This window comes from Prunus avium, chromosome 8 (assembly GCF_965620075.1).
Source record: "Prunus avium chromosome 8, drPruAviu1.hap1.1, whole genome shotgun sequence".
Classification (NCBI taxonomy): domain Eukaryota; kingdom Viridiplantae; phylum Streptophyta; class Magnoliopsida; order Rosales; family Rosaceae; genus Prunus; species Prunus avium.
Genome location: NC_142291.1, coordinates 8,915,530 through 8,987,450, shown reverse-complemented (window position 1 = coordinate 8,987,450; position 71,921 = coordinate 8,915,530). Strand labels below are relative to the sequence as shown.

The 71,921-nt window shown below is 41.5% G+C and overlaps 3 protein-coding genes across 5 annotated transcripts; 2 read left to right on the top strand and 1 right to left on the bottom strand.

Annotated features, from left to right (window-relative positions):
* Nucleotides 1–4,805: 4,805 nt before the first annotated feature.
* Nucleotides 4,806–9,312, bottom strand: LOC110756242 (Mitochondrial transcription termination factor family protein). Of its 3 annotated transcripts, none has more exons than XM_088245026.1 (3): nt 9,065–9,312; nt 7,901–7,976; nt 4,806–5,464 (listed from the first exon to the last, which is right to left on the bottom strand). In XM_088245026.1, the coding sequence occupies exons 2-3, from the start codon at nt 7,967–7,969 to the stop codon at nt 4,901–4,903; spliced, it is 633 nt and encodes a 210-aa protein (XP_088101152.1). In that variant the 5' UTR covers nt 7,970–7,976; nt 9,065–9,312; the 3' UTR covers nt 4,806–4,900. The 3 variants fall into 3 exon arrangements, with proteins under 3 accessions (XP_088101152.1, XP_021813335.1, XP_088101153.1); XM_021957643.2 differs by having other exon boundaries at nt 9,093–9,312; XM_088245027.1 differs by lacking the exon at nt 9,065–9,312 and adding an exon at nt 8,800–8,947.
* A 13,711-nt stretch (nt 9,313–23,023) lies between these two features.
* Nucleotides 23,024–24,559, top strand: LOC110756245 (uncharacterized). Its single transcript, XM_021957647.2, has 3 exons — nt 23,024–23,503; nt 23,704–23,943; nt 24,431–24,559. The coding sequence occupies exons 1-3, from the start codon at nt 23,024–23,026 to the stop codon at nt 24,557–24,559; spliced, it is 849 nt and encodes a 282-aa protein (XP_021813339.2).
* A 36,192-nt stretch (nt 24,560–60,751) lies between these two features.
* EMB2756 (transmembrane protein (DUF616)) lies at nt 60,752–67,037 on the top strand. The gene is made up of 7 exons (XM_021957661.2): nt 60,752–61,157; nt 61,629–62,390; nt 63,186–63,541; nt 64,777–64,988; nt 65,643–65,899; nt 65,999–66,177; nt 66,516–67,037. Exons 1-7 carry the CDS (start codon nt 60,890–60,892, stop codon nt 66,597–66,599), a joined length of 2,118 nt encoding a protein of 705 aa, XP_021813353.1. The 5' UTR covers nt 60,752–60,889; the 3' UTR covers nt 66,600–67,037.
* The last annotated feature ends 4,884 nt before the right edge of the window (nt 67,038–71,921 follow it).

Below are 71,921 nucleotides of genomic sequence, written 5' to 3'. Positions count from 1 at the left end.
AACCTTTGAAATAAAGCGCGTTAAGGCTGTGACACGCCCTGTGAGGCTTGGGATGTCTTTTTGTGTCTTCGACCTTTCCATATCTATAAGAGCTTTGATTTTTTTCAGGGTTTGCTTCAATTCCTCGTTGGCTTATCATGAAGTGAGGGAATTTTCTGGAAGATACACCGAAGGCGCACTTCGTTGGGTTTAGTCTCATTCGATACTTTTTCAAGATGTCAAACATGAGGGATAAGTTGTGGAGGTTTTGGCCAGCAGTCTAACTCTTTACCAACATGTTTTTCACATAGACTTCCATGGTGTTGTCGATATGCTCAGCGAGGATTCGGTTGACTAGTCGTTGATATGTTGCTCCAGCATTTTTTTTAGGCCAAACGGCATGACGTTGTAGCAATACAAACCAATCTAAGACATTGTTGTTGTGTTCCTGCATTTTCGCCATGTCTTGTCGTAATGTTGCGATTTGAACCAGAAGCTCAGCTTCAGCAGTGGTTTGAAGAATCGGATCCTCGATCGACGTGCGCAGCGGGCATTGCTGGGCTCACCCCACTCTTCTTTTCCGAACAATGACTGTTAAGCTCATAATTTCATATATATATATATATATATATATATATATATATATATATATATACATGCCCTATTTATTTAGTCCTTTTGCTTAGTTTTTTGGAATTCTAAGTCATTTACCTCTCTTTGTGTGTTTTCTAGGTCAATAGAGCAAGAGAGCATAATTCATGCAATTGAAGCTTGGTAAGGGCTAATTTGGATGAATGGTTGGAAAGATGACATGTGGTTGGAAAGATGACATTCGGAACTTCAACATAGAGGGCTCAAAGTCGTCATGTGCTTAAGGGAAGCCCAATTCTTGAGCCCATGAAGTTGAGGGTCATGCTGACCTAAGAATGAGCTAAGTGTGCTTGATCATTCTGACCTAAGTATGAGGTGTTATTGATGGTGGGGAAGTTAGGTGAGCTGATTCAAGTGGAGATTTCCAGCAACTACAAGAAGTAAAGAAGATGAGGTGGGTGTTGTTGGTGAACTAATTTTCAATTGCATTTGTGTGTTAGATGAAGTAGGTGTGCTTGGTGGACTCAATTGTGTAATCTGATTTAACCTAACTCTTGTGCCTATAAATAGAGAGTCAGTTGAAGGGGGGAGCATATTCATTCATATTCCATCACATTGTACATAAGAAAGTCACAAATGGAGAAAAGAGAGAAGGCACTAGTTGGGAAGCTTTGGCCTCCTGGCAGCCATGGAGATGAAGCTTTTCCATTTCTAGCATGTTGTCCCTATCTTTTTCTCCTCCCCTTGCCTTTTATTTTCTTCTTGTATTTCCTTAAATTTACTTTGTCTTTCTATTTAATAAACATATTGTAATTTTGTGTTATTGTTATGAACATGATGATTTTAAGTTTTCAAGTTTGATTAGTTTCCAAGTTTCAATTACGGTTCTTGTTCTTATTATTATGCTTATAAGTTAATATGCTTGTTTGAATGTTTGATCACCATTTAAACTTGTATGTTAGCTATCTTGGTTGGAATTAAGAGTAGACACCATATGCCTTAATTCGAATTGAACTATGAATAGGAAGAGTATGTATGGACATTCAACAACAAGGATTAGTTACATGCTTGGTTGTTTAAATCGTTCTCCTATGCTTAATGGATTTCTAATGCTTAATTTAGGTTCAACAACAACGATCTAATTTGGGAATTACGAATACAAATTTTAGACCAAACACCATGGCTAGATTATACATTAGAGAGTGTAGGGGCTTTTTCCTTCCGGCAGCAAGTGGGCTGGACTGAAGAAGTTGTCCCCTCTGTTTTGAGTTCGAAATTAAGCCCCAAAATGCTTCGAAAGGGCAGCAAGGCCTTAGGAAGTATTTTGGTTATCTTTTCCAACAAAAGCAACAGAAAGTTACAGATAATTTCTTCACATTCACAGATAAATTTTTTGGGCTTGGCATGAGAGGCATGTGGCATGAGAGCAAAGTTATCATGGGTTTAGCACTTTTGGAAAGAGAAAGTTTGTGGATTCCTATGGAGGTCAGAGGTTCTAATGGAAGAGAGGAGAGGTTCTAAGGAGGAGAGTTTTGGGTAATTTTCGTAGCTTCCGGCAGCTGGACAGTGACTCCGTCCAAACTGTAGCGATCTGCCAAAGCAGGGGAGATGGGGGAAATGGGTTAGCAAAGCACGAAAATTTGCTGGGTTTGCAAGAGAGAAAGCTTGCTCTCTGAAGGCTGTGGGTTGTATTGTGTTTTGGCTGGGTAGAAAAGGCCCTATTTATAGTTGCTGGGGTTTGTTCTTCTCCAAGAAACCCTAATGGTTTCTTCCCAACTTAGCTAAGTTTTCCTCTTCCTTTCTTCTTCTCCTTCTTGACTTATCTCATGGTGGCAAAGCCAGCTCTGCCCTATCCCACAAAATCAGAGATTTTGGGTGCTCCAAGTTTCTTCCAGCGGCTGCCTCAGAGAGGAGCTCCCCTTTTTCACTCATCTTCTTTCTCAACTTTCTTCCCCTTTCCATGGCCAAACCTGAGGAAGGAAAGAACGTGGATGTGTCTGCTGGTTTAAGAGATGGTGTCCTCCCTTGCGTGCCAAAATCCCTTGGTTTCTTGAATTCTTGCATTTGGAACTTGTTCCCAGCAGCCACTCACATGGAGCTTTCCAACGTTCTTTGGTGGTTTTGCCTCCAAACTGAGTGCCAGGGCTTGAGCTGGTTTTTATCCTAATTATGTTGGCTTTTGGGACAACCATAAGATCTATCCAATGGATGGGATAGCTTTGTCAAGTGTTGGGCTTATTTTGGCTAGTTTGTTCTAATTGGGTCAATGGGCTTACTTTGGCTAGTTTATTGGATTAATGGGCTATTTTGGTTGAGGCAATGGTCCCTCTCCTTTCTTGTGCTTACCCATGTTTGGCCCGAAGAAAATGGGCTTGAGTCTCAAGGCCCCCAAGCGACCCGAGACTTCCATTTCTTGGCCCATCGATGGGCCCCATGATAACTTGTTACCATCCATACCACAACCCACTCAAGCAAGCCCCGGGCATTTGAGTGGCTTGGGCCCACTTAAGCTTGCAGTGCAATTGGGTGTGAAATAACGATTTCCCACTTGGCATGGCACGTTGCTTGGCATGCTTTCAATTATGACGCTTGATAAGATAATTTAGCATGGATTTAAATGCTTTTTATAATTTTAGTCTCAGTTTCTAGCATGATGGATTTTTATTTGGCATGGCATGCGAAGTATAACTCGTGCATGGCAGATTTTCGTGTGCTCCGAATTGAGTCTTTTCTCGATAATATATCATTTTTGGGCCATGAATTCATTCGGGCCCAACCATGAATTTTTTGGGCCTCAATAGAGAGAATCAATCTTTTTACTTGAATTGAACTTGTTAACTTGATTGCTTGAGACTTAGAATTAGATTGTTCCCTAGTGTCCTAAAACTGTTTTTAAACCCAAAACCAATTTTAGTGTCTTTCTTCTTTGTTTGTTTAACTTTCTTTTTTCATTTCATGTACTCTTCTCAATCACCTTTAAATCTTGTTTCTATTTCTATTTTGTGTAGGGAATCGAATTGAATCAATCTATTATCAATCCTTGTGGGATCAACCTCGCACTTACATATGCTATACTACTGAACGGCTCGTGCACTTGCGAGTATCACAAGTTGAGGATGTAGCTGAATCAATTTTAATCTAACACAACAGTGACCCCTCTGTCGATAGGAACAACAGGACTGAGGAAGTTCCCATCTTGGTCAATAAGACCTTTGGCACCGGTGTGATACTGGGCGAAGGCTTTCTGATTCTTAAATCAAAATAAATACAGAGTAAATAGTGATATGGACAGAGTAATGGCTGAATTGCCGAATGTCGTAGTTACCTTGTTTTGGGGACCTGTGCCCTTATTTATAGACTCTAGGAGATGTGCATCTAGAGTAGAATTTCAATGTGGGACTGTGGGCATTACCTGAGGAGGTGCCATGTGTACCTATGAGGAATTCTTAATGAAGTGCTTCTTTTGCTACGATCTACAGTCTAGGGTACCGAAGGCTCACATTCTGCCGATGGTGCCTTGAGAAGCGCAAATGATTACCGGTTTTAGCTGGTCCTCTTGTGGGTCCCTTATTTTGCATGTCGTCTTCTGATTAACCAAGTTAGATATGGTATAAACATTTGTTTAATGTGCAGTCTCAATTTTACGCACACCATTTATGCATTTCTATAGGTCTCATTATTTACAACAATTTTATTTGAACAGGTTCAGCCTCTGGCTGGCAATGGGTCGTGTCGTATTAAGATTATATACGTGTCAGGAATGCTCAACCCAAACCCGACCCGTTTAATAAACGTGTCATACATAGGTTGACCCGTTAAGTTCTCTTGCGGGTTTTGAGTCGTGTCGAGTTGACCCACTAAATGGTAGCAACGAAAGACATTTAAAAAAAAATTAGAAAAATGAAGAATAAACAAATAAATGGGTTAGTTGGTTGACGTGTTACACGAGTATTTTAGCGGGCTGGTGGGTTACATAGGTATTTTAGCGGGTTAATAAGTATTTTAGCGGGTTGGTGAGTTGACCCACTATGGCCCGTTTTGTTAAACGTGTTATATGGGTATTTTAGCGGGTTGACAGGTTGATTCAAAACCCACCCGTTTATTAAACGGGTCATGATAGGTTGACCCGAAAATGACCCGAATTTTAATTATGCGGGTTTCAAGTTGTGTAACGGGTCGTGCCCGAAATTGCCACCCCTAGTTCAACCTATAAGAAGATTCACTGGGGATTTAGAGACATTTGAAATAATGTAGACCCAATGAATTTATCCTCACAAACGTATTGTGCTCCGGTGAAATAGATTTACAGTGAGTAGTCAAAAAATAAATTCTAAAACCGGACCCAGCATCGTGTGCATTGTGCCATACAATCTCCCTTGCAATCAACATTGAAACCCAATACTCTTGGATTTCGAAGGAGGAGGTTACGCAGAGATTTCCCTTTTATACCCCATTCCTTCTCCAAGACCTGCACATTGGTTTTCAACTCATGTTCAAGATTACATCCAAGAACCTCCGGAAATTTTTTGAGCACCTTACATAGGTCATCGTCAGAGAGGCTTAAGCTCCGAAGGTAGTCCAGTTTTTCTTTTACAATCTCAATAGTTGGTACCTCCTTTTTCCGTATTTCACCCCAGTAAGGTGAATGAACCAGGCCAAATGCTTTTCCAAGTATCTTGTCTCCCTCTTCAATAGTGATACTAAATGCAGATATAGCTTCCTGGCATGCTTCCCATGTCTTCCTCTCTTCATCAGTCAAAGCTGTATTTTCAATTTCTGCAGTTGAATGTAACACCCATTTTTTGGGAGAGAAACTTGGTGAGTATGCCCGTTTGTTCAGATTTTGTGAAACATTTGGCAATCTGATATTTGGTGCAGCATTTATAACATCAGGCTGCAAGAAGAATTATCAGAATATTCTGTCAAATTTCAAAGGCAGAATGGAAACGCTAAAATTAGAAGTGATGCAAATGTTTGGAGACTAAAAGCAAAAAATTTTGAAGTCTGGAATACAACAAACAATAATGGCGAGAGTAGCGTAGAAACAGTTACAATGTGAATTCATATCCATCAGCAAACAGGTATATACACATCTGCAATTTGTTCTGCCATAATTTTGTTCACATGGCACTGATATCTGCAATTTATTATATGAATGCCATGAAATCTTTTGGGCTTATTTCTCAGAGTAGTTTTAGGGGGGTGTATTCAATTGAGATTTTAATAGATAGTAATTACATGATTTTAATGTAATAGATTATTATTTCTTTATAAGCAAAATGCTTTTAGTTACCCAATCAATTTTTTTGTTTCTTGGTGATATTTATTAACAATTTTGTATTTCTTTTTAAATTCTTGGAATTACAAAACACTTCCTTTATAAACGGGTTAAGAAATGAAAGCTGTTTCTTGGGAGAAAAAAAAAAAATGATTTAAACCATGGAATCAGGTAGAAGGGCTTTAAAGAAGTCGAAGCTAGGATTTCAGTTTAGAGAAAGGACTCAGAGAACCAGAGGCTCAAACAATTCTTAGATTCATATAAATAATTCTTTGATACAAAAGGAGAGGCAGTGTAAGCCTTTATATACAGTTGCTAACAACATGAAGTCCACTTCCTTCCCACCTTTGCCCTTATAACCCAGAAAACTACAAACCACACTAAAAAAACTCAAGCCTGCATCCCGGAACAAGTACCACAATTTGAAAGCAATAAAGCAGTGAATGAAAGGACGATCAGCTGCCTCTTTGCATGTGGTATACTAATAAGGGGATAAGCTAAAATTAGGACCTTTAGAATAAGACATATCATAGATTAATCGACTACATAAGACTTGCACGAAAAAACTGCAAAAGCGTTAAATTTGCCAAGTGAACCTAAATTTGGTGCTTGTGTATTGACAAGACTAACAAGTTCTTAACTTAGTTGTACTTCTCTTCGTAATGGTTGAAGATTATATAAGTTTAAGACGTGTTTCTCTTTTTGGCACAAAACATAAACTAAGGGATGAATTAAAATTCATGTACTGAATTGGGACACATTTAAGTCATCATCTCACACTTTTTGGCACATAATGGCCTGTGCTCCCTCCCTCCCTCCCCCAGTCCCTCCCTCTCTTCTATCTTGTTTTTCTTAAAGGGAACTAATTTTCCCACTCCTCTTTTGTCCACTTACACTCCCTTTGTTGGAAATTGTATGTTCCCACTCCTCTTTTGTCCGCTTACACTCACTTTTTTGTTATAGTAAAAAGTATTAAAAAAACAAAATGGAGTTTAAGTGGACAAAAGTGGAGTGGGAAAATCAGCACCCTTTTTAAATTACGCGATAAATTAAAATAATAAAATCTGACACACAAAACCTTTTTAATCTAATAAGCAATGTTGAAACTCAAAGATCGATCACTTCCTTCACACTCTACCCCAACCAAAACACAACTCTAATGATTTCAGCTCTTTTTGGTGCTTTTTCTTTTTCTTTTTAATATTCACAGAAAACCATAAAATAAATATTTTTAAAAAAGGAAAGGAAAAGAAAGGAAGGAAAATCATTACTAGAACTCTGGACGCTAGAGTCTAGAGTGAGAGGAGTGAAATTAAATTAGAATGCAAGAATGGCTCAGCACAGGTAGCCAGGGATGGAGAGGTTGGGACTATGTGGCCACGATCTCCACCATCCCTCCCTTCCCCTTATAACCCAGAAAACTAAAACACACACTAAAATTCCACAAATCTTTGGTCTTTTCCTTCCAACAAAACGATAATGTTTGTCAATAAATAAAGATCCACAGGAAGATGTTATCACTAAACTCAACCTTGCTTCCCAAAACAAATAACACAATTTCAAAGCAATAAAACAGTGAAGGAAACCCTTCGCATGTGGTATACCAATGAGGTGATAAGCTAAAATTAGGACCTTCAGAATAAGACAGATCATAGATTAATTAGCTACATAAGACTTGCATGCGAACTGCTATAGCACTAAATTTGCCAATACCTACATAATCTCAATGGACGTAACATGACATTTTCAATCAAAGAGCATTGAGTAAAAAAACCAACCAACAACACAATCATTCACGTTTGTATGTAAAGTGAGCTTTCAACCCACTGGAAAAGAAGAGGGGACCCAAAAACCGAGCTATGACAACCTAACATCAAGTAAAAGAGCAGAGGGGACCAGAAACCTAGCCATGACAAGTGGAAAAATCACAATTTCAAAATCATTCAAGTTTTTAAGCTGATTTCAACATATAGCATCAATAATCAATGGTGTTATAACAAACAAGAGTCATGGCAATTTAAGATTTCGATATTTCCTTGAAATAGTACTTACAGTGGAAAAGCAAAAGCGTGTTGCACAATCATGAGTTAGCAATGGAGAAGCTAAAGATTTTCCTAGCATCCCTGAACTGTCAATAGAAAATTAGAACAAGAGTCAAATGAAAAGTCAATAAAGTCAAACAAACAAAACAGCTGACAGATGGTCAGTAATAACTATATGAAGACTGAAAATGAAACCAAACACCAAAACAAAAAACAAAACCAAAAAACGGAACAGAGATAACGAGAATTCAATTGATGTCCTTATATGAAACTATGTATTCAGTAGACTAAACCATCATATCCATATAGTAAAGAGAAGCAGATTGAACAGAATGATTTTCACTATATTAGAAAAGAGATGACAAGAGTATAAATACAAGAGAGGTAGGGCTACCTCCACAGCTCTCAATAACAAACTCTCATAACTGAAGCTAACAAACTTAGAAACAGAAGCTGAATTTAACCGTGGATCTTTGTCATTATAACACAGATCATCATCTCTGGTTTTATATAACATAGCACCTAAGAATTTATATCCTGCCAAAAAATGAACCTATAATCTTTCCCAGTAATAGCAAACACATCATGGTATTATTATCAATGTGCATACACCAAAATATTAATCAACCTTTTCCCAAATACATTGACACTCAATTAGTATTTTCCCATAATCTCAAAAGTACTAAATTTTTTCTGAAGAACATGCACAAACCCGAAAGTAAATGGTGGTTGCTCAATCCAACTAAGCATCTGTCCAGGAAATAATATTCAAAAAACGGGTTCAACTATATTAGTATTTTTCTTTCTATATTTCTTCCAAACTAGTTGAAACCTTAACTGAATGATTTTCCTGCTATCTCAAAAAATATTTCCCTTGCTACAATGTCCATATTATTTCTGCCCTCTTACCCCTTTTGGCTCAATTAAGTCAGCAAACACAAAACAGAACAAGATCCACCAGCAGTCCAAAGTTCCAAACCTTCATCTAAAATTTGGGAAACCACTGATTTAATTTCTTTCTTACAAAACAGTACAATCATTGAGCAATAATGAATTAAGAAAATGGATATTCAGAATCACAAAACAGCAGGAAACAACGCAGGCAATTTCATTTTGATTTTTTCGGCTAGCAATAAAAAATGGGAGGGAGAAGATTGGGAAGAACAAAAAATACCCGAGAGTAGTAGGAAGACGGTGTTAACCTGGTCACCAGCTTCAAAGGGCGATTGCGAATGTGCGAAGGAAGAGAGAGAGAGTGAGAGAGAGTGGCAGGAGAGAAGGTGGGTTCCACTCCAAATACGCGCGCCACAGATTTTGGGGGAGCGATCAGGTGGTCAACTCCCTCCGATTTTTCTTCAGTCCTGATGTTTGTCTTAATCTCTACTATTATAAAGCCTTGCCAAAGTGGTTGGGGTCACTGGCTCAAACCAAGAAAATCAGCACCCTGATATAAAAGTTCACATGGGTATTTTAGTAAACAGATAAAACAAAAAGAAATTATCTATAGTGTGCTGAAACTTTTTTTTTTTTTTTTTTTTTTATAGAGATCTAATAGGGTTTTTTTTTTTTTTGGTCAACGATCTAATAGGGTTTAGGTGCATGTGTTAAGTTACTCCAAAAAAATTTTTGCATGCGTTAATGCTTCTTTTTTTTTTTTGGTCGAGATGCATGTGTTAACACCGAAAATTCTATAGTGCGCATGGTGTATCCATGTGCCCCTATTATGAATCATTGGATGAGTGAGTGGGGATGTGGGTTAAATCCACACCGTTGAATGGTGGTAACCGAATAAAATGGTTGTTGTAGGTAAAAGAGAACAAAAGAAAAATTAAACAAAAAAAGAAAAATAGAACAACAAAAGAAATATAGAACGATACAAAGAAGGGCAAAGAAGATCTTGAACTAAGGCAATCCCACCGACTCTCTCTGTCATCTCTCCCTCTCTTCCCCTGCAACTTAGAGGAGATGCGTACTGAGGGGATATTTACTGTTCTTGAGGCTGATCATATTGGCATCTTGAGGTCTGCATTAATTTCTGCTTAGTTGCTTCCTGGGCTTAGCCCCCATTTTTACAACAAAAAAAAACTTGCTGAAGCCAACGACTACTCTGTCATCAAAGTCACTGTGAGTACAAAACATTCCATTTTATTTTTGGGGTTAATGGGTTTTTGTTTTGCTAAAAAGAAAACCATTGTAATTTGAGTTTTTTCACAAACAAGAAACACAATATGATTAATGTCAATATCTTTCTCTTCTTTCATGTTGGGCATATTGTTGATGTTGAAAAGTTCGTGATATCTTACATTGAGTTCATCTTTATTGTAATGATATAATGATATCTTACATTGAGTTCATCTTCAACTCATGCAATTACCAAATCGTAAGGGGGTTTTTGCAATTTGTGTACATACCTGGCATGCAATTGGGAAGCCTTTTTATTTTCAGAATGCAATTACCAATTGATTAGTCTGTTATTACAATTACTTGTAATGCAAATGCCATGATATTTGTAGCCTTGCATTTTGGTAATGGAAATGCAAGAGGTAATTCAATATGTCATTTTGAATCCAATTACGAATTGATTAGTCTGATTTTGCAATTAGTGTATCCATATTGCCATGTTATTGGTAGCCTCTTCAATTTTGAGAACATATGTGATTTGTCAATGCAATTGACAAACAATTACTTCTAATTGCATTATAGTCTTGCAATTGACAAAACAAAGCAGTCTCTTTACATTCTTGTCGTGCAATTGCCATTATATGTGCACAATTATGAAACGTAGAATCTCTCATTAATGACTAATCCTTCATAATTTAATTGTATGTTTATACCTCTACTAAATGCAATTGATGTGTATCCATTTATTTTCATATTAATTATACCATGAAAGACATGTTGCCTATTTTCAGGAAATGGATGTAGAAGCAAGAAAAAAGAATGAAATTCAGGGCCGAAACTCCGTACCTAACAGTGAATGTTATTTTGCGGAGGTTGAGTCACTTGAAGAAACTGAAAATGTCCCATCTTTACAGTTTTTGGACGGCAGAATAGAAGAAATTACTGAGATTAGCGGACACTTTGAGTATGATGGGTTAAACTTCCAAAATATGAGCATTGTTGATTTAGAGGGGAGGGAGTTTGCAAAATTTGAGGAAGCAAAAAGATTTTACTGGAACTATGCTCTTGCAATTGGTTTTAACATAAGAAGAAGTTGTTTGAGACATAGCGAGGGTGGGGTTGTGATGGGAAGACAATGGGTGTGCTCAAAAGAAGGGAGTAGATCAAAGAAATGGACGAATAGAGAGGATATGGTTCGTATACCAAGGAAAGAGACTAGAGAGCATTGTCAAGCTACATTTGTTGTGAAGTATTGCCCTAAACGGGATGCTTATATTGTGAATAAATTTGTAAAGGAGCACAGCCACTAGCTTGCTAACTCGCATGAGGTTTGCTAACTCACTTGAGGTGCCTTTTCTTCGTTTCAATATACAACTATATGGTTGTCCAAGCAGGTGGATACATGAAAGTGGGGTTCACTAGTAAGGATTTATATAACAGGATGGATTTCGAGCGTCGACAAGTGGTATTAGATGGTGATGCACAAGCAGCAATAAACTACATGAATGCCAAGGCAATAGTGGACCCGGAATTTTTTTGCATGTTTAGTGTAGATGAGGAGAATAGATTGGCAAATTGGTTTTGGAGAGACTCTCAATCTCTACACGATTATTGTTGCTTTGGGGATGTGTTGATATTTGATAGCACGTACAAGACCAACGTATATAACAAGTAAAAACAATGGATTTTAGTGCACCTCACCATTCTAATCACACAAAACCTAAGGAAAATATTATTTTACTTTATATTTAAATATTAACATAAAAAAGACTAAATCTCATAATGTAAAACCCAAGTATTGTAATTTACAAATGTAAGGATATCGTTTACAAATTTTTGGAATGCCTATGTCCATAATAGTGTAATGTTGGTCCTTACTGTTGTAAATATTTGTTCTTACAAGGACAAGGACACAATTTACTCCTCCAAGAAGAATGACCCAATTTACTCCTCCAAGGTTCATTCTTACCTTAACATTGTATTGGGGATAATTTCCTTCGTAAATTATGCTATTACAGGTGTAAGGATCCCTTTTATAAATTTATGGAACCCCTATGTCCATAAGAATATAATGGAAGTCCTATATGTTGTAAACCTTCCGTTTTTACAAGGGTAAGGACCAATTTTAGTCCACCAAGGTCCATGCTTACCCTATTCTTATACAAGGGTTCCTTGTTGTTGTAAATTATGGTATTACGAGATTAAGGATGGCTTTTACAATGTAATGAAACAAGTATGTCCATTTTAGTATAATATGAATACTTAATGTTGTAACCATTATCCTTGTTTACAAGGATAATGACTCAATTTAATCCTCCAAGGTTCATTCTTACCTTAACATTGTATTGGGGGTCATTTCCTTTGTAAATTACGCTATTACAGGTGTAAGGATCCCTTTTATAAGTTTATGGAACCCCTATGTCCATAAGAATATAACGGAAGTCCTATATGTTGTAAACCTTCCGTTTTTATAAGGGTAAGGACCTATTTTAGTCCACCAAGGTCCACACTTACCCTATTCTTATACAAGGGTTCCTTGTTGTTGTAAATTATGGTATTACGAGATTAAGGATGACTTTTACAATATAATGGAACGAGTATGTCCATTTTAGTATAATATGAATACTTAATATTGTAACCATTATCCTTGTTTACAAGGATAATGACTCAATTTACTCCTCCACAGTTCATTCTTACCTTAACATTGTATTAGGGGTAATTTCCTTTGTAAATTATGCTATTACAGGTGTAAGGATCCCTTTTATAAATTTATGGAACCCCTATGTCCAAGTCTTATATGTTGTAAACCCTCTGTGTTTACACGGGTTGAAATTGAATGGATCGTTGGGGTGAACCATATGGACCTGGATCAATAAGTTTGTCTTCTTTCTTAGAGCCTCCTATGAGACAACACGTACCTATAACACTCTCTGACTGGTGGAAGCTTTCATCATATTTAAAAAAATATTGTGGAAATCTATTCAGGTATGATATTAAAAGATTGCATTTTTTTAGAGATATGTCTTATATGGAATATACTAACTTATTTGTTTAGACCTCAATATTCATGTGGTCAACGTCTGAAATACAAGTTTTTATTACTTGGAAATAAAGAGGAGATTTGGTTCCTTGACTATATGGTGCTTATATCGGAATAATGACAAGAACGGGAGTAATCCCTCAAGTATTTTGTAAGTTTACTCTATTGCGCTTTTTGAGCTGTCCCCCTCTTACATGAACGGTAAGCTTTATTTATAGGAAGTTTTTACAAGATAATTTCAAGCCGGTCACCTTGGCTTGGAGCCGAGCCGTTTATGTCACATCAGGCCATCCTATCGGATGGTGAATGGTCGAGGTTTGTCCACGTCCTCTTCCCATGATGGCGTCCCTCGTTTTGCTAGGAGGCGAGCGTGAGTATAGTAGCCTGTCACGAGCGGTCAGAGTCCCATCTAGTCAGACGGAGGTTTAGGAGGCTTACGTGTGGCCTCGGAAAGGACAGGAGCGCTATCTCGAGAAGCGGTGAATTCTTCATTGTCAAGGGAGGTCTTGTCATCGATGTGGCTGATCAGTAGCCTTTCATGTTTCCCAAGATGGTATCGAGGCCGAGGTGGTGAGGTTGGAACTGAACCGACGTGCGTGGCTACCAGTTGAGGGGTCTAGATGGTCATTTTTGCCAAGTGGCTAGCGAGGTCCACATGTTCTGTTTTTATTAGACAGACGGGCTCGGTGTATACTAAACGTCAACATTATTGTTAATCAATTGTAGGCAAGATACAAGGTAGACCATGAATCCTTTTAGGTCCTCAAAATCAAATTTGTTTCGCCAGATAATTGAGGCACCAAATGAAGAAGAAAGGCTTAAACTGCGTCTTGGTAACATAAAAAATGATCAAGCATGGAAGACGTTTGTAAGGCAAAAAAAAAAAGTGCAAATATTAGGGTAAACAAAATTTGATCAATTTATTTTTTCACATGCTTTCATCATAATTTTAGTTGATTTGAGCAACTATATTCACTATATTAGTTCATAAGTTGATTAGTAGTGTTGCTGATGCATTATTCTAGGCTAAAAGTGCAAAATACTTAGTAATGAGGCATAAAAAAATCCCACACACATGCAGTCGGAAGGGAATTGTTCGATTGGCTGCTGAGATGGTAAATATAATATTAGACTCTTTGTTTTATTAGTTCATTCAATAGTATATCAATTTGATATATATATATATATATATATATATATATATATATATATAAATTTATCTTTACTGTAGAGAAAGAAAAGCACAAACCCATCTTCAATTTCTAGGGTTAAAGTGTGGATTAAATCTAGCACAAGAAAAGATGGAAAACCTGTGAATACAACTGTTGCTGACACCATTGTAAGAACATTCATCCAAAAACTTTGCCTTACATTTTTATTTTTTCAATGGTATGTGTATGTGTAATTTTTTTATTTTATTTTATAGTAATATGCTTGTTTATTCCTATAGCAAAAGTTGGAAAAGATTGAAAGTGTTTCACGATCGTCTTCAACAACTAGTGTCAAGATAGTAATGGACGACTTAGAGGAATAGGTAAGGGAATGATTCTTACAACATTCTTTGATACAATCAAGGGACAATCATGTGGCCCAACTTCAACAAAAACATAATGAAATGTGTTGATGCGAAAAAGTGGTTTGGCACTTTTGGGCTCAACTTAGAGATGTTGGGCCTTCGGAATTTCCTTGAGCCTCGGTAGAGCGTATAATCTGCAAGACGAGAAACACTCGGTAAGACCTAAGGCACCGGTGTGGTACCGGCCGAAGGCTCTCCAATGCTTAAGTAAGTACGAATTTAGTAAATTAAACTAATAGATCAATAGGCAGTATGCCGTAAGTTCTCGTTACCTTCATTTTGGGACTGTTGTCCTTCTTTATAGGCTTTGGGAGGTGTGCATGCTGTTTAGAACTTTGATGTGGGACTGTATACATTGGTTGTGAGTGTGCCACGTGTCCCGGAGAAGGGAGTCGCCCTAATCGTAGGATCGGTAGGCCAGGTGCCAAGGGCTACCATGACTGTGCCCTATCTTGTCCACATGTCTTCCTCTTATTGGCTGTTGGTTTTGGTATAAACAAGAGTCCAAGTACCCTATCTTGTCCATCAAGAAACTCTCAAGCCTTCCTAGTTGCATTAGGTTTATGATTTCTAATCCACAATGAAATATGATACCTTATAGCTTTTGCATTTACTTTAAACACCAACTTTAATAGAGCACCAATTTTAATTATTTATGAACTTTTGATCGATATTAAGTCCAAGTACCCTATAATGATTATAAGACCATACTTAATAGCTTTAAGACACCTATATGTCTTGCATTCTCCCACTTGGTCTTATAATCATTAAGAACGCAATATCAATCACTACAAGACCTATACAATTCAACACGATTATAATTCTTACACAAGTCACTGTCAATCAAAATGAACAATTATGGAACTATCAAGGCACCTTACGTATAAGACACTCAAGGACTTTCTAATTACACATTAAGGCACCTTAAGTGTAAGATACGTGGTTGTTGTAGATATTATAAAATATAATGAGGATCTTGAACCAACAACTGTTGAAGAATGTCGACATAGAGGTGATTGGCCAAAATAGAAAGATGTGATCGAACAAGAACTAAATTCATTGAAAAATCGTAAAGTATTTGGACCAGTATTTCGAACACCTAAAGGTGTGAAACTGATTGGATACAAATGGGCATTTGTACGGAAACGTAACTAGAAAAATCAAATTGTAAGATATACAAAGCATGGTTTGTAGCACAAGCACAAGATTTCTCAAAGAGACTTGGAATCCATTATGAGGACACATATTCCCGTGTGGTAAATGCAATCACATTACGTTTCTTGATCAATTTGGTTGTCACAAAAAGACTTTAGATGTGTCTTATGGATGTAGTTACTGCATATCTATACAGATCACTTGACAATGATATTTATATGAAAATCCTTTAAGGATTTAAAATACCTGAAGCAAATGAATCAAAATATCAAGGTTTGTATTCAATCAAGTTACAACGACCCTTGTATGGATTAAAGCAATCTGGAAGAATATGGTATAATAGCCTTAGTGAATATCTTTTAGAAGAAGGATATGTAAATAATCCATTTTGTCCATGTGTTTTTATTAAAATATCTGGATTTGCTATTATTGCAATATACATGGTTGATTTAAACCTTATTGGAACTCCTAAAAAGTTTACAAATACTGCTTATTTAATGAAGGAATGTGAGATGAAAAATCTTGGGTGGACTAACTTTTGTCTCGGCCTATAGATCGAGCATCTACCAACTGGAATCTTTATCCATCAATTAACATATACAAAAAAAAGTTTTAAAATGATTAATTTATATGGATAAAGCCCATCCATTAAGTAGCCCTATGGTTGTTCAATCACTTAATGTGAAGAAATATCATTTTCGTCCACAAGAAGATAACGAAGAGTTACTTGGATGAAAGAAAAGGAGAACACTGTGAAGGTCTATTGATGAAACGCTCCCTATGATGTTGGCAAAATATCTTTGAGTTGACGCATTCCAATATTGTTCACCATCTTTTTGAATGTTGTCGTTTGGAGTGCTTTAGTGAATAAATTGGCTTTTTATCACAAAACGTCCCTGACGTTTGCGAAACTATCAGATTGCATCCTTAAAATTTTTTTGTATCACTCATGGTCCCTAACGTTAATATAGATGCCCTTAAATAGTCCTTCTATCAAAAAAATTGTTAAATCCAAGGATATAATCGTCAAATCAATCCAAAATTATAATATATATATATATATATTTATTTAAAATAAATTTCCTTCCCTTCTCTCTTTATTTCTTCTTCTTCTTTCTCTCTTTCTTTTCTTCTTCTTCTTTCTGCACAAGCAAACATAAGTAGAAGAGGCAACCTCTGGCTACCTGCACTGTTGGACAAGAACAACTTGAAGAAGCTTTGACAAGCCAAACAGGACCGATTGTCGAGCTCAATAAACTTGATGAGCTACCTCAACTAATTCAGGGACCAACAATCCATTATCAGGAGGTTCTTCAAGCATCCTACAAGGTTGGGCCTTTCGGGCTTCTTTCTCCTCCTTCGCTCTTTGAATCAAGACCTTCATGGGTGTAGGGTAAGGCTTCCTCTTTGACATTTTTCTTGGAGGTCTTGGTACATCTGCATACAAAGGACCATCTGCATCACCAACTAAGGTAGGGGTTCTCTCCTATTCAAAACACGCCTTTTGATCAAGTCAACAATGAAATCTTGTAAAATTGCAAGTTTTCCATATTATTCTTCTTTGCATATTGTGTGGAGATTTTGCGCAATTACAGAATTTGAAATAGAAATCAGAACTAAAGTATATTTATTAACAGTGCTTTAGGCTATCAGGATCAATTAATACCATCTTTCTAACACCTCAAGCATCAACTTCCAAAGAAGACGAACTGAAAAGGAAGAAGAAGAGCCGAAGAATGGGGAGGGCTGGGTAACTGGATACACAAGAAGAACTGGAGAAAATGAAAATGAAGAGCACAAGAACCAATCAAATGAAGAAAACGAAACTGAACAAGAGCCGGAGGAAGAAGAAGAAGAGAGGGGAAGGATGGACTAGAAACGGGAAGCGACTGTGAATTGTGGTGAAATTATTTTATTTTAGTTTTACACGTAAAAAGGAGAGAAACAGAGAGAGAAGAGATAAGGAATTTGGCGGAGAGAAAGAAGAAGAAGAAAGAAAGAGAGAAGGGAAGGAAATAATATATATATATATATATATATATTATAATTTTGGATCGATTAGATAATTATATCCTTGTATTTAATAGTTTTTTTATTTACAGAAGGACTATTTAAGAGCACCTATATTAACGTTAGGGATCCTGGCAATGTTTTGATAAGGCAGTGTCACATGTTCTATATTATACATGGATAAGTACTCTTTTCCCCTTCGACTAGATTATGTCCCACCGAGTTTTACTGGCAATGTTTTTAACGAGGCACACTCCATGCATAGTGGACATCTATGGGGGAGTGTTGTAAACTCAAAGGTAATGGATACCCACCATAATAGCCATCATAAGTCAATTATAATTCCACTTGTTTGTGTAAATATTCACACGAGGGATTACTTGTGGGTTGATTCCTTCGCCCTTCAAACTTCCTTCTTCTTCTTCTACCTCGCTCCTTGTAAAACAAGTTGGAGTCAACGGACCACACCCAGGGGGTGTTGGCCAAAGGCCCTCTGATGTCTAAGTCAGTTAATTGGATCTTAGGGAGATACGACAAAGTAATGGAAAGGATGGAGGTCTTCTCTCATGGGGAGAGCCAGGCGGCACGGAGCCTTGTGTGTGGGTGATCGGAGCTTTATGGGAGAGAGGGGAGAGAGAGAGAGAGAGAGAGAGAGAGAGAGAGAGAGAGAGAGAGAGAGAGTTGCTAGGGTTTTCGTAATTACCTCAAGTGTGTTGTGTAGCCATCTGTTTATAAACTCCTTGCTTGGCTAGGGTTTGAAGAATAATCACTATTTAATTAGGATTATTTTTACCCAAAAAAGATTATAGGAATTAATCAAAGACATTTGTTGGAAATCGGATCCTTGATTTAGAGAAATATTAATTCCCTAATTACACAGAATTTAATTATGGTAATAGTTGACCTAAGGAATATTCCTTTCTCCACGTGTCATCTTCTTATTGGTTGCTGAAATATATGTTCACACACCACTCATAAAACCTATCATTATAGGGTTGTAACTCATGCACTAAAGACTATATTTACAATATTTATCATTTGTAATTTTGTCTTGTAATCACCACTTATGGGTGGTAAATGTTGATGTATTTCCTATGCTTTTAAATAGTAGGCACTAAAGATGAATAAGACCCTTGTTAGCCTTGAGCTATTGAGAACTACTCTTAACTTTTCCGTACTTTCCTTGCTTCAATCACATATACGTATACATATATATATATATATATATATATATATATATATATATATATATATATATATATATATATATATATATAGAGAGAGAGAGAGAGAGAGAGAGAGAGAGAGCTTCAGTTGAGGGATCCCTCAAATAAGCTTATTTGAGGGACTTGTAGGGCCCACTATGTATTTTATTTTACTAATCCAAACTGTCTATTTTTTAGATATTCATTTAAAGATCATCTCTACAAAAAAAAAATCACTTGTGTTTGTGAGGTAAAATACCTCGAGGCCGAGCTGAGCCAGAGCACTGTGTTAGTGGTTGAGCTGGGCTAGACCACGATGTTAGTGGTCGGGCTGGGCCAAAGCACAGTGTTAATGATCGAGTTGGGCTAGACCACAGTGTTAGTGGTCGAGCTGGGCTAGACCACGGTGTTAGTGGTCAGGTTGGGCTCGAGCCTGGTCGCCATATATTTTTTCACCCTGACTCGTGTGGGCTTGTGGGCCCATTGGTCCATGAGCTTGGGCCCAGTGCACATGAGGTTGACATCAACCTGATTTACGTGGTGTTCACTCAAAGGACTTCTAGTCCTGGAGAAGTTGGGATGTTTCGAGATCACCAAAACGTTTATCTAAATGGAGTTCTAGTCTGAGGAGGATTAGGTTGTTCTAGAGTCCTAGTTCAAGGAGAGCTGGTTTGCTCCCAAGTTCCGCTTCGAGAAGGATTAAGTCTTCTGGGATGATATAAAAGGCTAAGGCCATCCTCCATCAAAGGTACGCAATTCTGAGCACTAGAACCTATTGTGCACTTTTGCTCTCAAACACTCAACTGACTTAAGCATCGGAGGGCCCTTGGCAGGCACCGCATTGGTGTTACCCACCGTTAGCTTATCTTGTTTTGCAGGTTCTAGAAGACGACTTGGTTGGTCATGCTAACCTAGTCCTGAAGAATTGCCCGACCTCAATCTCAAAGAGGTCATCTTCTGTTGAACTAATTTTAGGCATTAACAGTTTCGCACCGTCTATGGGAATTGATTTCTTGTTGATTTTCATCTAAGTTTTTAGACAACAACCACTTACTTGACAACATGAGTCAAGAGTCCAGCCCCGACGAACTCGTCACCCCCGCTACGTCGAGGAAAGGAAGGAGAAAATCCAATCGCCTAACTAACATTGAGACCTACCTGATGGAGATGAGGAAAGACATTAATGAACTCTGTGATCAAAACAAGGAGGTCATGGAGGAAGCCGAGAAGATCCATACAGGAAGACAACGATGGCTAGAAGAGTGGTCTTAGGAACATAGAGATCATCAAAGTAGCGGACCCCAACGCCGAGGCAAACTTCAGCGTGAGGGACATGACGATGAAAAGGGTGAGAGCCATCCCCGATCTCCTAATGGAATGATCTGTGGGAAGCTGCAAACTTTTGAGCCTAGCCTTCACAACCATTCTCTGGTTTCTTTAGTATGCTAGCCGAAAGACAAAAGGAGTATCTTGACCTAAGATATTTACTTGAGGAAAAGAAAGCTCAGTAAGTACGACCTCGTAATCGCGATCGTGAAATCAGTCATGATCATGATCGTGAGGTCGATCGTGATCGGGAAGTCAATCAGTCTGAAGTCCGCCCTAATGGAAGAGAGCATGCTGGAGAAAGTAGAATTTTGAAAGCTATGAAGCAGATGCAAGATGAGATGGATCAGAAGCTGGAAGTCCGCCTAACAACCCTCGAGCGTGAGTGTTGCATTCCTAAAAGGACACAATTTAATGTGCAAACAACCAATTAAAAATACCCGCAAGTGCACGAATCTATCGAAGTATAGATTATGTAAGTACGGGGTCGATCCCACGAAGAACTTGTCGGCTTCCTATAAGTTCTAATTTGAGTACGTAAAGAACACTTAATTAACACACCACAAATGCACAAATGAAAGAGGGAAACTAGAAATGAGTAAAGAAGTGTAAAAGAAATGAAACAACACAAGAAAACTAAAGAAAAACACAAACAGCACTTTTTATCACCCTTTTATCACCTATGAACAGTGCTAAAGCGACCGGTCGTGAGGTAGAAGCGACCGGTCGTTTTTGGGCAGAGTCGAAACTCAAATTTTGACGTGAAAAGCGACCGGTCATCAGGTAAAAGCGACCGGTCGTTTTTGGGCAGATTCGTTTTCTCTGTTTTTCAGTTTCGACCTCTGTCCAGTGTTTTGCCTATAACTTTCCAACCGTACGTCCAAAATTCACGTTCTTTATACGGTTGGATTCAGCACAGAAAATGCAAGAACACAACGCGGACCAAAAGTCCAAAACACTTACAAAAATAAACAGAATTCAGTAAACAAGACACACAATGTAACAAACACACAACTCACACACACATTTTGGGGGGGGGGGGGGGGGGGTTTGGTTTGGTTCAAGTGACCTAATTCTATTGCATGAAAGTAAATGGACTTTGAATTTAAATGAGAATGGCAGAGATGAATTATCAAAATGTGAAAGTACCAAGTAACAAACACTAGGGTTTCGGAATCCACCCTAAACAATTCTACCTATGTTCATGGATACTCAAGTGATGAACTCTAAACTTGTTGATGAAGATGTTCGCAATCAAGACCATGGGTCGTGGCTCAAGACGCATTGATTCTCTCTAATATACGTAAAGTGCATGGTTCGTGCTACAATACTTGTGCCCTCCCCATAACCGAACCTAGGTATGGTTCGTACTTCGATTCAATTACAAGGAGAACCCATTAAGTTCAAAGAGAATATGAACATCACAAGAATCCTAATAGCATGGTGTTTACATTAGGTATTCAAGAAACCAAATCACATGGATGATTCTTACTTCATCCATTTATTGCTTAGGATAACATGAAGATACACATAATCCCAACAATCTCAAGAAGCATGCTTTCAAAGATGGCCAACCAAGGAAAAACACACATCAAGGATAGATTAATTTGGTGAATTGGAATTCATCAACAATATCTAGAAATTCATACACTCAAGCATCAAAACAATAAGGTAATCATGTTTAGGGCTTCAACCTAAGCCCTAGCTATGGAGTTTAGTTGCTCATACTTATTCCAAATACAAACTCAAAATGAAATTAGAAAGAGTTTACAGATTTTCAGAAAATGATGAGAGCTTCAAGATCATCAATGGTGGAAGTCTTCTTCTCCACTTTTCTTGGCTGCACCTTGGCTTTCTCCTAGCTCCAAGCTCTCCAAAATCTGCTCTCAATTGTGTAGAATGCTAGAATCCTTCCTTTTCCACGTTCAAAAGGCTCCCCAACTTCAGATTGCAATTTCCTTTGGCTTCCCTCTCTCCTCCTTTCCAGCTTTTACCTTTTAATATTAAACTACCACCTTTGATAAAGCCTTAGCCCATTGTCCCCTTGTCATGATGAGGCTTTGTCCTCAATAAGATGCCAATTGCTTCAGAAATATCTCAAAGCTAAGGTAACTCCTTGTTACCAAGAGTTATGGTAACAAGAAAATCAAGATAACACAAAGGAGGTAAAAGCTGGCCAAATCCGGATTTCCAGAGCTGTGGTAACATGCTGGATTGGTTGGATAGGCAATACTTGTCCAATGGAGCTCAAATTTGGATATGTTGTAGTTAACATCCATTGGAACAAGTCTCATGAAGATCATGACCTCATCCGAGCACCAGAGCATGTTGATCCCAGGCCAAGAAGTTGACCTACGAAAATGAACAAAAACAGAATTTATAACTAATAATGCACTTTTAGCTCATTTTCATCCCAACCAAGGTAAAATCTAAGAAAACACAAAAAGGAAGTAAAAAGCTATAAAATGTCAAGAACTAACTCAAAATAGTGGGTGAATAACATGAAAAATCATGTGTAAAAATGAACCGAACAGTGAGCGAGGTCCAGGACCTCTTGACCTAGCCATGACAATTGACACCCTACCATTCACTAGAGACATCCTTGAATTCAAGCTCCCAAAGGATTTCAAACAGTCCAGGATGCGACTTTATGATGGGACCACCAACCCGATGGACTTCTTGAACGACTTCGGTTACTAGATGAATGTGAAAGATGGAGATGCCATGAAATGTCTAGCTTTTCCTCTGCTCTTAGAAGGATCAACTAAGGATTGGTTCAAGTCCTTGAAGCCTGACTTCATCAGCTCATTTAACCTGCCCAAACAGAGCTTCATGAACCAATTTCTATCTACCTCAAAGAAGAGGTACCTACCCAACTACCTTCTCAGCATCAGGCAGGGCCCTAAGGAGAAGTTACGACACTACATCAACCGTTTCAATCTAGAAGTAATTAGCATCCCTAGTTGCTCCAAACATACAACCTATATTGCCCTTCTAGCTGGGTTCCAAAGAGGACCTTTTCTGTTTCATGTCAACAAGTTTCCACCTAAGAGTTATGAGGACCTGGTGTCCGAGGCGTATCGTCATGTCATCGCTGAGGAGATGACATATGACACACCAGAAGGGAAAGATCCGTCGCAGCCTAGTGTAGGAGATAAACGGAAAAAAGGTCGAAATGATGTACATGATAAGCCAAACGACAAGAAAGGAATATTTGAGAATTCTAGGCAAGGTGGGAGAGACTAAGATCAACCATAAAATCCATTTCGACCGCAGTTCGACAACTACACCCCGTGAATACTAATCGAGAGGAGGTCTTCTTCCATGTCCAAACTGAGTTGCCAAAACCCCGACCTTCGAGGTTTTCCAAAGGCTGAAAGGATCCAAATCAATATTACAGATATCGCCGCAATAACAGTCATACGACGGATCAATGTTACGAACGCCAACATGAGATTGAAACACTAATTAGGCGAGGTCATCTAAACCAATTCATGGGTGAAAAGAAGCAAGCAAAGCAGCATGACAACACACCAAACAAGCAACCATGTGCTACGAAAGACATCAATGTTATCTCAGGTGGAACAACTCTAGCTAGGGACTCCAACAAAGCACAAAAGGTATGCACGACGTACCCAAGTTGGACTCGAGGCACTCTCGATTGGTCTAGGCTATCGGACTCCAAAGTCACCTAAGCTCGAGTACTCGGCGATCAATTTTAACGAGGTGAAGGAAAGAGGTGTAGTTCACCCACATGATGACCCGTTCATAATCCAAGCTGAGGTTGCAAATTCTTGCGTGAAATGGGTTTTCATTGACACAGGCAGTTCGGTCAATATCATCTTTATATTAACTTTTGAATAGATGGAGATATCATGAGAAGAGCTCAAGCTAGTGGTCAGTCTCATGCTTGGATTCACTGGGGACAGCATTAACTCCATTAGAAGCATCACACTACCTCTGCCACTTGGAATAGCACCCCAACGGACAACGGTGTACACAACTTTTCTAATAGTTGAATGCGCTTTTGCTTATAATGGTTTTTTAGGTCGACCAGCCTTATGCTCTCTCTGAGCCTTCATTGCCAGGCACATGCTCGTGATGAAGTTCCCAACCAAAGCTGGTGTGGGACATGTGAAGGGCGATCAACAAAAAGCTAAGGAGTGTTACTCGTGGCGTCCAAGCAGAAAAGAAAGGAAAAGTTGGAGATGTACGTCGTCAAACGAGATGGGATAGACCGTGGGGTCGAGCTTGACCCACGATAAGGTACAAGTAAAAAAAAAGCGATGCTAGGAGGGGACTTAGAGAAATTGCAAATCGACGAAATCACCCATATCAAATCATCAAGATTGGAGCCCAATTACCACCTCAGATTTGTGATGACCTGACAAACTTCCTACGTGAGAACGCTGAGATCTTTACATAGTCATATGAAGACATGCCGGGAATAGATCTCGAGATCATATCACACCATCTAAGTATTGATCCCACCTTCAAGCCAATACGCCAAAAATGTCGAGCTTACGATGCAGAACGGTACCCTGCCATGAAGGAAGAAGTGGACTTGTCAATCAGATGTTTGCCAACCAGATCGGGAAGAATATGGAGGTATATGTCGATGACATGCTAGTCAAGAGTGTCACGGTTGATCATCACATTCAAGACCTAGCTGAAACTTTCGAGGTATTAAAGAGGTATAAGATGAGGCTTAATCCTGCCAAGTGCGCCTTTGGGGTCAGCTCAGGAAAATTCCTAGGGTTAATGGTTAGCCAGTGTGGCATCAAGGCGAATCCAGAAAATATAGAAGCTCTGTTTAACATGACGTCGCCTAGGACTTCGAAAGAAGTGCATATTGAAATAAAAAATTCATTGACATCAAATTAAATTCTAGCCCAAGTTTAAAGAAGTTGGGCTCATAGCTAAAATGGTCTTGTTGGCTTATTGCTAAATTGATTTAGGCCCAAAATGAATTAATATTAATATTTTTACACGAAAATATTAATATATTGAAAGCACTAACAGAATATGCTTCATGTACGTGACTTTGGAGTGTGGAGTTGAGGGGTTGACTAAAAATGGGAAGTTACTCCCACATATGGTACCCACACAGTATGTGAGCCCATAACTGGCTCCACTCTCTTCAGTTTCTCTGGGTCTATAAAAAGGGACCATTGGTGAGCAAAAACAAAAAGAGGAGAAAACAAAAAAGGGAAAAACGCAAAGGAGAGAAAACATAGAAGGGCTACACAGAAGAAAAAAATACCAAAACTGCTGTAGAAACAAGCAAAGAAGATACAAAGCTCTGTCACAATACAATTGGGAAGGTATAAAACTAATTCATTTGAGTATCATTTTCTGTACAACTAACTTGTAGGCAAAAAATGTGTGTAAGGCCATTGTACAGAAGCCTGAAAATTCCTCCATGTTTGATATCAAGAAATGTCTGATATCAAGAGAGGTCTCAGCAATGGAAAATGTAAACAAATCCTCTCAAATTGGCAATAATCGTGATATTTACACAAAGAGCTCTCGCAAGACTTCTCTGTTGTGAAGGTACATATGCGTTTCTACAAGAGCCCCACAGTGTTGATCTTCTCAAATCGGTAATGACTGCTATTTACACTGAGAGCTCCAGCAAGGACCTCTCGATTGTGAATGTAAAGATGGGCTTCCGCAAGAACCCCACTGTATTGAGTGCTATGAACACCTTGTGAGTGTCCATAGGCACGTTGTGGTACTTAGAGAAGACCTTGCGAGTGTTCTTGAGTACCAAAAACAGAAAATGGCGTGTTATATCCTAACCCACCTTCAGCACAGTGAAATTCCGGATCTGCAAATTAGAGAAAGAAGAGATCGCAAAACGTGCTGCAAACGGAGAAAATCAACAACTCTGTTTTAGTCTCACCCATATGCATAAACAGAAGAAAATATAATATTAAAAGATATGCAGATACTACTAATTACCAGAAAGTTTACAAAAGCTGATGACTCACATCCACGTCTTGTGCTCCAAAAGTTGCCAACAAAGAAAAATCCCAAGCCGGACGGCCCATGCAAGTTACTAAGACAACACTCCTCTACAACAATTTGCAAATATCATAAAAGGTTCTTACTTGGTTGCTGGCAAGACATGATGCAAATGAGACAAAACAAAGTCAGCATCTTAATTGGCGGTATGATAACCCTCCCAAAAGATCTCAGTTTGCAAAGGGAAATATGCAATCAAATCATAAAGAAAAGAATGCACCAAAGCATCAGGTCATTGCTGCAAAATACAAATAAGAAAAGAAAAATCACCAAGAGATCGGAAGGGAGTAGAGAATTCAAAATTGTCTTTGGACCCAAAAATACAGTCAAGCCTTCAAGGAAATGATGAAAATAAAATCTCATACAAAAAGAAAAGCAGAGATCCCAAAAGAGAGAAGAGTTTATTTTCCTTTTCTCGTAACACCAAAAAAAAGGTGCACGACACACGGCCTTTGTCCAGAACCACCAGTTCACCCGTTTCGACACCCCCATGAACGGCGTCGTATGCAGGGCTGCAAATTAGTGGTTCAAGGAAAAAGCCAAAAGGGAAATATGGCTCGCCAATTTCAAGCCAAGAAGCCTCCACCTCCTGCCATGCCCAAGATTGAAGAAGAAAGCAACAAAAAAAAAAGTTGGAAGACTAGGAAGAAAGCAACAAAAGCAAGGAAGAAGAAAAGCAAGAAAAGTAAATAGAAGAAAACAAGAAACAAAAAGCAAGGAAGAAGACGAGCAAAAGTAAGAAAGAAGAATAAATAAAACGCAAGGCAAAAAAAGTAGCCAGTAGCAAGAAAAAAACAAAGAGAAGAAAAAGTAGCAAATAAAGAGTAACAAGCTCTGTACTTTGACAAACAGATACTGCCTCTTTAAGCTCCCAGACTTTCGATTAATAGTTTAATGGGCTATATGGTCTAACTCTGACAGAAAAGAGCAAAGGAAAAGACTAACCTTGCTTTTATTTCTCTTTGGTTTTGGCGTCTCAAACTCAAAGCTCTGTATCGATTGTGGCTAATGGGTAACTGAAGATATATGGTTTGGTCCAGTTTGAATTAATTTGAACTACTCCAGTTACATATGGGAGTGACTCAGTGTGAATTGATCTCTACTACTCCAAATAGATATCGGTTTTGGTTTCAATTGGCAGCTGGCTCTCAAAGCCTTTCTGATGTGGACTTTTTACTTATGAGCTTGGTGAAAAACCTACCTCGCCATGCCAAGCTCATGGTTAGGTTGGCAAAGAACCTAATTCGCCATGCCAAGCTCATGGTCAGGTTGGCAAATAACTGACCTCGATTCACCAAGCTCGTGGTCAGGTTGGCAAGGAACCCATATCGACGTGCTAAGCTCATGGTCAAGTTGACGAAGAACCGACCTCAACTCGCCAAGCTCATGGAGAATATATATATATTGTTTGTGCCTAATAAATCACGGCCGTGAGCTGGCCGAAGGAGCCCCTTTTCTCGGCCCTGGCACTTACTCGTAAAATTGAAACGCAGCGTTTCGCCAAGGTACTTTACCTTCCTGAAGACAAAAGAAAAACGCTAAGGCATGTTCATCTCAGCCTCGGTTGCGGGCCGAGGCCGAGGCCGAGCAAAATCGCGGCAAGAAATATTAAAGTCAGATCATCACGTGATAGCAGGGACCCATGCTTCATTTAATGAAGTAGTGCCTATTTAATGCAGCAAACCCACTGGCCACAAATAAGCATTTAATGCGCGAGGGAAGGTGGGAAGTGACTGAAGTCAGGATTTGGTGATGAGGATCAGAGTGATTAGACGTAGACATTCTCACAAGAATCCTTGCAGCTTGAGAGAAAAGGTCACCAACTATCATAGCAATAAATGCGTCTCCACGGCCAGAAGCTCAGAACCCACGATCAAGAGCGGCGGCCGAGATTCACCGGGATTTATGGGGTCACACCACCATACTTCACGATCCCAAATGTCGATTGGACTACCCACTTGCTCTAATCAGGCTCCACCATGCAGATTTTCAGCCTCGATTACTCCTCCAGGAACTCTTCCTATAAATACAAGGCTCAAGCTACATTCAAAGGGTTCAAACACCAAACCAAAGCCTCCCACGGAGCAACTTATTTTTTCCTGTAATGCACTTTCAATATCTTTACTTGCTTTCCTAGGAGTAGTGTTAGACTGTAAGGAAAATTCATTCATCAATATATCATACGACCCTTGATTTTAAAGGCGCCGGAGCACCATCTCTGTTGTTCGTTCCCTCACCCCATATATCATACGACCGTCGCTCCCTGAGCGACGCGCCGGAGCACCGCCCAAAACCCACCACCAACACCATCACTCAACGGCCTTGTAGTTCAGGCCGTGAACCTAACAGCCGAGACCAGTTCCTCTCTCGACTACAATCGTTTGATTAGAAGACGAGTTCAAACAAGCGCACCACTTATCCATCCTACACTCATCAACATCTCGACGCACGGTAGACCGTGATGGCACGCCCGCGCACAACCGCACCGCACCCAAAAGCAGGAAATCGCGTGTCAACGCATATCCCCTCGGCTCGGAACTCCAGGCCGTGAGATTTGCGCGGCAGACACTTTTGGCACGCCCGGTGGGACACTTGTCAAAAACTTATGGTGGAAACTAGGGCACAGGCAAAGCTCAAAAACAAAGCTGTCGAAATGACTTCTGAGACTCCTGAGTCCACCTCACCAATCACAATTACCGAGATCAAGCATACGGTCGGGATCTCGGCTAGTGTTCCAGTAACGACGGATCGTACGGCCGAGTCCATGCAGGAACATGCAGTAGTGGAGGAGCTGATGTCCAAGCAGGCCTACAGGATAGAAACATCCTTCATGGCCGCGATGGACAGGTTCTCCTCGGAACTGCGAACGCTTTTTCAGGAGAGGATGCCGGTAGCCTCGCCCGCGACACCTCCCAGAGCCGGACAGAGAAGCCAAAAGCATGAAAGGGTCGAGCCCTGCGGCGAAAGCAGTAGCTTCGGCGCCTCTGGCCACACCGAAGCATCAGGTTACGGCCAGCATTCTCTGCCGCCGACCAATAGCTGGGGGCAGTCCCAGCCCACATGGGCGAATCCTGGACCAACCCATCCGGCGAAGACAGCATGCGGCCCACTACACGCCTTAGCCCAACCCATACTTTGGCCGACCAGGCACAGTCCGGCCAGAGCAACGTGACCGAAGCGTTACCACAACAATGCGATCAGAAAGGCTTGGCCGCCGTGCTACCAGTACAAATATACGGTCTGGCCATTCTGACGACAACGCAGACCTATCTAGGTTCCCAGTATGATGTCATCCAACAGAACCAGGTTGTTATACCTCGATGGCCGGTGGACCAATCCTGCCTCAGTCAAACGCACGAGGTCTTTCGAAAACCACCCGGCTCGGTCACGGTGGCCGAGCTCGTTGCTCGAACGGCCCGGCAGGAATGGCCGCGAAACGATGCACACCGAAGCAGGCCGTGTCAGGGGTTTCAGTTCGAAGGAATCCGGCCCATTTTGAAAGACGTTTTAACACAGGGGGAGCTGGGGGCACCAGGTTACCCAAGGCCGTGCCTGTCGAGGGAACCTAGCGATTGGCGCAATTCATCCCCTAAAGTTTTTGGGCACGCCGCGCCTCAAAAAACTCGGCCGTGGGCACCTCTCCTTATATCTTGGCCGATGGCCATGACGCTAATAAACTATTAAAGCGGGAGGTTCGTTTCCTTCAAGTTTTCGGGCAACGTGGCCGGAGGAAGAAGAATTACTCGCGGATAGCGCCCGGGAATTCAGAAAATTCGAAAAAGTCAAGACTTGACGTCTACAACTCGGCGCAAGTTCAAAAGAAAATGGCGCCGAAGACCTACGACAAGAAAGTCAAGAAGAAGAAAAGAGGAAGGTAGGCGAACGGGCTAAACGAAAGGCCCGGTCGTCATATAGAAAAGGAAAGAATACATGTCGCTTTTCAGAAAAGAAGGCCCTTGCCTTACATTTAGTTAAAAGGGGCATTACTTACAAAAACAGAACGGCTAGTCACGGCCGAAATAACATATACATATATCTGTCTGTGGTCATAAACAAAGAAAAAATATATGTGTAAATAAAATAATGTATGTGGTTATTTATTACATCCCAAAAGAAAATAAAGGGAAGAAATAGTTAAAACAACCGCTCATCGCCTGCCTAGACCCCTTCGTTAAACATCCCCCAGATCAGGCAGGTGATCCTTCTCCAAGCGATGTCCCCGCCATCAATGTCCGCCTGCCACCTCGCTCGGATCAGCTTCCGCTCGGCCAGGGCCTTCTTCGTCTCGGTCGCGGCCTTGAGGATTCGCTTGGCCGAAGATTTCAGCTCATTTTCGGTTGCGACCGCGCCGTCTCGGCGCTGGAGTATGAGATCTCGGCGTGCCTGGTGTTCGGCAATCTGGGCCTCAACCTGCGCAAGCTCTTCATTCTCTCGTTGGACAACGAGGTCATTCTCTTTCAATCGGGCCATTGCAGGTTGAACTTGTTCTTTGATCACCTCCAGATCCTGCTCAAGAGAGCTCCCTTCGACCATCCTCGTGACGGCTTCAGCATACCGGCCGATCATTTCCTCGCCTTCAGCTAGGCGGGCTTGCAGTTCGTCCAGCTGAGCCGAATCGAGCAGACCGAGCGCCATGGCCGTATCCAAGCAGGACCTAAACTCCATAATCGCTCCGGCAGCGGTCATTTGTTGAACCCCAAGGAGAAGGAACTCTCGGAGCCATTCAACGACGGTCTTGGAATCCTCGTCCAAAGGAGCCGAGGCCGAGCTACCTCCTTCCTGGTGGAGGATGGCGTATAACCCCTCGAGATCATCAGAGGAGGTGGCCTCCTAGACATAAGAAAGAGTTTGGGTGAGAAACAATTAGCTAGGACATACAGGGATAACGAAAAGAGAAGGCTGAATACTCACGGCAAGCGAAAGCTCAGTCATAACCGCCGAAGTAGTCCACAGGAGACTCGGCACACTCACGATCGCGGCCCCAGTTACTACCGGCTCGGTCACAACCATCGAGTCCTGAAACAACGGCGCAGGGGGCATGGTCGCGGCAACCATGGCAAGCGGCAACGACGATTGGGGAGGCTAGAGACAAAATTCGGTCAGAAGTATAGTGTAGTTCTAAACAGAGAACGATAAAGCCAAGTATAGGGAAAGCGGACTCTTATCGAGCGAAAGGAGATGCCGCTTGGGCGACGAGGGGCGGACGGCAAGGGCTCACCAGGCATGTTCGCAGCAAGCTCTTCGGCGACCTCTTCGGTTGCCTTCTCAGCGGCCTCTTCAATGGCCTCCTCGCCGCCCTCGTTGGCAGCCTCCTTAGCGGCTTCCTCGGCGATCTCTTTGGTCACCTCTTCGGCAGGCGGCACTTCTGCGGACGCAATCTCAGCATCCAGCACCTCAGCCACTTCCTCGGCAATGACCGCCTCCTGAACCGCCGCCTCTGCGGCTCCCACCTCCTCGACCACCATATGGGCAGCGATCGCTTCCTCTACATACGGCACCTCGGCCGTAGCCTCCTCCTCGACTATTGCCACGTCCTAAGGAAAGAACCAGATTACCAGAATGCACAAAAGAGGAAAAAGGATGCCAAGGAGGAATACTTACGATCGCAGGGGGGGGCTCACTCACAATCACGGGAGGAGCTTCCTCCTCACCTCTGCCCTCCGAGAAGGTAAAAAGGGTACTCTTCCTCGGCCGCTGCAGGGCCGCCGTCTCGGCCACAGCACTCTGGGCCGGTGCGGCCTCAACCGTTGCGGCCTCAGTACCTGGCGCCTCTCGGCTCCTCTTGCGACCCGAGGCTGCGTATACAAAGAGAAGGAACAAAAGTGAGACGACCAGGGACAAAAGTGGTTTAGAGAGGCCGGTGAAGAATAAATGATAAATGGAGAAAATAGGCGAGGCTTACCAGTGACAGCGGTTGGTCGAGCTGGCAGGGAGGACGGCACGGTCCTGTGCGCCAGCGTCTTTCGCGTCCCCACCACAGGCGTCGCCCTGCGGGGGCTGCAGTCGAGGATGGGGCCGCAGTGGAAGCCATGGCCGCTGTTCCAGCCAGGGGAGGGGCCGTCACCCTAGGAACGGCCACGGCCAGGGTACTCGGTCGAGGAGGCCCGGCTGATACCTTCTTCACTTTGCTGCTCTTAGGGGTGAGAGGGTCCCAGTCTGCGTTCTTTAGAGCCACTCTTAAGGCCTCTTCAACAGGCCGGATAAATCTGGCCGAGATACACTCCTCGTACCAGACCCTTCCATCTTCGTCATACGCATTACGACGCGACCAGGGTGTCAGAGTCAGGAAGGTCATCCCCTGTTGAAGCTGGAAGGTTATGCCAGCCACGCCGTGCTGCTGAGAGACATCGGCCCTCCAGGACGAGAGCCGGTTGGTTGACAGAGGAGGGAGTGGGGCCGTCTGGATTAGGCCAAATTGTCGCGCCACGAAGTTTGGCAGATAAATCTCGGCCCCAGCCTTGGACAAGCCGCAGTGAAGGTCGCGCGAAACCAGGAAGGAGCCCCAGATCTCCTTCAGATCGTTCTCCATCTCAACATCAGGAATGACAGAGAGGTCATGAGTTAGGAACAGGGGGAACGGCCGAGCAAGGCAGACTCGGAACTGTGTACCAGTCCTCTCAGCCAGGCCATAGAAAAATTTGTAACAGAAGGCCGAGGTGTTATGCTTCTTGGGGGCTCGGGCAAATGCATTGGCCAGCGGCTCGGCATCGTTGATATCGGCCGCCGCCCTCAGCTCTGGGAAGTAGGCCTGCAGCCAGAACTGGAAGGCGCACAGTGGACCACCATGCTTCGGCTTCATCCTATCAGTAACGATGTCATGAAGCGTGCGGTAGATGTGGCCGAGCAGGAATGGGCCGAGTGCTAACCTTTCGTCCTGAGCAAGATAATCGACCACATGGGCAAACTCCAGGGTGACCTTGTTCGCCTGGGTGCAAAACACAAACTTGCACAACCAGTACAGCAAGAACGCGGCGTGTTCAACCTCGCCGAGAGGGGCAATGGCGTCGTCTTCAGCGCTGTCCTCTACGCCGAAGTTGCTGTAGAAGCTGGAGTAGTTGAGCATGTTCTTCGCCTTGTTCCCGGCAACCCTCGCAAGAGTAGGCCATGTGGCCTTAAAACTCCCTTCCGCCTCGGGAGCAATGAGTGTGGCGTTCACTTCCACGCCGAGAGGAGAAAGGCCGAACAGGGCGGCCATATCGAGCACGGTCAGCGTCATCATGCCGAACCGAAAATTCATAGTGTTGGTGGCTGACGACCAAAAACACAAGGCCGCGGCCAAGAATGACCGATCCATGACGAGCGGCCGATCGAACAGTTTGATCAAGTGGTAGATGCCTTGATCCTTCCATTGCTGGCCGAAGAAGTGCTCCATCCTCGGCAGCCATTTTTCCCAATCTGGGGTCACGGTTGGCCACTGTTCTGCGGCCTGAGGACGTTCCAATCCTGGAAGTCCCCCCCGTCAAAGGTCGAGAGATCCACCATATTGTTCTTCAAATGGGCCACGAGCCTCTCTGGCATTCCGCCATCAATGGAGAGGCCGAGAACGCAGGAATCAGTAGGGGCACCATCGTCATCAGCCCAGGGCGCGATGATGTTGGGGAGGACCGAATCCTGGATGTCTCGGCAAATAGCCTCGAATTCAGTATGGAAGGCTTGGGACCGAACTTCAACGGATGTGGAGGTACTGGAGGCCATTAGAGCAGGTTTGAGATGAGTGTTTAAGGGGGAAACGCGAGAAAAAGATGATGAACGTGAAGAACACTGGAAGAAAGTCCTGAAAAAGGGAGAGGGTTTGTAGGTTCTGGAAAGTCGCGAGCTCAGGAGGGATTCTCTGGTAAACTTAGAGGTTCGAGAGTTTGGTGGGTTTGAGGGTTTGAGAAAAGGGTTTTTTGACAAAGCTTGGGCGTCTGAGAATTCTGAAAGCGTAAGGAGAAAGTGAGGAAGTCTGGGTTCTTATAGTGGCGCTAGAATTCGAAACAAAAGGGCTTGTCTCTCTCGGGAGATGTAACGTTCTGTCAGCACGCTTAACAGGCGCAATGATGTGTCAAAAGCCCAGAGGCCGTCGTTTCCTCTAACAAAACGAAGCGACGCCCTGGGCAATGATGGCCTACACGACGTGCTTGAGGCATTAAATACGCCGACTGGCCTGCGCATTTAATGCCCCAGTTGTCAATCACTTCAGAAGGAATTCAAAGGGTCCATCCCTTGGAATCCATTCGGCCCCTACCCATGCCGAGGCCGAAGAATCCAGGGATGTGGGGGCAATGTTTGTGCCTAATAAATCACGGCCGTGAGCTGGCCGAAGGAGCCCCTTTTCTCGGCCCTGGCACTTACTCGTAAAACTGAAACGCAGCGTTTCGCCAAGGTACTTTGCCTTCCTGAAGACAAAAGAAAAACGCTAAGGCATGTTCATCTCGGCCTCGGTTGTGGGCCGAGGCCGAGGCCGAGCAAAATCGCGGCTAGAAATATTAAAGTCAGATCATCACGTGATAGCAGGGACCCATGCTTCATTTAATGAAGTAGTGCCTGTTTAATGCAGCAAACCCACTGGCCACAAATAAGCATTTAATGCGCGAGGGAAGGTGGGAAGTGACTGAAGTCAGGATTTGGTGATGAGGATCCGAGTGATTAGACGTAGACATTCTCACAAGAATCCTTGTCTGCCGTGCAAATCTCACGGCCTGGAGTTCCGGGCCGAGGGGACGTGCGTTAACACGGGGTTTCCTGCTTTTGGGTGCGGTGCGGTTGTGCGCGGGCGTGCCAGCACGGTTTACCGTGCGTTGATGTTTGGTGAGTGTTGGATGAGTGAATGGTGCGCCTGTTCGATCTGTCTTCTTGGTCAAACGATTGTAGCCGAGAGAGGAACTGGTCTCGGCTGTTAGGTTCACGGCCTGAACTACAAGGCCGTTGACTGATGGTGTTGGTGGTGGGTTTTGGGCGGTGCTCCGGCGCGCTGCTCAGGGAGCGACGGTCGTGTGATATATGGGGTGAGTGAGCGAACAAACAGAGATGGTGCTCCGGCGCCTTGAAAATCAAGGGTCGTATGATATATTGATGAATGGATTCTGCTTACAACCTAACACTACTCCTAGGAAAGCAAGTAAAGATATTGAAAGTGCATTACAGAAGAAAATAAGTTGCTCCGTGGGAGGCTTGTTTTGGTGTTTGAACCCTTTGAATGTAGCTCGAGTCTTGTATTTATAGGAAGAGTCCCTGGATGAGTAATCGAGGCTGAATTTACGCATAGTGGAGTCTGATTAGCGCAAGTGGGCAATCCAATCGACATTTGGGATCGTGAAGTATGGTGATGAGACCCCAGAAATCCTGGTGAATCTCGGCCGCCGCGCTCAATCGTGGGTTTTGAACCTCTGGCCGTGGAGACGCATTTATTGCCTGGATAGCTGGTGAACCAACATCTCAAGCTGTCAGAATCTTTGTGAGAATGTCCACGTCTAATCACTCTGATCTTCATCACCAAATCCTGACTTCAGTCACTTCCCACCTTCCCTCATGCATTAAATGCTACTTTGTGGCCAATGGGTTTTGCTGCATTAAACAGGCACTACTTCATTAAATGAAGCCTGGGACCCTGCTGTCACGTGATGATTTGCCTTTAATGCCTTGGCCGCAAATTTGTTCGGCCTCGGCCTCGGTCTATGCTTGAGGCCGAGATGATCGTGTCTTAGCATTTCCTTCTTTTATTTTTAAGAAGGCGAAGTACCCTGGCGAAACGCTGCGTTTCAGTCTCTGCAAACAAGTGCAAGGGCCGAGAGAAAGGGCTCCTTCGGCCTGCTCATGGCCGTGATTTATCAGGCACAAACATTGCCCCCACATCCCTGGATTCTTCGGCCTCGGCATGGGTAGGGGCCGAATGGATTCCAAGGGATGGACCCTTTGCATTCCTTTCTGAAGTGATTGACAACTGGGGCATTAAATGCGCAGGCTAGACGGCGCATTCCGCGCATTTAATGCCTTAAGCACGTCGCGCAGACCATCATTGCCCAGGGCGTCGCGTCGCCTCGTCAAATGAAACGATGGTCACTGTCATAACTTCGCGTGCTCTGAGTGCGCTGTCAAGCCGTTTCATCTTTCGAGATCAAACCTCCGTTTTGAGCTCCAGTGCTAGTATAAAACCCAAACTCCTTCGTATTTTCCTTCACACTCCCAGGCTTCCTGAACTCATTTTTTTTCTTTGAAGGTTCATACTGTCCTTCCCCAGTTACTTCACCCTCGTTCCCCAAACTTAACATTATTATCCAGCGAGCCTTTTTTCTTGCTTCAATCGCTCTGGAACCCTTTTTTGACTCCTGGGTTTCGGCCTATGCTTCGCCCTCCCTTATTACCAACTGTCTTAATGATCCTTACTGCAGCTTCCTCCAAACCAAGGAGCCAAACCTGCTGAGCCGCATGACTGGGCAATTTGGCCTAGTCCAGATGACTTGGCAGCTTGATGAGGGCGAGAAGATCTGGGATGGTGACCTCGACGTGGCCGAATCTGTGCGGCCGAATACTCGGATTGCACCCATGGCCGGAGCGACGGCCTTTATCAAGGCTGAAGTGATGGTTTCTACTATAACCGGAATGACGACCGCTTACCATGTCCAGAGTGATGGCCGCAGTCACGGTCTGAACAACGGCCGCTGTTACCGCAGGAATGGCGACTGCTTACCACGGCTGGAATGGCAGTGGCCATCCGTGTCCGGAGTGACGGCCCATGCGCCTCCCATGGCCTGGAGTGAGGCCCTGGGCGTAGGCTAGCCGTGGATGATGACGACATAGGTAGCGAAGGTCCTGCCTCGGGGGAAACATCTGATCGTCTCGCAGAAAGGACCGAGGAGCCGAAGCGCGTAGATTAGGGTGTGACTTTTCTTATGTGTTTGTACTCGGCCAGGACCTGGCCGTCCTTTTTGTAAACGCACCCTCCTTTCATCCTAAATGAATAAACTGAAGTATGATTTCTTTTGATTTGTCTTGGTTACTTTGTATACCCCACTTCGTCGTTTGCAAATCTCACAACCCTTCCGCGGCCGTCTCCCATAATGACGGGATATACCTCTTCAGATATTGGCCGTTGATCGGCAAGTTGTGCCGTTCCCCATCTCTATCTTTCAACTGAAATGCACCTCAGCCAAGAATTCGCTTGATGATGAACGGTCCTTCCCAGTTGGGCGAGAATTTGCCGAACCGAGGGTCCTTTGTCCCAATAGGAAGTACGGCTCGCCAAACTAGGTCGCCTTCGGCGAAGGCCTTTTGCTTAACCCTTTTGTTGTAAGCCCTCGCCGTGATTTGCTTTTGCGCCTGCATCAAGTTGTAGGCATCGAGTCTAGATTGCTCCAAATCTTCCAACTCCTGAGCCATGGCTTGCGCATAACGCTCCTTCTCATGCCGAGGCTGCTCGGCCACGCGGAGAGACCGAACCTTTAACTCCATCGGGACGATGGCATCGTGACCGTAGGTTAAGGCGTAAGGAGATGTGCCCGTGGCCGACCGCTTTGAGGTTCGATAAGCCCAAAGAGCTTCGGGGAGTAAGTCGTGCCACGCCCTAGGCTTTTCCTCGATCATCTTCTCTAGGATGCCCTTGATTACTTTGTTACTTGCTTCGGCCTGTCCGTTGGATTGAGGGTAGTAAGGTGTTGAGTGGATCAATTTGATCCCCATCTTTTCAGTGTATTCCCGCGTCTCGGCCGATGCGAATACCGGGCCGTTGTCGGCCGTGATAGTCTCTGGAATACCGAACCGATGAATGATGTGTTTATCAAAGAATTTGACCACCTGTGCGCTGGATATTGACCGATAGGACTCGGCCTCGACCCATTTGGTGAAATAGTCGGTCGCCACTAAAATCCAAGCGTGTTGGTTGGACGCAACTGGATGGATTTTTCCGATGATATCCACGGCCTACCCTCTGAATGGCCATGGTTTGGTAACCGGGTGGAAGGCTTCGGCCGGTACCCTTTGTATGGGGCCGTAGATTTGACACTTGATACATCCCATTGCATACTCTATGCAATCTTTCAAAATGGTCGGCCAGTAATAGCCGTGCCTCCGGACCAACCACCTCATCTTGACCCCAGACTGATGAGCACCACAAATCCCCTCGTGAGACTCACTCATGATGACCTTGATGTCCTCGGCGCTAGGACATAGGTGCAACAAACCGTCTGATCCCTTTCGGTACAGCTCATTCTGATAAATCAAATAACACCGAGCTTGGAACCACGTAGTCCTTTCGTGGCTGCCAGAAGGGTTACGTAGATACTTCACTATGGGGTAGCGCCAATCGGCTTCAGCCGTGTCGATCTCGTCGGTGATGTCGACCGAAAACACTTGCGCTGTCATTCCTCGCTCGGTCAAGGCTGGCAAGGTGCGTCTCTCGATTCTTATCACACGATCACGGTCAGTGCTTGGGATGTTCACGCCAGACGCTACCTGGGCCATCTCATTGGCCTCGCCGTTTTCGGCGCGCGGTATATGAACAAAAGAAATTCTAGAAAAACCATCGACCGTGTTGAGGGCCATCACATAATATACGGCCAAATTCTCACTCGTACATTGGTATTCCCCAGTTAGCTGGTTAATCACCAGCTGAGAGTCGCCGTAGACCAAAACACGTGTTGCCTTCATTTCTCTTAAAATCTCGAGACCAATGATGAGCGCTTCGTATTCAGCTTGATTATTAGTGCATTTGAAATCGAGTTGGAAAGCAAACTGCCACTTCTGCCCTTGAGGGGATTCAATCACAACTCCGGCTCCTGACCTGGCCTCGGTGCTGGAACCGTCAAAGAACATGGTCCAAAAATTCTTTTCCATGCGGGCCATACCAATCTCGACTTCCAACTCCTCTTCTTGTCCCTGGGCCGGGTGATGAGCCAGAAAATCAACCAAAGCCTGACCCTTGACCGATTTCTGAGCCACGTATTGAAAGGTGAATTCGGACAATGCCATCGTCCATTTCCCGATACGGCCGCGGAATAGTTCAATTCGGCCATGTTGAGGGTGCGGCTCAGATAGTGCACTGCTTGTTCTCGCCCAGACTCATTGTTCTGAGCCAGCAGACAGCCGATAGAACTCTCTGAAGCCGAAATGTAAAGCCTCAATGGTTTCCCCCTTTTCGGCGGCATCAGGACCGGCGGTTGGGACAAATATTTCTTAATGTCGTCGAGGGCCGCCTGATGTTCTGCTCCCCATACGAACCGCTCGGTGTCTTTGAGTTTGAGCAAGGGAGACAACGGCCGAATTTTTCCCGCCAGATTAGATATGAAGCGTCGTAAGAAGTTCACCTTACCGAGGAAAGACTGCAGCTCCTTCTTAGTTCTTGGCGGAGGGGCCGCCATAATGGCCGTAGCCTTATTTTTATCGACCTCGATCCCTCGTTGGTGAACCAAGAAACCGAGGAAATTCCCGGCGGTGACACCAAAAGCACATTTCTTCGGGTTCATTTTTAGGCCGTGCGCTCGCATCCGATCAAAAGCCTGTTGATCGGTGCATATTTACATATCATTTTGTACCCTTCTAGCTTATGATTTGGTTATGTTTTTGAGTTAAACTTGTGCTTTTAATCCTTTTTGTGTTTATCTTTCAGTTCATTGAGCTTTAGGTAATAATGAGGGCTTTGGATAGTAAATGATGCAATCCATGCATGTTAGGGCCTAATTTGGATGAATGGATGAAGAGCTTAAAGACAAACTCAATTTTGGCTACAGTCCCCTGCCAGCCCAGTTTCGTAGGTCATATTGCAAGCTTTGTTTCAGCAACCTACATAGCTCGGATGAGGCCACATTCTTCATGAAAGTTGTTCCAATGGGTGTGTAATATAACATATCCAAAATTCAGCCCCATTGGATAAATATGGAGTCTGTTACCTAGCAAACACAGAGCCATGCTCAGGATGGATTTTATCAGCGCGCAAAATGAGTTAGCAATTTGTTTTGGCCTTAACTTCCTCCTCCGACCTTGGATTGGCCCAAATGATATATGGCTGGAAAGAAGACATTCTGAACTTCAAGTTTGAGTGCTTAAAGTCTTAATTTGCTTAAGGGAAGCCCAATTCGTAAGCCCTTGAAGTTGCTGGTCATGCTGACCTCAGGATGAGCTATTATTTCTGGTTGGAAGCTTGGTCATGGTGACATGAAGATGAGCTAGGGCTGCTGGTGGGATTTATTAGTGAAGTGCATCAACCATTTCAGATTTTATAATGGAAGTGTTGTATGCATTAGTGAAGTGCATCAACCATTTCAGATTTTATAAAACAAGTGTTGTATGCATTAGCCATACTTAATTCAGATTTTCAGCTTCCTTAGGCCTATATATAGTGAGGTTTCCCAAGCTTGTAAACACACCCCAAGGGGGGGAGCTCTCAAACACTTCTCTAGAGCTTCCTTCCCTTCTCTCCCTCAAATTCTCTTAGTTTCTCTTTCTAGTTTTCAATTGTTGTAATGAAATCTTTTGTGCTGAAATTTTCCTTAAGTTTTTCTTAGTTCCACTTTACTTTTCATTATGTAAATTCTTTTCTTTAGTTTCAAGTTTGATTAGTTTCCAAGTTTCAATTATGGTTCATGTTCTTATTCATTATGCTTATAAGTTAATATGCTAGTTTGAATGATTGATCACCATTTAGGCTTGCATGTTAGCTATCTTGGTTTGAATTAAGAGTATACACCATGCTTTAATTCGAATTGAACTATGAATAGGAAGAGTATGTATGGACATTCGACAACAGGGATTAGATACATACTTGGTTGTTTAAATTGTTCTTCTATGCTTAATGGGTTCCTAATGCTTAATTTTAGGTTAGACAACAAATGATCAAATTAGGGAATTAGGAACACAAGGTTATGACCACACACCATGGCTTAATCATACATTAGCTAGAATCAATCCGTTAATCTAATTGAACTTGGGAACTTATCTGCTTGAGTTAGTTATTTTCTTTCTTCCTTGTTTTATTTATTTCCCTTCTTTTTCATTTCTGTTTTGTGTAGGGAAAATGAATTGAATCATTCAATCACCAATCCTCGTGGGATCGACCTCGCACTTACATATGCTATACTACCAAACGGCTCGTGCACTTGCGAGTATCACAAGTTGAGGATGCAGTTGAACCCATTTTGGTGCAGCTGTATCTACGCAACACCTGTCGAAGATGTCCTACGTGGTCAGCTCTGGACAGGGACTTTACAACCACATCGTCGATGTAGACTTCAACGGTTCGGCCTATAAGGTCGTGGAAAATAAGGTTCATGGCTCTCTGATATGTTGCGCCGGCATTTTTCAGGCCGAATGGCATGACCACCCACTCGTAGGTTCCGATTGCTCCTGGACACCTGAATGCCGTTTTATGAACATCTTCCTCGGCCATAAAAATCTGGTTGTAACCCGCATGGCCATCCATGAAAGACAGGAGTTCGTGCTTTGCGGCTCCGTCCACCAGGAGATCCGACATGGGCATGGGGTATTCGTCTTTGGGGGTCGCGAGGTTCAGATTTCGGTAATCGGTGCAAACCCTCAAAGCCCCAGACCTTTTCAAAACTGGCACAATGTTGGCCAGCCATTCAACGTACCGGGCCGTTCGTATGAAGCCGGCTTTAAGGAGCCGTTCAATCTCCTCCTTTACCCTAAGCTGTACCTCGGTCGAGAAACGCCTTGCCGGCTATTGGAAAGGCTTGAACCCCTCCTTGATTCTTAATTCATGCTCGACCAAACTTCTTGGCAAACCAGGCATCTCATGATAATCCCAAGCAAAACAGTCCTTATATTCATGGAGCAAGCCGATAACCTCGGCCGCTAACTCAGGATCCAAAAGATGGCTTACAAAAAGAGGCCGTGGTTCGGCCTCGGTCCCTACATTAATTTCTAACAAAGGGTCCTGTACTTCAGGGTAGTCGTCCTCCATTTCGGCGGGCGCTGTTTCTAATCCGTCGAGGTTGGGCTCGTAACTCGGCAGGCCTCTTGCCCTGGACTCCCTGTTTGCCTGGTATACAGCCTTAATGGCCGAGTCAGAACCGCTGGTGATGAGGAGTGCTTCTGCCTTTGTGTTCTTGAGGGCCAACTCCACGATTTCTTGGTTCTCAGGGGTCATACCGTATAGATCCACGGCCGAATGGTCTTTATGGAATTCTTTGAGGAAGGATAGACCGTTGGCCGAAAAAGGGGGATCTTTCCCGTGGTAGATGTCGACGACACCCTCGTCCGTTCCTTCCGCGACCGCGGCCTTTGGCTGGGTTGAAATGGCCGGCGACCCATGGGGACTTTCGTCGTGCCTAGGGCGCCACGCCCTCAAAGGCCTGGTGCCGGCTGCTCTTACGGCTGGGGAGACAACCGGCTCGGATGACAGCCTGTCAACTGTCGCCACTTTCTTTTGGCGCTTGAAGCCCTCGACCTCGTTCGTCTGCATCCTGGCCTGCTGAACCTGCCTCTGCATTCTCCTCAGCTGGGTTTTCGTCAATGGTTCGGTCCTGCCCCCCGGCCGTGCATGGTACCAACGGTCATCCTTCATGACTGGGGGTTTGAACGTTTTTACCGATCTTGGGGGAGCCTCTTCTTCGCGACTAGCCGAGGCGCTGCGGTTTTGTGGCCCTAGTCGGCTGAAAACAGCTTTGTTGGTCGGCTGTCGACCGTACTGACCACTAAATCTTCTTACGGCCGTTTGAGATGGCTCGGCGGCCTTCCTCTTGTTCTCCTGCGGCCCGGCTGGCCGATCTTACACCTGCATCGTTCGCAAAGGGCTGGCTCGAGTTCGACCAAAGGCTCCTTTCCTTTTGCCGAACTGCGAACTCCTCTATCCTCGGCCGGGAGTTGAGCATCGACCATGTTCACGACAGGTGGAGGGAATGGCTTGGAGTCGACCTGCATGGCCGCCTTCTCCGGAAACTGGAGCTTCTTCTCGTCTATCAATTTCTGGATAACGTCTCGCAAGACAACGCAGTTGTTGGTGTTATGAGACCAAGAACTGTGGTACTTGCAAAACGTTTTTCCTTTGAGCTCTTCGGGCTTCGGAGTCTTATGGCCGAAGGACAATTTTACCTTCTTCTCGGCCACCAGCAGGTCGAAGATAGCTTCGGCCCTTGTTAAGTCAAAAGTGTACGCCTTCGTTTCCCGGGTCGCGAACTTGGCGTCGGGGATCTTTGTGCGGCTGTTGTCAGTTTTAACGAGCCCTCTGCAAACGAAGGGTTTGTCTATGCTGACTTCGGCCGACCTCATCTCGACCTCATCTCCCTCGGCCTCTGCGGAGCCGTCTGCTTCGGCGTAGCTGACGATGGGATTCCTATAATAGGTTCCCTTTGAGGCCGTTTTCTTCTGCATCTCCTCTTTCAACAAGGACGCATATCTGTCCACCTTGTTGGTCAGGTCATGCATGTCCCGAAATTCGATCCCCTGGAATTTCTTCTGGTATTCGAATTCCAATCCTTCCTCGGCCATCTTGACGAACTCCCTCTCTGGTAGGTTCGTGCGGCACCAATTCCTACATGTTTTGAACCGCTGTAGGTAATCGCGAGGTGACTCGTCCGATGCTTGGCTCATTCTTGCCAACTCAGCGACCGTAATTTCTCGATTGGTCTGGTAGAAATGTTCGTGGAACACCCTTTCCATATCAGACCAATCCCTTATTGAGTTCGGCGGAAGGTTTATAAACCACGAAAATGCCGCGCCGGTCAATGAATGAACAAGAAGTCGGAGTCTCTGAGCGTCCGAATCGGCCTCTCCACACTGGGCCGTGAAACGGCCGATGTGTTCAATGGACAAGGTATGCCCATCCCCGGAGAAAAGCATGAACTCTGGCAATCGATAGTTCCGGGGAAGGAGGGTTCGGTCAATTTCTGGCGGATATGGCCTCTTGTATCTTGGCATGTCCGGCCGCCTCTGAGCTAAGCCGTCTTCGATCATCCGCCGGACGTCTTCGAGCCGGATCCCTTGAGGTGGTGCCTCATGTTGGGCCGCAAACGGCCGCGTGGCCGGTGGCACCTCGTTCTGAGGCCTTGCTTGTTGGGCCATTTGAACAAAAGGCTCGGCCGGGATGACCGAGCTGGTCGATGCTAGATGAGCACCGTAGGTTTGACCAGCGTGCATATGCGTTGTTGCTGGGACGGCCGACCCATAGTGAAGGTGGGAGCCCAACGGACACGACGACGCCTGCAGGGGTGGTGAGACGGTCAGGCTCCCCTGACCGTACTGTTGTGTCGTTACTGCGGATGCGTTGCTTGGGCCAGGATGGGTATGGACGGCGGCAGTATGAACCGAGCCGAGCGGGTGAACCGCGGGAGGTGTGAAGCTGCCGTGCCCTAGTGATACGGCCAAAGCATGGAGCCGTCCGCGTGCTGTCTCCGCCGAGTAGGTTGGTCCGGAATTCGTCCAAACAGGCTGGGATTGCCCCCAGCTGTTTGTTGGTGGCAGAGAATGCTGGCCGTAGCCGGATGCTTGGGTATGGGCCGAGACGCCGAGGCTGCTGCTTTCGCCATAAGGCTCGATCCTATCGCGCTCTTGGCTCCTCGGTCCTGTTCTGGGAGGTGTGGCAGGTGAGGCCGCCGGCATCCTTTCTTGAAAGAGCGTTCGTAGTTCTGAGGAGAACCTGTCCATCGCGGCCATGAAGGATGTTTCTATCCTGTAAGCCTGCTTGGACATCAGTTCCTCCACCACTGCCTGTTCCTGCATGGATTCGGCCGTGCGATCCGTCGTTACTGGAGCGCCGGCCGAGATCCCGACCGTATGCTCGGCCTCGATACTTGTGATTGGTGAGGTGGACTCAGGAGTCTCAGAAGTCATTTCGACTGCTTTGTTTTTGAGCTTTGCCTGTGCCCTAGTTTCCACCATAAGTTTTTGACAGAAGTCCCACTGGGCGTGCCAAAAGTGTCTGCCGCGCAAATCTCACGGCCTGGAGTTCCGGGCCGAGGGGACGTGCGTTAACACGGGGTTTCCTGCTTTTGGGTGCGGTGCGGTTGTTCGCGGGCGTGCCAGCACGGTTTACCGTGCGTTGATGTTTGGTGAGTGTTGGATGAGTGCATGGTGCGCCTGTTCGATCTGTCTTCTTGGTCAAACGATTGTAGCCGAGAGAGGAATTGGTCTCGGCTGTTAGGTTCACGGCCTGAACTACAAGGCCGTTGACTGATGGTGTTGGTGGTGGGTTTTGGGCGGTGCTTGTATGTACAGTGCTGGGGTTATCGGTGTTCTCCTTTCCAGCAGACCGCACGCTTTCGTCCAGCTGCTGGAAGTGGCTTATTCGTTTTTGGGCATTCTAATTGTCATGGATTTTCCTAAATGCTACAGTAGCCTATGGGATGTTCTCCTAAGGCATTGGGTCATATTCTCTCCTCTCTCATGCTAACCCATGTGTTTGGGCTCAAGAAATAGGCTTGAGTTTTGGGGCTCCCAAGCAGCCCAAAACTTCCATTTCTTGGCTCATCAATGGGCCCCATGAAAGCTCGTTACCATCCATACCACAACCCACTCAAGCAAGCCCCGGGCATTTGCGCGGCTTGGGCCCACTTAAGCTTGTAGCGTGGCTATGTGTGAAATAATGATTTCCTGCTTGGCATGGCATGTCGCTTGGCGTGCTTGAATTTTGTCGTCTTTGAAAAGAGACATAATGCTTGACAAAATAATTAGCATGAGCTTGTAGAGCCAATGCCTTTTATAGGCTCATTTTAATTCCTAGCGTGATAAATTGCATATTTATTTGGCATGGCACGTGTTTGTGGCTCGTGCAAGCGTGCATGAAGAATTTCGCATGCTCCGCATCGGGTTTCTTCTTAATAAGGTGTCGCATTGGGCCGGGGATTTATTTGGGCCCAACCCTTGATTTTTTGGGCCTCAACAGAGAGAAAAGGTCACCAACTACCAGAGCAATAAATGCGTCTCCACGGCCAGAAGCTCAGAACCCACGATCAAGAGCGGTGGCCGAGATTCACCGGGATTTATGGGGTCACACCACCATACTTCACGATCCCAAATGTCAATTGGACTACCCACTTGCTCTAATCAGGCTCCACCATGCAGATTTTTAGCCTCGATTACTCCTCCAGGAACTCTTCCTATAAATACAAGGCTCAAGCTACATTCAAAGGGTTCAAACACCAAACCAAAGCCTCCCACGGAGCAACTTATTTTTTCCTGTAATGCACTTTCAATATCTTTACTTGCTTTCCTAGGAGTAGTGTTAGACTGTAAGGAAAATTCATTCATCAATATATCATACGACCCTTGATTTTAAAGGCGCCAGAGCACCATCTCTGTTGTTCGTTCCCTCACCCCATATATCATACGACTGTCGCTCCCTGAGCGACGCGCCGGAGCACCGCCCAAAACCCACCACCAACACCATCACTCAACGGCCTTGTAGTTCAGGCCGTGAACCTAACAGCCGAGACCAGTTCCTCTCTCGGCTACAATCGTTTGATTAGAAGACGAGTTCAAACAGGCGCACCACTTATCCATCCTACACTCATCAACATCTCGACGCACGGTAGACCGTGCTGGCACGCCCGCGCACAACCGCACCGCACCCAAAAGCAGGAAACCGCGTGTCAACGCATATCCCCTCGGCCCGGAACTCCAGGCCGTGAGATTTGCGCGGCAGACATATATATATCAGGAATATCACGGATAAAGTTATTCTAGGATTACCCTTTATTTCTCTGCTTTACCCATTTCAGGTAGAGTATGATGAAGTCACGTCTAGTCACCTCGGAGAAAAAGTAAAGTTTGAATTCTTGACTAAGCCAGAGTTACATAGCCTTAGGTCCCTACAAAAGTCTGCAGTCTCTAAGTCTATCTGTTTACTCCAAAGCAAAAGTAAACAAGTAAATTTCTTGAAAGAAGAAATCAAGTTCAAACGTATAGATCAAACGTATAGAACAACAGCTAGCTAATAAGGTTCTACAGTCCCAAACCATTAAGTTTGAAGAAAAGTTGAAAAAAGAGGTTTGTTCCGACTTGCCCAATGCTTTTTGGCACAGAAAGTAGCATGTCATTACTTTACCTTATGTCAAGTCCTTTAGTGAAAAGCAAATTCCCACTAAAGCCAGACCCATCCAAATGAGCCAAGAATTAATGGAATTATGTAAGCAAGAAGTCACAGACCTGGTCAAAAAGGGTATAGTCAGGAAAAGCAAGTCTCCCTGGTCTTGTCCCGCTTTCTATGTCCAGAAAAATGCCGAATTAGAAAGAGGAGCCCCACGCCTAGTAATCAATTACAAGCCACTAAATTCTATCTTGGAATGGATTCATTACTCTATCCCTAACAAGAGAGATTTAGTAAACAGATTAGAAAAGACAGTCATATTCAGTAAGTTTGATATGAAAAGTGGTTTATGGCAAATCCAGATAAAAGATTCCGATAGGTACAAAACAGCTTTTGTCACCCCTTTCGGTCACTATGAGTGGAATGTTATGCCTTTTGGACTAAAAAATGCCCCAAGCGAATTCCAGAATATCATGAATGAAATTTTCAATGACTATAGTGAGTTTTCCATAGTATATATTGATGATGTGTTAATCTATTCTCAATCCATAGAGCAGCACTAGAAGCATCTTCATAAGTTCCTTCAGATTATTAAAGCCAATGGTCTTGTTCTCTCAGCTAAGAAATTAAGCTTTTCCAAACCAATGTCAGATTTCTAAGTTTCAACATAAGCCAGTCCCAAATAAGCCCTATTGATCAAGTTATCCAGTTCGTTGATAAGTTCCCTGACCAAATCCTTGAGAAAAGCCAACTCCAGAGATTTTTAAGTTCTCTAAATTATGTCTCTGATTTTTATCAGAATTTAAGAAAGTTGTGTAAGCCCTTGTTTGATCGTCTCCAGAGAAATCCCCATGCCTGGACTTCTGTTCATACAGAAATTGTCAAGCAAATTAAGGCTCATGTTAAGTCTCTCCCATGCCTAGGAATTCCTTCGGTCAATTCCTTCAAGATTGTCGAAACAGATGCCTCTGAGTCTGGATACGGTGGTATCCTAAAACAAAATATCACTCCTGAGTCTCGTGAGCAAATTGTCCGATTCCATTCCAGTATTTGGACTTCCTCCCAAGCTAATTACAGTACTATTAAGAAAGAAATTTTATCTATTGTTTTGTGCATAAGCAAATTTCAAGATGATCTTTTAAACCAAAAGTTTTTACTAAGAGTTGATTGTAAAAGTGCTAAGCATGTCTTGGAAAAAGATGTTCAAAACATAGCATCAAAACAGATTTTTGCACGATGGCAAGCCATTTTAAGCATTTTTTATTTTGATATTGAGTACCTGAGAGGAAGTGAGAACAGTATCCCTGATTTCCTCACTAGAGAATTCTTGCAGGAAAGCCAAAAGCAAAGATGTCAGAAAGTAAAAGCAAAGATGTCAGAAAGAAAAAACAAAGACAAGCAAAAAACCCAAGCCAGTCAACCAAGCCAAGCCAGAGTTCTTCCAGCAACTCTGATGCCTCCTAAAATAGAGTCTCCTTCCCAAGTTGTCCCTTACCCGAGACATTCCCCAATTCAAATCACAAACAGATTCACCTCCCTAGGTTCTACTGTAAGTCAAACTAAGCTGAATTATCAATCCGTTCTGGTCTCTTCCTATGATCCGTTCCAGATCACCCCTACTACCCAACCAATAAACCAAACAAGCCAGAAAAGATCTCCTTACATTTTCCGAAGTGAGAGTCACCTCTTTGTCATTGAGTCAAACTATGATCATCTTAAGTCTAATCCCAATGCCATCGCCAAAGCCTACTTCCCTCCAAATTTTCATTTTATTCCAGTTCATCCTTCTAAGTCTTTATCTTACTACATGGATATCCTTTTGGAAACCCAGTCAGTCGATATTAAGCCTATTCGAGATAAAGAAGACCTCAATAAGATTCTTTTTCATTCTCTCTACATTCGTCAGATATTAAGCCAAGCAGATTGGAAAAAGTCCCCTTATACTACAAGAACCCTTGAATCTTCCTATTCATACACTTACTATGATTACATTGAAGCCTGGTATTAGATTTTCCTTCACCAGACCCCATAATTCAGTCATTCCTGGTTTATTAATTTTGACACTAAGTTCAGAAGCCCTATTCCCCGATGGTTCCTTCATTGGTGGGATATTCGCGGCCCAATCGCCGACATTCTTCCATTCGATCTCCTCAACACCCTTGAGTATTTTGCTAGCAAATACAATTTTGGCAAAAATGAGTTGTTCTTTCCAAGCCAATTGATTTTCACCATTAAATATAAAGTTCCTTGGATTCTGAAGTGGTCCTACAAAGTCAACACCCAAGATAGCATTTTGATCCGCCATTTTACTGTCAAGTGGTGGGATAATTTCAAGATTCAGAAGACTATTGATCAAGTTTGCCATGAACTTGAATCGAGTTCCAAGCCACTAAAGCCGAAGCCTGAAACTCCAGGTTCCTCTCATTCTTCCATCCCAATTGAAGGAAGATCTAAGTCAGAACTTCGTGAGCTAGCCAACCAGCTAATAATGCAAGCCAGCCAAATGGACAATGATGATACCTCCCCTAAGTCTGGATCATCCCGTTGATCGGTGCATATTTATATATCATTTTGTACCCTTCTAACTTATTATTTGATTATGTTTTTTAGTTAAACTTGTGCTTTTAATAAATTTTGTGTTCGTTTCAGTGTAATAAGCTTGAGACTCATTAAATGCATTTTGGAGACAAGTTAGCTCAAAACGGTGTCTGCAGATCAGTCAACTTCACGAATTGGACTGTACTTGCTCAAGAAGAACCAGATGATGAGTCATAAATCATTGGAAAGATATGGAAGTCTAGTTTCTGGAGAATTTTACCGTTCATGATTCCGAGTCTTCTAGAGGAAGTTATGCAAGTTTTGGCAGCTTAAGGTCAAATTCGGCAGCATCTGCGTTACTGGGCCAAAAATGACATTTGAAGGTCTTTCCGATTTTTTCTTGAGTTGGGCTGCATATGCTTGGAAAGATAATTCAAAGGGTTTGAAGATCCAGATTTTTTCCAGATTTTGTAGGAGGGAAGATCAAGACCAAAAGGAAAGGAAAGAAAAGAAATGAAGTCAATTCCAGTCTATTTTCGGCAGTCAACTTGCAAGGCCCAAAACGTACACTTTTACTACTCATATGGGAATACATTCTTCATCAAAGTTGTTCCAATGGGTGTCTATTATGACATATCCAAATTTGAGCCCCATTGGATACATATTGAAACCTCAGGCTTTCCTACACCAAGCCTGGTTCAAAAGAATTATTTCTTTTCAGCAACCAAAAGAAAACCACATGGGTTGGCAGCAAAAGGCAGCCACAATTGAACACCTTTGAAAACCCATGTGAAGAAAGCTTCAAGAGCAGCAAAAGAAGTATGGGATGGAATTGATTCCAACCACACTAACATAGACAAGATGAAGTGAGAGTTATGGGTTGTATTAAAAGAGGAATGGTGGTGTTGGAATTCATCATGATGTTCCTCCCTCTTAGCCCTATAAATAGAGAAGTCTTCAAGCTTCAAAACACACCCCCAAGGGGGGGAGGTCTCAAACACTTCTCTAGAGCTCCCCTCCCTTTTCTCCCTCAAATTCTCTTAGTTTTGCTTTCTAGTTCTCAATTCTAGCTTTCCTTTTGCTTCTTAATTGTAATTTATTTTTCTTTGTAATGTAAATTCTTTTCTTAAGTTTTCAAGTTTAATTAGTTTCCAAGTTTCAATTATGGTTTTTGTTCTTATTCATTACACTTCTCTAGAGCTCCCCTCCCTTCTCTCCCTCAAATTCTCTTAGTTTCTCTTTCTAGTTTTCAATTGTTGTAATGAAATCTTTGTGCTGAAATTCTCCTTAAGTTTTTCTTAGTTCCACTTTACTTTTCATTGTCATGTAAATTCTTTTCTTTAGTTTCAAGTTTGATTAGTTTTCAAGTTTCAATTATGGTTTTTGTTCTTATTCATTACGCTTATAAGTTAATATGCTAGTTCGAATGATTGATCACCATTTAGGCTTGCATGTTAGCTATTTTGGTTTGAATTAAGAGTAGACACCATGCTTTAATTCGAATTGAACTATGAATAGGAAGAGTATGTATGGACATTCGACAACAGGGATTAGATACATACTTGGTTGTTTAAAATGTTCTTCTATGCTTAATGGATTCCTAATGCTTAGTTTATGTTAGACAACAGATGATCAAATTAGGGAATTAGGAATACAAGGTTAGGACCAAACACCATGGCTTAATCATACTTTAGCTAGAATCAATCCATTAATCTAATTGAACTTGGGAACTTATCTGCTTGAGTTATTTTATTTTCTTTCTTTCTTGTTTTATTGATTTTCTTTCTTGTTTTTTCTATTTTGTGTAGGAAAACTGAATTGGATTATTCAATCACCAATCCCTGTGGAATCGACCTCGCGCTTACATATGCTATACTACCGAACGGCTCGTGCACTTGCGAGTATCACAAGTTGAGGATGCAGCTGAATCCATTTTGGTGCAGCTGAATCGACACAACACCCGTGCTTCGTCCTCTTGTCAACCTACTCAATCAAGTCAAAAGCTGCCATCCTCTAGTCAGAAACCCATCAGGTGGGCCGACTACCAGGATAGTCAGGATCCTTTTGACATTGGATCCCCCTATCATCTTGCTGACAACTAAAAGCCAAAGCAAAATCGACCAAAAGCAGAAGTTAAAGCAACAATGCTCGACAAGTAAAAGTAAAAGCAAAAGCAAAAGTGTTGTAATAATAAGGCATGCGTGCCTTAACAGTTACTTTTCCAAGTCTATAAGATGTAAGCTCTCGGTTATTTGCAAGGGGACTCTTTTAGGAACTAGACTTCACTGAGTCAAAGAATTGGAAGTCAGTCAAAAGAGATCTCATAGTCCTTCTTACTATGACTCTCAAGCGAGTGTAAACACTTTGTAAGCCCTGAGTTTTAAGTCCTCAATAAAGCCAAGTTTTCAAAGTAACATAATTCTTATTTTGCCTTCACATTCTAAATTCATGCCAAAGCATTATTTTCATTTCCAAGCATGTATTTAAATTATGCCTATTTTCCTTATTATTATTATATCTGATAATTTGCATTTATTCCATTCTAAGATTTTATGTTTATTTAAGCCTATTTACTTGGTCTTTTATCTCTATTCAATTTCACTACTTGTTCCGCATTTCTTCTGGCGTCTAGATTCCATTTGGTATCAGAGCCGTAAGCGTTGAAGGAGTCAGTTCTACGTCTGCCACTCATTCCGCCCAAGTGACTGGTTTAAGTCTTCTGAGTTCGCAAGTCTCCCAATTTCTTCTAAGTCTGTTTCTTTGTTGTCTGTCCCCTTGAATCTTTTTCTCTCGACCTGAACAGTAAGTCCTAGAGTCCAAATGGTAAGACCCAGAAGAGGCACGAGCAGTTGCGGCTTGAGAGGTGAGAGAGAGAACGATTTGAGTCTTAGATACCTTTGAGTCAGCTTTAGAAGTTACCAAGAGTCTTCTTTCTTTGAAGTCTGAAATCAAAAACTTGTAAGTATGAGTCGCCTTCTAAGAACCAACTCAGTCAATTCTTCCAGTTCTAGAGCCAGCTTGAGTCGAGTCCCAGATATAGTTAATGAAGAACAAGTTGAGTTTGAGTCAACTAGTGAGTTAAATTGTAAAGATTGGAATATACCCAGAGTCTCTAGCAAAGAAATTTATAAGCAACAATGGTCTCTTAAGTCTTTTAAGTCAACCACCCATGTCAAGACAATTGAACAAGTTTATGCCTTAAGCAAAGAACATGAAACTTGCCAGTTACTAAATCTTGAGTCCATTAAGAAGCATAGAAAAGAAGGAAACAATTTCCTGCATATTGGTCTTGTCCAAGTTGCAGTTAAGCCCTTAACTAAGTTAGGATTAAACACCTCTATTCTCCTCTGCTTAAGAGATGCCAGATTTCCAGATTTCCAGATTTCTAGATTTCCAGGATAGCGCCTTGGGAATCATTGAGTCAAGCCTGTGTAATGGTCTGATTCATTTTGACTATTACCCAGATTTTACAGTAAGTTTAAGTGACCCACACATTCTTAAGACTCTAACCTTGAATATTAAGACAAATGGTTATAATATTTTGCCTGGTAGTCAACCTTTAGCCTTAATCTATAGGATTTACTACAAAGTCACGGGTACAAACATGAACTTTCAAGCCTTAAGCAAAAGTCTGAGAGAGCAAACTTTACTCATTCAAAGCATAGGTAGTCATGCCAACATCAAAGTCCCTAACACGATTAAGTGGTCAGATGTCAAGTTACCAACAGATTGGTTTTTAACAACTGAAAGCCCCCCGATGCTTGTTCAACGAAGTCTAAACAATTTAGACTACATTGACCAATATTTAAATGGTACTGTTAAGATTAGTTTTGGTAACCAACCCCCAATTAAATCTACGGTTCAACTTGAGCAATTACCTACACCAAGTCAATCCTTTAAGCAACCTACAAGACATTCCCCTGCAGAATCCTCTTCCACTCTAGAAAGGGATTTAGAATTAGAAAAAACTTTGATTGATCTCAAATTAGAAAACCTAAGGAGAAAAGCCCAAATTGTCCAACCCTGTTATGGCAAAGCCCTAGTAGAAGAAAAACAAAAGTCCCCCGAGTCCCTGACTCAAACTGATTTTGAAGGTTCCACCTTTGAAGTTGATAACCAATTGAGAACTCTAAGCAAACCATTCCAAATTAAGTGGTCTAAATTAGAATCTCATTTCCAAGCACCAGAAAATACGAATAGAAAAGCCAAGTATCATGCAGCTTTCCCCAAAGTTCAAAGAAAAGAAATTTTCAATGAATGGAAAGATTTCATGAAGCATACTAAGTCTGAAGTTTTTTACCTTGATTACGTAGAAAGCCATTACATGAGTCAAAAGTTAACAACTTTAACACAAGAAAAATGGGAAAAATAAGATGCCACTAAAGTCATTTTTACTCACCCCCCGGTAGAAACAATAGTAATAAGTCACAAGAATGCCAAAGTAGTTGTCAGTCCTTACAAAGTCCCTGACCCTAAGGATAGCGACAAAAGAAGTATTGAGCAGAATAATTACACCAATCAAAGCCTAATAGTAATTGGAAAACAATTAGATAAGATTGAGACAAAAGTTGATAGATTAGTTCCCCAGGAAATTTCCCTTAAGCCTAAGAAAGAAAAACCCTTAGTCCAGTTCCAAGATTTAAAGCCTAAATCTGCGCTTAAACAAAGCCCAACTTTGCGAAAAATAGAAGAAATGCTTAGTGAGTTAACCTCGGTTAAGAAAAAGCCAGAAGAATCCTCAGGAGTTAAAGTTATGCAATTTGAAATAAATTCATTTGATAATGAGTCAACCAAGTCTTTAGATTTTGTCTTTAGTCCTAAGTCTGACACTAGTAACATTTCTAAGATCGAAAAAGCCTTTAAGAACTTTGATTTAAGAGAAACCCAAGATCTTAAGCTAAGCCGATTACGAGGAAAAGTTAATCCAACGAGTCTTACCAAAAACTGGTACCCTAAGCCTATGCCCCCTGATCTACAATTTCAGAAAAGAACCCAAAGCCTAAACAAGCTCCAACATATGTCTATGGTTGCCAACAGTTTCATTTCCAACCATAACCTACGCCAATCTGAGATAGTTCCTCTGTTAAAAACTGGTTTCACCGGAACACTTCGTTCTTGGTGGGATAAGCATTTAACAGAAACAACTAAGTCTAAGATCATCCATGCACTTAAGCTTAACCCTGATGGTTACCCTATTTTTGATCAAAGCATAGGAGCCGGTATTGAAGATGGAGTTAACACTCTACTTTATACCATAATTGAGCATTTTATTGGTACCCCTAGTAATACCACTGCTAGGATCCATGACCAATTAAGCAATCTTCGATGCCCTAAATTAAGCGATTTTAGATGGTACAAAGATGTCTTCATTTCTAGAGTTATACTTAGAGATGATAGCAATCAAGCCTTTTGGAAAGAAAAATTTATTAACAATCTCCCCAACCTATTTGCCCATAAGATTCGAACAGTTTTAAGCAATGAGTCCGGACAGATAAATTATGATGAGTTAACCTACGGTAATATTGTTAGCACAATTAACCAAGTAGGCATGAAAATGTGTATTGATTTGAAAATAAGCAAGTCTGTCCAAGCCTATAGAAATAATGCCAAGTATGAACTAGGAAACTTTTGTGAGCAGTATGGTCTAGCACCTCTACCACCGTTTAGACTAAACAAGAAAAGCCATGATAAGCGTTTCAGTAAAAGCCGATATTATTCTCGAAGAAGAAATTCTTTCAAGGATAACAATGAGTTCTATAACAAAAGAAAATTTGTTTCCAAGCCAAAATGGTCAAAAGATTCCCGACATAACAAAAAGAAAAATTACTCTAAGAAAGAGTCCGACAAAAGAAAAGTGAAGTGCTTTAAGTGCAAAAGATTCGGTCACTACGCAAATGAGTGTAAAGTTAAAGACATTATTAAACAATTGAAATTAGCATCCGAAGATGAAACCAAGTTAATTAAAGTCCTTGAGCTAGATAATTCTGAGTCTGACCCAATGTCTCAAACCAGTTCAAATGACTCCAGTTCTGAAAATTCCCAATCCAGTTCACCCACTATCCAACTAGGATGTAAAGATAAGTGTTGTAAAGTCTTAAGCAAGTATGTTTGTGTCCTCACTAAACAAGAAGAACAAGAAGAATTATTAATTGATTTAATAAGTAAAGTTGAAAACCCAGAGTTAAAATCTGAATATTTGAGAAAATTTAGAAAAGTCATAAGTCTTGAAGAGTTCACACACACCCCCTAAGATAAGTCTTACTACCACCTTGGAACAATTTAGTAAGAAGAAAGAAGTCACCCTTCAGGATTTGCAACTAGAAGTCAAAAATGTGAAAAAAGAGTTAGTTGAACTTAAGCAAATTAGCCAAAAGTTACAGTCTGAAAACTATGAAATTAAGCAAGACTTAATAAGTCTTATGGAGAAATTCGAGCCAAAAACCCAACCTGAGTCTGAACCAGAGTCCTCTGAAACTAAGTCTGAAACCGAGAAAGGAATTGAGCCTCTAGATAATGATGCCAAAGTGGTAAAACTAATTAAGCATATTAATTTTAGAAAATGGTATGCAAAAGTTAGTATTTTTATTAATGAATGTGAGTTAAAAACAGTTGCCCTTTTTGATTCAGGAGCCGACCTTATCTGCATTCAGGAAGGTTTAGTTCCCACTAAGTTTTACCATAAGTCTAAAGAAACGTTAGGCGCAGCGTCTGGTAAGCCATTACAATTAAATTTTGAATTACCCAAAGCCCATGTCTGCCAAAATAAGATTTGTTTTAAGACATCCTTCGTCCTAATCAGGAATATCACGGATGAAGTTATTCTAGGATTACCCTTTATTTTTCTGCTTTACCCATTTCAGGTAGAGTATGATGGAGTCAAGTCTAGTCACCTCGGTGAAAAAGTAAAGTTTGAATTCTCTCTCAGACTTCAAAGAAAGAAGACTCTTGGTAACTTCTAAAGCTGACTCAAAGGTATCTGAGACTCAAATCGTTCTCTCTCTCACCTCTCAAGCCCCAACCGCTCGTGCCTCTTTTGGGTCTTACCGTTTGGACTCTAAGACTTACATATATATATATATATATATATATATCGTGCAGACGCTATGTATTTTGTACAACCTCTCCCTGCTTTCCTACCTGTTTATAATAGCATCCATCGATAACAACGTGCGGACATCCAAAATTATTTGAAGTCTAGTAAAGATGCTCTCTTATTATATATATATTTTCGATGGATTTAAAATCCTTGATAAATGATGAAAACAATGCGAAGTGCTTTAATAATTTTTACTAAGCCTTCTTTTTTTTTTTTTGAAAGGAAAAACTATTACAAAGAAGATCCATGATGGATCTGATTTGTATATTTTGATATTCATTTTTTATGAATTTACCAACCCTTCTATATCATTACAATTTCTATTCATTGGAGGATGAATTTGAAAGGACCCGCCCCAAACTCCTCGGAATCCGAGATGAATCCTGTGGATTATTCGATATCCTACCGATGCCGGGCCCACTTACTAAAGAAACGAGACTTTTTGCCGAAATTTCGGGAGAGTCTTCCCTGAAAAATGAACATTCCCAAAATTCTCAACATGTTAAAACACATTCAATAACACCAACCGGCAGCATGCACAAGTTAAATTCATGCAATTAACATCAATGGCCTCCGGCCTTACAATCAACCCTAGCATGGGCGACATCAGAGCAATCTAAAGAGTTTCAGTTTACAAACAGAAATAAAGTTCAATATAATAAAAATGATTCGAAAGTTTATCCTACATAAACTCGTCTAAGGGATCACGAAGTTTAGTTCACATTTGAAAACAACATAATATAACCCCACCGTTTAGAAAACAATGCAGAAATCAATATGCATTCCAAACTGACATAGCTATATGTATATATATAGTTGAGTCAAAACCATAGTGAAATCTGAAATCCCATAGTGATACTTTATTACTCATCCCATTCAACCCTTTCTCTATTATTCCCAAACTAGTCTCTCGAAACGCGTGCCTGTTGGCATGGCGAGCGAGGAAGTATCCTCACCGATAAACAAGAATGAATGAATAGATATATACATATATATGTATATATATATATATATGTATATATATATATATATGTATATATATATATATGTCCAACCGGGGGATTGTTTGTTTAGTCCACATGGAAGAATCCTCAATTGACCATGTGGCTAGGGAACGAGCCGTCCAACTGGGACTATATATATATATATATATATATAAGTATGACACTACCAAATTTGTACAAGGGAAACAATCCAACCGGGGGATTGTTTGTTTAGTCCACATGGAAGAATCCTCAATTGACCATGTGGCTAGGGAACGAGCCGTCCAACTGGGACTAAGCTCACCAGCACGTACAACAGAATCCTCAATACTCGTACGCTTGTGACAAGTCCTACGCGCGTAGACTAACCCCGTCAAGGGTGCCCGGGTTCCAACCTTTCCAATTATCCCATATCACCAAGTATCCAATTTCCAATATTCCATATCCGGGGAGGTACATAGGGTAGTGCTTATAGCACTCATGACTGACATAAACCTCAACTCAAATCTCATTCCACAATCTCTATCCATCCCATGTACCCCTCATATATTCAAATATAGATAGAAATTCTCAAGAATAGCATAAGTCAATTCAATATAATCGAAATCCGCATAATCCAAATATACGTCCAATATATTCATAAAAATATTATATTCAACAATTAAATATATTCTAACTCAATGATCCAAGAAATCATTATGCATATTTTCCATTCTTGAAAATAATGATTATAGTTTAAAAACAAAGTCCACTCACAAGTAGTCCCACGCTGCTTGACCCTGAGAAGGTCCGGCCTGCTGAGTACGAGTAGCCAGAGTACCTATTTCAGAGTACGAGAACTAGATTAACATAAATTTCTTTGAATGAGAACTTGAAATAAAATCCTAGTTTTCTCGGGATTCAAGTGTGTGTACGTCAAACGAGAAGTTCTTAAGGTTCGACTACCTGTTCTGGATGATGGAATAGCCTTGGAAGACGATAGGTCAACTGAGTGGTCAAACTTCCCAAATTTGGTCAACTGGGCCCACAGGGCCCACAACCTCCGATTTCCAAATCCGAAAGTTCCTATGGGTTCAACAAGGTTTATTATTCATGTCCTGCAAGTTTGGTCTGAATCAAATGGTCGGATCGCTCACGATCGAACGGTTACCATTTAACTTAATCTTTGAATTATTTAATCGAAGCATCCGGGACTTCGATTCACCTTCCGCGAATTCCTACACGATCCTAGAGATGCTAGACCAACATATTTTAAGTTGGAGTCGATCCAACGGTATCGAACCCGGATATCGCCTAATATGCGAAATTCGATTGATAGTCAAATGATAACCAAATTCAAATCCGAGCATACCGTCGTGCTCGAGACGACATGGGGATCATTTTAGGACCAAATGGGCCATCCAAATAGTGCCCACAAGCCGCCACACACACCGGCAGCAGGTGGGTGTCTAGAAAATTCAGGTGATTGAAAAATCTCTAAACCGCTAGTCAAGACCTGTACCTACATGACCAGGACAATGAATGGAGCAACTTTTGTTCTCGGACCATGACCAAAAAGTGACCGGAACTTACCGAAAACTTGCCAAATTTAAGCGACAATTTGAGTTCTAAAACGCAGAAATTGATCCTAATCAACCCAACCGTTAGCTAGAACACATTGAGAGGATGAAAAAGAATACCTAGATCGAAGAAATTGGTGGTCGAAATAGTCGAAAATTTTACTTAAAAACCGGTTGTTTTTTTAGCAAATTACGGCGACCGGGGCGGCGGATCGCGGCGGTTGAGGGGTGGGGTAGGAAGAAGGAGCAAAACCAGTCGTTTTGGTATCGATCCCATAAAAAATGGCAGTCGGATATGGCTGTGGTGGGGCAAAATCCGACCGGTGGCTGTTTGGGGAAGGGGGAGGTGTCGCGAGCAGAGGAAGTGGGAGAGAGAGAGAGAAGAATTTCAGACTTCTAAAAATTCATTTTCGTAATATGTACGGTTTTGCCATTATGCTTTCTTTGATCGTAACTTTTTCGTTACAGCTCCGATTTGAGCTTACTACATGTCTACGGACTCATCTCGACACAATCTACGTCATGGTGCCATTCATTTCCCCCAAATCTTTCCGGATTAAAAAAGTGACCAAAATAACCCTATCCCTGATGGCAAAATTGTAATTTCATAGTTTATTAAATTAATTAAATTAAACAAATACTTAAATTTGGGTCAGGATGTTACAAAATTTGTCTGTCTTCTTTCAGGTTCTTTGTAGATTCATGGAGTTGGTATTGGTACTTCTACTGGCTATGTTTTGATGCTCACAACACGTTGTTTTGTACATCGAACTATGCGTGCATAGGAGTTTTTCTTTGACATTATTACGTTGTATTGGGTTGTTCTTTGCGGGGCTTGAAATTGTTCTTTGTAGCAGTCTAAAGTGGCCTGTGTCGAACTCTCCTATTAGTCCATGACATGTGTGATACTTTTTCCTACCTATGGATTGTCCCATGCAATTTTCCTAGGAAAGTTTTAACGACACCAGTGTATTCATGTCGTTCTTTATATGCTTTTTTGGCTTATGAATGAAATCCTATTCTTTAAAAAAAAAAAAAAAAAAGTAGCAAATTAAATTATTTTAGAGAAACTAACAGATCTCATATGCAATTTTGGCACTAACAGATCAAATTAACAAGATCTTAATTTGAGTCATCATCGTCCCTCCTCCCTTCCCACTCCCTCCCAAAACACAACTTCAATTATTTTGGTTCTTTTTTTTATTTTTTTATTTTTTTATTTTTATATTCTTTTAAATATTCACAGAAAACCACAAAAACAAATAATAAAAAAGAGAAGCAAAGGAAAGAAAAACGCAGACAAATATATCCTAGGACTCTCTGGTCTGGACTCTAGAGTCTACAGTGAGAGAGAGAGAGAGAGAGAGAGAGAGGAGTGAAATTCAAGGGATACAAGATTACAATGCAAGAATGGCTCAGCACAGGCAGCCAGGGATGGAGAGGTTGGGGTTACGTGGCCACGATGTCCACCATTCAAACGGTGGAGTAGGAGGAGGAGGACCAGATCACGTCGCTGTCGGGATCCGCACCGCCCCGCACAAACCGGGTCGGGCCCGCCGATCGGGTCGATCCGACAAGGGCCCATTTAGAATCTCTATTGGCGCCGTCGTCCTCGTTCTCGCGCTAGTCTTCGTTTTTACTCTTCTCGCCTACTATTACCTCTCCCGAAACAGCAGAGGTATTTTCCTTTTTCAAGTTTCATTTTTGTGTGTGTGTTTAATATTGGTTTGTTTGGTCCCCGGGAAAATGTAGGAAATGAAAAGAAAGTAGTTAGTTACTTGTCAATGGCGGACTTTATTTGGCTGGTGAGACAATAGAGGGAAAAGGATCACACTGTAGTTTGCGTTTTAGTTGATTTCCTATTTCCTATCTAGGTTAGAAGATCTGTGCATTTGATCTTGTTATGTTTCACCTGCATTTTGATTATTTAAGAACTTTGCTTGATTGTTGAAAAGATATAGGAAAAGGATCAATCCCATTAACATTTCAGATACATTTTAATTGTTTGATTCTCTTTTCCATGGTTGTTGGAACTTTATAATTTTTTGTTATAAAGAAAAAGTGGTATACTTAATTCAGCAGCATCTGGTACTGGAATTATATGAATCCTAGCTTAGCATCAAGTGATTGCTTTCTTGTGTTAGTGCAGAACTAAATACTTATCATGCTGAGGAAGATGACATAAAGAATGATCCTGACTTTCTCACAAATGTGACACGGACGGAAACTTCTAAAGTCCTTAGGTTTGGGAAGGGTTCAGTAGTTCATGGTCGAGATTCTAGATATTGGGATAAAGATGATAGGAGAAGGGATGGAGATTATAATGAGGATAGTAGTGCAGGTGTTAGTGATGAAGCCACTGATAAGGGTGATGTTCGTGTGAGAGTTAAAAACAGTGACAAGAAGTCCTCGAATGATGACTTTCCTAAAAGTTCCAGTAGGAAAGGTGGATTGTACAATGAAGCTGGGCGCAATGAGTTGAAAATTTATGAAGCTGAGTATGAGGCCTCTCTAAAGAATAGTCGAGAATCTAAGGATGAAGATTTGGATAAGCGAAAGGAGGTAATTGATGTTGATGACGAGTATGATGATGGGATTGATTTTCATGAAACTCACATGGATGAATATGAGGATATGGGAAATCAGAATGACCATTTTGATGAAGAAAAATCACATGATGAAGATAGTGGAGAGTCCATTGATCTTCCTGATGTTGGAACTAATGATCAAAATGTTTCCCACAAGGTTGAGAAAGTCTCCACCAATTCATTTGAAGATGATCCTGCTCAGCACTCTCGAAATCTTGATGAAGTTAACACAAAGCCCAGGCATGTCAGTATACATTCTGGTCAATCTTCAAAAAAGTCACGATCAACTTCAAAAAGGAAACCTAAGCGCCGCAAATATTCTGGTGACATATCTGTTTCTTCTTGCATATTTGTGTGCGTGTGTGTGTGTGGAAGGAACCACGTCTAGTTAATATTTATCTTCTCAGTTGTTGATATTTGATTCAGCTTGCATAAGTGAATTACACTTGGCTTCTGCTTGTAGGTTAGACATTCATTTTGACATTTGGTCTTGCTTTCTGCATGTCATTGATTACAAATTAGAATCTTTATGCAAATCATAGAAGTGCTACTCAGTACAGACAAAAGAAAAGAGTTAGTTCTTATTGCAAATCATATAAGTTGACTTAGTACAGACAAAACAGTTCATTCTTGTTGCAACTAGGTAACTGCATACATTTCAGTATATTGGTACTATTTAGAAAGTGGCTGTTTATCTGCCGCCTATATTTATTTCCTTAGTTTTATTTCCGTTAGTTAGAAAGACAAAAATGAAAAAAGGTGTACGTGTTCCAAACAAATCATGGTCGTAGTATTGAAAAACTTAAACTTCATTTACTTAAAAAGAAACCTACTGTGCTTTTGATTAACGAATCTGTACTGCTCTGTATTGATATTTGTATAGATCTTGGAATTGTCGTTAAGAGTAAATGCTGTGAGTAAGGCCATGGCGGTTTAGAAGAGCCACTTTAATTGTTTTTGGATTTCTTGTTTCTGGCTCAGTTTCTGAAGGATTGATCTATGCATATAGTTGAATGCAACGTCATGACAGTAGTTGTCTTTCAATCTAGGTGCTTTAATAAGGGTTGCTCCTTATTGTTGTTGTTGTATTCTTGACATGTCATATTGAAATTCTTCAGGTTCCTCTTGTGAGATGAAGTTTTTAAACTCTACTGCACAGCTTATAGAGCCTTTAGAAAGTCGAAAGTTTGCAAGGTTCAGCATGCAGTATACTCAAGTAGAGGACAAGCCTGAAGGAGAAGAGCATTGGGAACCTAGATTTGCAGGGCATCAGACTCTGCAAGAACGGGAAAATTCCTTTTCGGCAAATGATCAAAAAATAAAATGTGGCTTTGTTAAGGGTCCTAAAGAATCCCCAAGCACTGGATTTGACTTGGCAGAAGATGACACAAATTACATCAGCAGATGCCACATCGCTGTTATCTCTTGCATCTTTGGAAATTCAGATCGTTTGAGGATGCCTTATGGTAAAACGGTAAGGAGAATCCCTTTCCTGAGGAAAAGAAATTGTCTACTGTTTTCTTAATGATATGTTGCATTTGTTTTAGGCCATCCAAATTTCATATAATCTTTCTATCAAGGAAAAAAAAAAGTAAAAATGAAACTATAAATTTCATATTGGCATATTGTCTTTGTCGAGCATTGGGCTTTTAACAGCCATTGACACACGTGTAAATACAAGTTTTGCACCATGACATTTTAGGTTCGATTAACTTGGTAACAAATGAAATTAAATACAATAGATGGAACTATAACTCATAAGATTTGTTTATAATCAATTCAACCATTAGATTCAAAGTTTTAATTTTGCTCATAAATTTTCAAGCCAATCCAATACCCATAACTATCCATCTATGTTGCATAAGATATTATTAGCATTTTGCCCGTACTTTTTGACCCAAGCGTTTGGATCAAATTTGTGGGGAATAGTTGCTGTCAGATCTAAAGCTTCAAATCTAACAGTTGGTTTGACAAATAGAATGAAGAAATAAAAGAGTAGTTAATCGGGGTTGCTATAGAAATTGGGTTGTTAATGCTGTCACGAACCAGACATATCAGACCTATATCTTACATATGTCTCATTCCAAAGATGCAAGTTCTTCTGTGCTATGTGAGAGGGCTAGGGGTTTTGCTGTGATTCCAAAAATTGGCGGATGTGGAAGAGTTGTACGTTTGAGTGATTTTTCAGTCATCTCTTTGGGCCAAAGTCTCTAATGCACTCATTTTTCTGCCATTTGTTAAGACTGGAAGGCAGCTATAATGCTGTTCTGTTTTGTTTTTGTTTCGTTTTGTTACAATAGAAATGGACTTGTTGTCCCTCACTTTACAGATTGAGTTTGTGCTAATAAAAGTTTCTATCTTTTTAGAAAGAAAGTGAATCTATCCATGTTTCTAAATATTTCTCAAAGCATCTCTACATTAAGTTGAGTTATCCATTGGAAATTTTCAATACCAATGCCACTTTGAGTTTATTGTGTCTGTTAATCAATATTTTTTTTTTTTGGTTACATTGGGAGGAAAGAAACCCTGGGGTTTCAATCCTAGGTGCCAAGCAGGGGGGAAGGGGGAGGGCCACAACCACTGTGGTAACCCCCCTCGACGTTAGTCAATATTCTTTGATTTAGACATAAAGTTGTAATAAATGGCATAGACCAAAAAAAAAAACAGATAAAATGAACATTGACTCAATTGAAATTCTCTTAATTTCAGGTGTCTCGTTTGTCAAGGAAGTATGTTTGCTTTGTTATGTTTGTCGATGAAGTTACTGTGCAAACCCTTTCTTCAGAAGGGCAAATTCCAGATCGGATGGGTTTTATTGGTTTATGGAAGATTGTGGTGGTGAAGAACCTACCATATACTGATATGCGGAGAGTGGGAAAAATACCAAAACTTTTGCCTCATCGGCTTTTTCCTTCTGCAAGGTGAGAATGTAACTAGTAAACTGTACTGAATTGTCATCTTCTAGGCAGTTAATTATACTTGGTAGCGGTCTTTAAAGCTTTTAATGACTATGCTAACTTGTGGATTTATACGTGTTAATTGTGTAGATTAGATTATGCATGTGTCCATGAGAATTATGGAATTCAGATTTCAGTTAATAAATCTTTCCAAAATAATACAGGTATTAAAGAACACAGAACACTAAGGATTGTGACATTAAGCTAGCAATTGTAGATTTAAAGAACATTGTACAAAGAATTTGTGTGTGTGTGTGTGTGTGTGTGTGTGTGAGAGAGAGAGAGAGAGAGAGATGGAAAACTTGAATCGTTACTCAAATATTCTAAATTCAGGTCTTAAAGTCTTGAGTATTTTAAGTACAATGGGATATGGATGTGACCACTAAACATTTTCCCCTTGTCCCACTATCCTAACACGATAACCGTCATAAAGGACTAACTGAAAACCCGAATACTCAACTCTAAGATCTAGACCAAAATCTAACAACAAGCATATTACTATAGTGGGACTTATGCTTTTGTATGTGTTACTTGTTGGATTTGCCTGTTTATTTGCTGAGTTTGTATTTTTTCTTATGAAAACTAGCTCTAGTCTCAAACTATTCCATAAATGTTCAGGTATTCAATCTGGTTGGACAGCAAATTGCGCCTCCAACTTGATCCCTTACTCATATTGGAATACTTTCTGTGGCGAAAAGGTTATGAGTATGCAATTTCGAATCACTACGACCGACACTGTGTATGGGAAGAGGTTGCACAGAATAAGAGATTGAATAAGTATAACCATACCATCATAGATCAACAATTTGCATTCTACCAGGCTGATGGCCTGACAAGATTCAACGCCTTGGATCCCAACAAGCTTCTTCCCAGCAGTATGATTTTGTTCGAAAGACATTTTCATTAAAATATTATGGCTGCAATGCACTTTCCTATACCAGTATATGACATAATTTGTCTTATCGCATCTGCAGATGTACCAGAAGGATCTTTTATTGTCCGGGCACACACTCCTATGTCAAATTTGTTTTCGTGTCTATGGTTCAATGAGGTTGAGCGGTTTACTCCTCGTGATCAGCTAAGTTTTGCATATACATACCAGAAGTTAAGAAGGATGAATCCTGGAAAACCTTTTCAGCTTAATATGTTCAAGGTGAAAATTTCTGCAGATTATTGTTTATAGCCAAAATGAATGTAAAATACATGAATAATTTGAATTTAATTGGATTAACTGTAAGAATTACCTCTCCTCATCACAACCAACATGAGTGGATAAAGATGCCTGGATCCCTTATGGATAAAGACTAAGGAGTATTCTCCTTACAAGCTGAGGTGGGTAAATCCCAATTCACAAGTCAAATAGTGTGTTTGCCACCTCAGTTTGTAAGGAAGAATGACTCTTTAGAAGCCAATCATTTTTATATGAAGAACAGAGAAAAAAGACCATGGATTGGATCTAACAGTCTTTATCTGGGTTCGTCAATATTGCAGGATTGTGAGAGGAGAACTATAGCTAAGTTGTTTCGCCACAGGTCAGACGAGAAGCGGAGTATTCGGCAACAGGCAACAGAGTGAATCTCTTCTAGATTGGCTGTGCTGAAACCTGCTTTTATATAACTCTCGTTTGGTCACCCATTTCACTGTGTTTGTGCCGACTGTCTCATGGTGAAAGAAGTCTACAACGATGCCGAACTTTTTTTTTCAGAGAGTTCTCAGGGGTGAAGTAAGCACTGCAGTAGTTGCTTTTACCACCACGCTGAGTGCATCTTCAGGAAAGAAACTTAACTCTGCATGCAAGCTGCATTAGCTTTGTTGTATTCATCCCATTTTTTCATTCATTGATCCCTCTGGAGGCAAGTAGGAATACCTCAAGTAGGAATATCCAAATCATAGTCCCATGTATTTTACAGCAAATGGATATTGCGGTTTTGTTGTTTCTGTAATGGGTCATTCAAGCATGTACAATATATAATTTTTTTTAGGCAATACAATTTGATAATTGATTTCTCTGAATTGACTTTGTTGAGTCATTGGCTGGATTTTACTTTGGTACCCATATTTTGGTTTAGTTTGTGGAAAGTGATTTGATTTCTGCTTTTCTAAAGATAGTTTTACCTACCTGGCCAAAAAGTTTTAATTTAAAAAAAACCCTTTGGTACCCATATTCTGGTTTAATTTTACCTATCTTTTCTAACGATAGTTTTTGAATCAGTCTACAGATCCAAAATAGTATGTACATTGTGGAGTTGCACATGATTGGTTTGATAACTATTATGGCATGTTTGACATCGGGTCAGTGGTAAGAGCATTTGCAGTAGTCTCAAGTTCGAACCCCAATTATACCTCCCCTACCCTCTCTCAAACTTTGACAACAAAATAAAGCAGTCTCAGGTTCGAACCCCAATTATACCTCCCCTACCCTCTCTCAAATTTTGACAACAAAAAAAAAACACCATAATGGCATGTTTACTTGGGAGTGGAAAGAATGAGTCAGTCCCATTCAAGGTCATTCCAGTGTTTATCAACACTTTGGGAATCAAAACAGGGGTGAAGCACATATAAAATCAACAACCACACTACGAACTTTTCACAATGAGATTTTATGGGAGTTATTTACACTAATACCCCTGAGTTTTGTGGTGTCTTCATAAAACCCCCGAGATTTCTAAAATTGAACAAACACCCCCTGAGGTTTCAAATGGTTTTCACAAAACTCCTTTTCATTGATTGTTTGTCCAAAAATTGATGATTTCCTAAATAAACAACTTAAGCAAATAACAAATTTAACCTAAATGAATGTATGTGTAATTTAATCTTAAAGGCTAATTATGTCATTTGGAATTTTTTTATATATATAAAATCATCAATCTTTGGACTAAAAATCAACGGGTAGGGGTTTTGTGAAAACAATTTAAAACCTCATGGGGTTTTGTGAAGGAAAAAAAGTCTCAAGGGGTTGTTAGTGCAAATAACTCAATCTATGGTGATGCGTAATATTGTGAATGCTGGTGATCATGTACCATCAATAATCCATCTTTTATACCAATAATACCCTCATTGTTATGATATATAGTTTTCAAAAGAATAAAGATTTTCCCTAACCCAAACAAACAACTAACTAATTCTAATTTGACAATCCATTTATTTTCTATTAAAAAGATGAACACATATTGATTTGCCTATTTTTCTTAGGGTTGACTATGAAAACTGGTGTTATGAACAATGATGAAACGATTGACAAATAATACAATGATTGCCAATCATTTTTTATTACTTATAAATATATTGTAAGTAATAAGTCTAAAATACAATAGAAAATTCTATTTTAGCAAGGTGATAAATCGTTTTAGTGGAGATCAAATGAACCATTCCTTGTCACCAAAAAAAAAAAAAGTTGCAGAAGTAGTAAATCTTGCCTAATAGAGGTACTGCACTAAGACAATCGTCTGAGGCAATCAATCAAGACATCAGTGTGTTCCGGCTTCCCGACAGATATGGGAACATAACCACTCAACTCTTTGTTGTTGTAATGACGAATCATCACATCACACCCATTTTTGCAAGGTCCTCTTGCATCAAAATTTAAACCTCGCTATAAACGTTAGCATTATGCAAGTTTCAGTGGTGTTTTTCTGGGCCTACAGTGGATCAAACCAATATATATGGCCACATGATACAACTTCAAACTGACTTAGGTAAACACCAAACTGTACAGAGCTATCTTTGTGATTTAGACCTTAATATGTTCTTTTCTCTACAGTCTAGGATGGCAAGCCTGTTAAACTGAAAAATCTTCCACCCAAAAAAAAATCTAGAGAAGATGGAGTGGAGTTCTAAGCATCACTTCTAAAGCTAAGAATTGCATCATGCAATCCTTAGCAAAAAGCTTCATAAGTTGTATTATTGAATTAGATGAATTGTGGCAAGAAACTTCAGCAGCAACAGACACATTATATGGTTGCTTTGCTCGCCAAGGATATTCAATGATGGTCAATGGAAATGCTCCATACCCAACGCGGAGTCCAGCTAAGCCTGCACCATTTGCCCATTCCCAAAAGAATTTAACCATTTATACAAAAGTTGAAACTAAGAAACTAAAACATTTACAAAATCAATTCAAAACTGAAAAAACAATTAACATGAAAAGATGATCAACTTTGGCAAACATAAGATAAATTAACCCACACTCGTTGTTAAATTCACAACATCCATACACATGAAACATCAAAATGACATGCATGCGATAGCATCAGTAAAAGCAGTAATTTATTGTTCGAATCTGGCAGAGAAATTAATTTTCTCACTTAAAAAATTTAATAATTTTACCCATTCAAGTTTTGAGTTACTCTTATTTATAAGCATAAACTTGGCTGGCACTGTGACACAACTTCAAGGCATCACTACTGGACGAACAGATCAAACGATTTGAGACATTTATGGGGTATTGCAGCAATCATAATTTAATACCAAAACAAAAGAAATTAAAGAATACCAGCTCGTTTGCTAAATGTCCAGAACAATTAAATTCTCATGATTTTTCACCCATTGCAATTTGCAACCTCGATTCGAGACCTGAAAACTCAATATATGCCTCATCCAGCACCACCAATATAGGAAGCTCAAGGACTTTCAAGAGAATCTCGTCACTGATTATACTGTCATAAAAGAAGTAGAGCACGAAAATATAATATCTTAGTGTGAAATACAGATTCTAGAACAGTCTGCACAGTTTTTAAATCAGCATAAACCAAATAAAATTAGCCTAAAGCATGTTGGGGTAATTTCAAAGGTCAGGAGTTAAGAAAATAAAAGGTTAGAATCTAAAGGGTTTAGCTATTATGTCTAGTTTATGAGTGGATGTTAATGTGAGGTTTAGTGGGTAAAATGTTTATGATTATGTTTAATGTTGGGTTAATATTATGGCCTATAAATAGGCGTTGTATCCACTCTATGTATTGTGAGTACATGAGTGTATCAAGTGTGTGTTGTAGTAGAGTATTTGAAGTATCAATCTTATTGAAGTTTGTCTCAAGTAAGTTTGTGTAGGAGCTCTGTGTAATCTTTGGGCTTCACATCTCCAAAATATGTTATTTATTTAGTCCGTTATATTGAATTTCCCCCTTCATATTTAGAGTGTATGAGCATAAAGCTAAATCCACCAATAAAGTGGCATCAAAGCTGATACGGTCTAATACTGGCGTTTGGAGCATGGTCCAATTTTTAAATGGTTTTTGATATGTAACATGAAGCGTTGGTTGTGGTTCTATATTTAAATTGTGTTGGCATGATGAAAATATTTTTTGGTTGTTCTTAAAAAGTTTTATCGTGGACTTGAGATGTGTAGAAAAAAAAAATACGTTTTTTTTGTGTGTTGGCTGTAAGTGAGAGGCATATTGATACCAATGAAAAAAAGGCACATGGATGCCGAATGAAGAGAGAAAGGCACAAGGATGCCGAAAGGAAGAGAGAAAGGCACGTGGATGCCGAAGGAAGAGAGAAAGGCACAAGGATGCCGAAGAAAAAAGGAACAATGTTTCCTTTGAAGATTGGGGCAAATGTGCACCCAGAAGACAAAAGAAAGAAAATGGAGTGTTTTTTTTTATTCATGAAGGAAAGTGTTTGGTTATTAATTGCGCTCTCTCCTGCAACCAGAAAAGGAAAAAGATGAGTATATCAGTCGTTGTGCCATTCAAGCCTATTTTGATTGAAGCTGCATGCAACCTTAATGTTGAACCACATTTTAATTTTGTAACCAAGGGACCGACTCATGCAATGCAATTCATGTGTCATATTAGTTTTGATGGAGGTACACATCCGAATTTTTCAAGCAAATGGAAAAACACAAAGAAGGAGGCAGAACACTTGGCGGCATATTTTTGTCTGAATTATTGGATTGAATAGGGCATCATTAAAGTGCTCGATGTCAACTTTAATGCGTTGATGAATTTCAAGATCGAATGTGGAAAGCTGCAGGAAGATATTGAGACGCTACAAGATCAAGTGATGGATCTAGAGCTAGAAATTGGAATGCTAACACAAGATGAAAATCCAAAAGAAATTGGTATTGACCAGCCACAAATTATTGAAAATATAAGCGACATGGAAGAAGAGTAAGGGGGAAAATATCTATGTTAATAAGCTTTGAAATTACGGGAGAGATGTTTGTGCCCAATAAATCACGGCCATGAACTGGCCGAAGGAGCCCTTTTTCTCGACCCAAGCACTTCCTCGAGAAGCTAAAGCACAACGTTTCGCCAAGGTGTTTTGCCTTCCTGAAAACAAAAGAAAAGTTGCCAAGGCATGATCATCTCGGCCTCGATTGTAAGCCGAGGCCGAGGCCGAGCAAAATCATAGCCAGAGATATCAGAATCAAATCATCACATGATAGCAGGGTCCCATGCTTCATTTAATGAAGTAATGCCTCTGTTTATTGCAGCAAACCCACTGGCCACGAATAAGCATTTAATGCATGAGGGAAGGTGGGAAGTGACTGAAGTCAGGGTTTCGCGACAGGAAACAGAGTGATTAGACGTGGACATTCTCACAAGAATTCTTGCAGCTTGAGAGATTAGGTCATCAGCTATCAGAACAATAAATGCGTCTCCATGGCCAGAAGCGCAGAACCCACGATCAGGGCGGCGGCCGAGATTCACCAGGATTTATGGGGTCGCAACACCATACTTCACGATCCCAAATGTTGATTGGACTACCCACTTGCTCTAATCAGGCTCCACTATGCAGGATTTCAGCCTCGATTACTCCTCCAAGAAACTCCTATAAATACAGGGCTCAAAATACATTCAAAGGGTTCAAACACCAAACCAAAGCCTCTCACGGAGCAACTTATATTTTCCTGTAATGCACTTTCAATATCTTTACTTGTTTTCCTAGGAGTAG

Excerpts from the sequence above, each read along its gene's own strand:
- LOC110756242 (XM_088245026.1), bottom strand. The coding sequence starts at position 7,969 with ATGCTAGGAAAATCTTTAGCTTCTCCATTGCTAACTCATGATTGTGCA. Across the intron at positions 5,465-7,900 it reads CACGCTTTTGCTTTTCCACT|CCTGATGTTATAAATGCTGC; the intron begins GTAAGTACTATT and ends TTCTTCTTGCAG.
- LOC110756245 (XM_021957647.2), top strand. The coding sequence starts at position 23,024 with ATGAATGTGAAAGATGGAGATGCCATGAAATGTCTAGCTTTTCCTCTG. Across the intron at positions 23,504-23,703 it reads GGAAAAAAGGTCGAAATGAT|GATCCAAATCAATATTACAG; the intron begins GTACATGATAAG and ends AAAGGCTGAAAG. Across the intron at positions 23,944-24,430 it reads ACTCCAACAAAGCACAAAAG|TTCCCAACCAAAGCTGGTGT; the intron begins GTATGCACGACG and ends CTCGTGATGAAG.
- EMB2756 (XM_021957661.2), top strand. The coding sequence starts at position 60,890 with ATGGCTCAGCACAGGCAGCCAGGGATGGAGAGGTTGGGGTTACGTGGC. Across the intron at positions 63,542-64,776 it reads GGATGCCTTATGGTAAAACG|GTGTCTCGTTTGTCAAGGAA; the intron begins GTAAGGAGAATC and ends TCTTAATTTCAG. Across the intron at positions 65,900-65,998 it reads CAACAAGCTTCTTCCCAGCA|ATGTACCAGAAGGATCTTTT; the intron begins GTATGATTTTGT and ends TCGCATCTGCAG.